The 72,089-nt window shown below is 34.3% G+C and overlaps 5 protein-coding genes and 1 non-coding gene across 7 annotated transcripts; 2 read left to right on the forward strand and 4 right to left on the reverse strand.

Moving 5' to 3' along the window:
- Positions 1-1,313: 1,313 nt before the first annotated feature.
- LOC107619106 (TonB-dependent heme receptor A) lies at positions 1,314-3,240 on the forward strand. Its single transcript, XM_016321324.3, has 2 exons — positions 1,314-1,477; positions 2,802-3,240. The coding sequence occupies exons 1-2, from the start codon at positions 1,399-1,401 to the stop codon at positions 3,011-3,013; spliced, it is 291 nt and encodes a 96-aa protein (XP_016176810.1). The 5' UTR covers positions 1,314-1,398; the 3' UTR covers positions 3,014-3,240.
- A 425-nt stretch (positions 3,241-3,665) lies between these two features.
- Positions 3,666-4,719, reverse strand: LOC107616714 (stellacyanin). Its single transcript, XM_088500376.1, has 2 exons — positions 4,426-4,719; positions 3,666-4,188 (listed from the first exon to the last, which is right to left on the reverse strand). Exons 1-2 carry the CDS (start codon positions 4,592-4,594, stop codon positions 3,800-3,802), a joined length of 558 nt encoding a protein of 185 aa, XP_088356502.1. The 5' UTR covers positions 4,595-4,719; the 3' UTR covers positions 3,666-3,799.
- Positions 4,720-6,026: 1,307 nt separating this feature from the next.
- LOC107616057 (uncharacterized) lies at positions 6,027-7,562 on the reverse strand. The gene is made up of 2 exons (XM_021112223.2): positions 7,172-7,562; positions 6,027-6,208 (listed from the first exon to the last, which is right to left on the reverse strand). Exons 1-2 carry the CDS (start codon positions 7,413-7,415, stop codon positions 6,027-6,029), a joined length of 426 nt encoding a protein of 141 aa, XP_020967882.1. The 5' UTR covers positions 7,416-7,562.
- A 2,216-nt stretch (positions 7,563-9,778) lies between these two features.
- Positions 9,779-42,148, reverse strand: LOC148546497 (uncharacterized). Its single transcript, XM_088499226.1, has 4 exons — positions 41,783-42,148; positions 28,472-31,607; positions 10,890-11,030; positions 9,779-9,820 (listed from the first exon to the last, which is right to left on the reverse strand). The coding sequence occupies exons 2-4, from the start codon at positions 29,765-29,767 to the stop codon at positions 9,779-9,781; spliced, it is 1,479 nt and encodes a 492-aa protein (XP_088355352.1). The 5' UTR covers positions 29,768-31,607; positions 41,783-42,148.
- Positions 31,127-31,230, forward strand: LOC148546498 (small nucleolar RNA R71). Its single transcript, XR_015900971.1, has one exon. It is a non-coding gene; the product is annotated as a small nucleolar RNA R71 (small nucleolar RNA).
- A 947-nt stretch (positions 42,149-43,095) lies between the features above and the next one.
- Positions 43,096-47,115, reverse strand: LOC107619424 (uncharacterized). 2 transcript variants are annotated; one of them, XM_016321711.3, is made up of 11 exons: positions 46,937-47,115; positions 46,171-46,420; positions 45,920-46,094; positions 45,677-45,835; positions 45,424-45,517; positions 45,101-45,171; positions 44,816-44,867; positions 44,348-44,396; positions 44,119-44,253; positions 43,580-43,699; positions 43,096-43,479 (listed from the first exon to the last, which is right to left on the reverse strand). In XM_016321711.3, exons 2-11 carry the CDS (start codon positions 46,371-46,373, stop codon positions 43,344-43,346), a joined length of 1,194 nt encoding a protein of 397 aa, XP_016177197.1. In that variant the 5' UTR covers positions 46,374-46,420; positions 46,937-47,115; the 3' UTR covers positions 43,096-43,343. The 2 variants fall into 2 exon arrangements, with proteins under 2 accessions (XP_016177197.1, XP_088356666.1); XM_088500540.1 differs by having other exon boundaries at positions 46,171-46,409; positions 46,937-47,112.
- Positions 47,116-72,089: the final 24,974 nt, after the last annotated feature.

Below are 72,089 nucleotides of genomic sequence, written 5' to 3' on the forward strand. Positions count from 1 at the left end.
AAATAAAGAATAAAAAAGAATTTGACTAGTAATTGTGTTTGAGTTTTTTTTAAAGAAAAAAAGTTGAATTTACTTTGAGAAAGATTCCGACGGTAATTAAGCAAAAAAGAAAATAGTGAAAATGCCAAAATTACCGACGAAAAAATTTCGTTGGTAATTAAATAATTTTTAGATAAAGAATTCATCGCAAAATACTACAGCAATTGATTATCGGGGAGAATTATACTATTGGATTGGTTCCGACGAAAAATTCTGTAATAAATCTGACGGTACTATACGTTTTTCTTGTAACGATCGATATTACAAATGTAGATGCCTAACTTAAGAAGCTGCTAGAACTATAGGACTCTTAAGATCCAATCATCTCACAATTATAACAACTTAGTGCACAGATTATATAGCAGGTGGTGCACCACTATTTTTTTTAACCAACTTGGGTTAGTCAAATGGTTAACTTAGGCCGCTTAAACAAATGTCGATATTTTGAATTCCGTTTCATGTATATAGCAATCCATTGGCCAACGACAAATCTTTAAACAGAGCTTCGATCTGCAACAAATTCGCGTGCTCAGGAAAAAAAAACTATTTTTTATTTATTTTTTGTCAGATAACTCAATTTCATTATACAAAATAAACAAGTACTAGAGCGAAAACACAATAGGTTCAACATTACAACAAATGTTTTTTTTTTTTTAGTTTCCAGCATTACGTCAGTGATTTTTGGACAGGAGAATTTCAAGTGTGTTTTTGGATCGGGGCATTACAACGGTTTTAATTTCCACTTGCTGTACCAATAAATAATAATACCATTGGACCCAACAAAATCACGGGATCACTACTCGTAAAGATCCAAGCCCAGCTCCCATGTCAATATACTAGAGCTATTTTCGGCTCAAAATATGGTGCTCCATGTTTGATTTTTTTATTTAATATTTGTTACTTTTCAATTACAACAACAAAAATGTAATAAATAAAATTTACAGTTTAAAATTTTTAGAATTTTACTAATTTTTTTCCTAAAAACATAGATTAAATATATCATAAAAATCATTGTAAAAATGAATTTTTTTACATTTTTAATACATTAAATATATTAAAAATATTAAAAAATTTTATTATTATATTTTTAAAACGTGTTCCTATAACACAAGTAAATTATATTCAAATATTTAAAAACAAATTAACATTTTAATAAAAGTTCTCCAAAAAAAAAAGAACTAAGTGTGTTTTTGGTCGTCTTAATTATTAATAAATATAATATATAAATTGATAAGGTATATAATTAATATAACAATATAAATGGCCAGTTTTCATTAAGAAATAGAACTGATTAATTTTGCGCCTGTGGAAAGAGAAGAGAAGAGAACTGAGTCGAAGAGGGTATTATTTTCCGCAGCCATGGCTTCCAACACCGCTCTCAGATCCGCAGCAAAGCTTATTCGCTCCTCTCAATCATTCATCTCTAAATCGTCATCTGGTAATTCCTCTCTTACCGGTTTTTTCTCTTTATTTTCAATTTTTTTCTACCAAATTAATATTCTTTATTTTTATTTTATGAAAAAAAAAAAAAGGAAATTTGCAAAATGGCGTGGTCATATTTGAAATGGATCCATTATGAAACACTGAATTTCCAGTTGGTATTAGGGTTGAGTTAGCTTGATGTGAATCATGTGCTTGAGCTTTAGGAAAATTAGAGAAAACAAAAAAGGGTTCCTTTTGTTTAACCTATTTTCTGATGTGGTGTTTGTGCTTCGAGTTAGATGATGAATTAGTTGGAATTTGGGGCCTGTGTGGTTTCTGTCTTCGATTGTCGCGTTTACTATTTTATTTTTTTCCTTCAGATTTTTGTTCAAGGAAACAGTTGAAAGTAAAGGGGAAACAGTGAAATTAAATCCTGAAAACTGGAAAACATTAATGGTTTCTTCAGTCATTTATCTATGATTATGTGTTTTGGTTATAGCTCTGAATTGTTTGATATTCTGGAAAGGTCTGAATTTTTAAGGTTGACATTTTTGTTGTGTGATGTTTATGGCATGCCAAATACATCTATGGTCTTTAGAGTAGTTTGGTTAGTGTTTATGGACAGCAGCCATGCTACGTGTATGTCAAAACTCAAAACTCAAAACTCAGCCACCTTATAGAATATATATTGAAATACAAAATATAGAATGTTAGTATCTATAAACAATATATATTGGTTGATTTGGTGACTAATTTTTGTGTGCATATAACATTTATTCATGGATATGGTAGGACACAAATATGTTTGGTTGAACTAAGACAGAATCAGAGAGAGACTCAATGGGACTAAAATACACTGTCTTAGTTGCATCTCAGAAGGAAGGCCGCTAGTGTCTTTGTCTCGTCCTATCCCACCATGTCTATGTAGCCTAAAGTGCTTTATGTTTCTTGTTTCTTGGATCATTTGCTAACCGCATCCTCATTTTGCTTATGAGGGATTTCAATCGTCTAAAGTCAGGGTAGTAGTTATAGATGTTTCAAGTATGATTAGATCCTCACTTTAGAGGATCCAAATCCAATTATGAGGCTGCAAACTGAGGACTTACTTTTCCCCCTTCTTTTTCATATTTTCCAAGATAGATTTTACTTGTGTTGTAAAAAACTGCTGTTGACAATAAAGTAGGCTTTTTGTCTTTGGATTTAGTTAGCAAAATCTGATTTTTAAAATGGCGGAGAATGAAGGGAAATATTATTCAACAAACGATTGAATGATACTGTTCACAAACCTTTTAGGAAAGACAGTTTTCACAATTTAACCTCATGTCATTGCACTGTGGCAGGTAGCCGAGGTTTCCATTCTACTGGCATCAAGAGAGGTGGTCATGGCCATGATGAGCCATACTACATGCACGCAAAGCACATGTACAACTTGGACAGGATGACCAATCAGGGATTGAAAATGTCCCTTGCAGTGTTCACTGGCTTCAGCATTGGTGTCGCGGTTCCTGTCTATGCAGTCATTTTCCAGCAAAAGAAGACAGCATCAGGATAGGTCCTCATTGTAAGATGAGATTGCATAGCATATAAGAACAGTTGGGGGGTCCTGAACTGTCTTGGGTTGCTAGGTTATTGCTTTATTGCTTTGACATTTGTTTCCGTCGAAAATTCAAACGGAAAACCAAATTTTCCATTACTGGAGTAATAATTAGTTAACGGTTCTCTGGTTGTATGCTGTGATGTTATAAGACTTACTGCTTGAACAACACATTAATGTCTTTACATGGTCTTTGTCACCTTATTTCATTTTTTATTATATAGCTTGATTAAATTTAACACAATATTAGGTTTGCCATTTTTTTAAAGTGTTAGACAAAAGTTTCTTTAACCCAAAAATAAAGCTATTAGGATTGCATTGGAAATCAAGGGTGCAACTCCAAATAGTGTATACAATGCAAGTAGTTTTAAACCATTTTTGTTTCCTGTATTTAGTGACATTAAAATATGAATTTATAATTTCATACAAAGTATTCAAATTCAATCTACTAGGGCTATGTGAGGTGGATTACATACAAACTATAGAAATAAAATCTAAAGTAAAAGCCCCTCTGCCTCCAAGGCAAAGCATATGATTCAAATGTTCTACAAAACAGTTTCATGAGGTAAACTAACATGCCAAGTTGCCAACTTTGTTATGCATAAAAACATCAAAGTGTCTATCATTCAATTGTGTTCAACAACAATCATGTATAAAGTATGTTGTGGATGACTCTTCCAACAAAACATAACAAAATTACATTTTTTTTTGTCAAATTAACGTGAACTTTTCTCTAAATTTGTATCATCCCAAAGTAGCAGCCACTAAAGCAACGTAAACCAAACTGAGAATATTTGGTGGGAAATTCACAACTCCATTTGAAACAGGTGTGTTCTTCTTTGATGAAGGAGACTGTTGAAATGTAGTTGCAGGGTTTTGGTCAGATCCGGCCACAGCATTAGGTGCCATAGCCGGTGAAAGCGTCGTGTCGTCACCATCTATATGAACATGGAGCTTCATCCCTCCAAGGCAATACAACCTGTTTCCGCTCACAAAGTATCTATCCCCAGCTCGTGTCAATGGCACCGAAGTGTTTCCATTTCCATAACTCGCCAACACATCGGTTGTGTCACATGTATCATAGTTCTTTTTTGTAACTTCGTCTACACTATTGGATGATGAATACTGAAAAACTGCAAAATCAAATCAAAATATACCCGTATAAGTTAAAATTTATAAATTCTGTGAATAAAATCTGATTCTTAGTTACATGTTTATTGCTCTTAATATTTCAATTTCTATTGAATTCCATCCCCTCAAAATTGATATGACAAATTTAGTACAAATGCTAACATAAACAATAATGCATTTCAGAAGTTACTGTATCAAAAATGAGCCATATAGAAAATGAACATTAATTAAGTACTTACCAAGAGCATCACCAACTTTGAAATTCTTATCAGCAACCCAAGTTTCAAGATTAGTGCTAATGTCCCAGCCAGAGGTATCTCCAACAGTGTAGGTGGTGGCTGAGCATGACACCACCACAAAAGCAAAGAGAAGAAGACATGACAGGAGCACCTTTGCCATGTTGATCATAGAGTTAATTATTAAGCTGAAAAAAATGGAACTAACTTATAAGTTTTATTGGGCGGGTCCATATAACATAAGATATATATAACTACTTGGAAGTTTGCTCATTTTTCAGATGACCTAACTCCCAAAAAATTAATAAATTTGCAAGAAATAATAAATGATACTTGGTAATTGGTATGTGAATTTTATCAAGATGGTTGAGTGATGCATTGGTCACGTTAGCTGGCCAGTGGTTAAACCATATTGCACTGCAAATAAGGCTTTAAGTAGGTTTGACTTTGAAGGTTTAATTATCTAGTTCAAGAAGTAACTGTTCTTCATCCTTTTTTTTTAATCTAATATAAACATGATATTCTTCAATTCCACAACGAAGAAGAAAAGAAAAGAAATCTAAGTAAAAGGAACTAGGTCTAGTGGAAGATTCCGACTTCCGAGTCAAAATTTCAAATATAGTAATTGAAAAGAGTGCTCACGTTTTGTGTGTGTCTTTATATATAGGAAATTTAAGAATATAAATAAAAAATAATACAAAAAAGTCTTATGTACAAAAATAATTAATTATTAATTTTTTTTTTACCAAAGATATCCGCGACCTCTTAAGTAAATACGAGGAGACTATGTCACTATTAAATTAGCTTTTTTTTTTTTTTTTACCAAAGATAGGAGACTCGAACCCACAACCTCTTAATTGAGTATAGAGAGACTATACCATTTGAACTATTACTCATTGGCAACTATTAAATTAGCTTAGCTATTATATATTTATGTATATTTATTATTCGCATATTTTTCTAACTAGATAATCAACTATTAGAATAATCAAACTTATTACAGGAGAATAATCAAATCGGTAATAAACGAATAACTAAACTTGTTTAGTATTATAATAAAAAAAAACTTATGAGATGTCAAATATATATTTCTATATGCGATGGTTGGTTAAATTGTTTATATATACATATTTGATCTTGTCTCATGTTTTGGCATTTTTTTAAATTTATTTTACTTTTTTGACTAAAGCATAGTATTTTTTATTTCCCATAATATAATTTAAAAGAAATTATTTTCAACCACGTTAACTTAAAGCCATCAAGTGGAATGAGAATGACCACCCTAAAGAATGGACTATAAAAATCCCACATATTTAGCGGTAATTGTTAGAGCTTTATGATTAGTGTGATGAAATTATTTACTCAAAAATTTAAACTAATAAAAAGAGAAATATATGAATGTTTTATACTTCTAATAATTAGTAAATTAGTTAAATACTTAAATGTAAGACTATTGCCATTTCACCTTTTTGGACCATCCCCATTGCTTCTAAGTTCTAACAGAGAATAATACAAAGTGGGAAATAGTTAAAAATTTGAGCTTAGAATTGCCTTGTAGATTTGTAGAAGTACTTGCACTTCAATTTTTAACTGAAGCATATAATTTACTTAAAGTTTTTTAGATGAATGGAAAGTTTATCAGCTGCAAAATCTTTTGTGGAAATGTCATCTGGGTTGACAATAGGTAAGAAGCCCGTTTGAGTACCATCGCTGTCATTTTCAATTTCTCCTTCAAGACTCATTCCTTCAATGCTTCTTCCAATTGGATCTCCTATCATTCCCACATCTATATATAAAACAAGAAAAGAAAAGGAAAGAAAAGAAAGGAAAGGAAAAAAAAATGGAGCTTAAAATAGTGGTGTTATAGAATTCAAAGTCAGAAAGTAAACAATACATGATATTTTTTTTCTTATATTAATGCATGTCTATTTCTTCATTAATCTCATAAGCATGATGAGATCAAGAATTCCTTCCAAGTGTTATCAATGATGATTTGGTAAAATTTCAATTTTCATAAGTAATTTATAAAATTTTGAAAGATAGTTTTGTAAGAAGTATAACATTTATATTTGGTAAATCAAATTAAAAATAATTTTTATAAATGCATACAATTATTGTGTTTGATAAAATAATTTTTAAAATTTAAAATAACCATAACAAACAAAACTAGAGGAAGAATTTTGATTGTGAATAAAAAATTTAACATCAATAATTAGTTAAGAATAAATCTAAATATTTATTAATATACAAGTTAATTTTTTTTATTTTAATAAACACAAATTAATTTTAAAAAATAATTGTTTAGGTACTTTCAAAAGAAGTTCTAATATAGTCACCAAAAAAAAAAGAAGTTCTAATATTTTAAAACTATAAACACAGACACAAGACGAACTGTTTGTATTTTTAAAAATACAAACACATTCTTAATAAACTTTATCAAATCAGACCTAAGAATATAAATTACTAAATAGTTCATAATTAGTGAATGCAGAAGTAAACTATCATTCATGATCTATGATTCTATGCAAGTTAGGTTCAAAATTAGATTTATAGAGGCCGCATATCATAACTGTAACATGTTGTAACAGACTCAAATTCAGATTACAAAGACAAAAGAGTGAAGAAACAAAAGAGAAGGAACACGATACACATGACAATAACAATAGTCACTTAAGACCTATTATAGAAACTAATTATATTCAAAGAAGTAAATCTCCGAGGAATGGATGATGTGGAATGTGTTCTGCACCTGGGTTTGAGAAGAGCCAAAGAGCGAGGGCACAAACAAGGAGGACAAAAGGGATAACATGAACTGCATTCTCTGCAAACTTGACACGTGCTTTCTCCTTCTTTGCCAACTCAGCAATGGGATCATACGTTGGCAAAGTGGTGGTGTCAAAAACAGAGTATGATCTGTGCCCTGGAGACAGAGTTATTGCTGAATGCTTGAAGTAATCATCAGAGAACCTGTTCCAGCTTGCAGACCTGTGCATCTTCACTTATGTTCTTGTTTTCTTTTTGTTTTCTTTGATAAGAAGGAAAATGGAAGTGGATTTTGACGCTGATTTAAGAGAAGGAAAAAAGAAGAACATGTGTCTTGTGCATCAAATAAATCAATAACAAGCTGAGTCAAAGCTAATCTCAAAAATAACGCCGAATTCACTGTGTTCCTCTTACCAATTCAGACAACTCTACATAGTTTTAGGGGCAATTTACACCATCAAATAAATTATATTTCAATATTACTAACAAATAAAAAAAAAAGGTTATCTTCGGATCTCTTTACACAAATACACATAAACGGCTATAGTATCGTGGTTTATACGAAGATATAAATAATGCATAAAACTTTACTTATGAACAAGGAGAATAAAATAATAAATTGCTTTACAAACAGAATTTTATAGAAAAAATAAATAAAAAACTTACAATTAAAACATTATTGATCAAACTCTTTTAAATTCCATGCTATTATTTAACATTCAATAATAAAATATCATTCTACTAAATTACCTATACAATTAAGATTATTAGATTTTTTTTAGAACATTATCATATTATTGTCTAAAAATATTATATTTTATAATTTCTTTTAATTTCTTAATTAATATCTCATTGTTAGTAAACTGCTATTTTTTTATGTATAATGAAAATTATAAGAAGGTAATTATTTTGATATTCTTCTAAAAATAATATACAATAGATATATTTTTTTTAAAAATGAGTAAATACTTATTGTTTTAACTTTTAATCAATTATATATTTTTTTGCATACAAAATCGTTCCTAAAGTTTAAAACTAAATTTTAAAATCATTCTTTTTACTTAAATATTAAAATTTTGGACCAAATTACCCATAACAAAAAAATTATAAACTAAAAAAAAGAAAAATAAGAAAAAAAGAGTGTTTCTACTCCTGCGAAGGGGGAATGGAAGAAGAAGAAGGGGAAAGCGAAGAAGAAGAAGAAGTTATCCACGATCCACCTCTGCCTTTGCTTCCGCCACCACCTCCATACGATTTTGGTCCTTAAGGTAAGGATAATTTTAAAACCAAGTTAAATCTTAGGGACGATTTTGTGCAAAAAAAGTTGGAGACGAAAAAATTTTTTGGCTTATATCTTAGGACCAAAATCATACTTAACACATTTTTTTTATATTTAGAGAGAAACATATGAAAAAATATAATATATATAATTTTATATGTGTGTGCCTACAAAAAATTAACTACCAAATCGACTACTATATATTTATGTGTCTATATATTTATTTTTAAATTATATTTTATATTTTAATATATATTTTATAAGTGTTGTTAATATATATATATATATATATATATATATATATATATATATATATATATATATATATAATATAATATAATATAATATGATTGAATCATTTATATATTCATATTATATGTATACAAAATTAGTTACTCATATAAATTATATATTAAAAATATATGAAATGATACATATATTTATACATAAATATATAATTATTAATTTGATAAATGTTTTAATATGGATATCATTTTTATCATTTATAACATAAACAATGACTCATTTTCAAAAAAATAAAAAAATAAAAAGGGAGAAGATCGATTTTATTCAAGAAAATTTATTATTATTATAAATTAAAGATAAAATCTTATTTTTATGAAAATTTGAGCGGTGTCATTTGTTGAGTTGCTTTATAACTGAAACCATTAGTCATCTATATATTAACACAAGTATGCTTCATAAATAATATAGCCAAACAACTAAATGATTACTTTTTTTTTATAGAGTAAATGATAAAAATCCATATAAAAAATTTTTGAGGCTGCAAAAATACGCACGACAAAATTGAGGCTAATTTTTTTAGTAATAGAAACTCAATATGTGTTACGTACGGTTATGGATTAGTAGTGTGTTTTTTATGAATATGAAAATGTATTTTTTTTTTATAAATTATATATGAAAAACGTTTGAGGTCACAAAAATATATATATAACATAATCGAGACTAAATTTTTCAGTAATGAAAATCCAGTATGTGTTATGCACGATTATGGATTAGTGACGTGCTTTCTATGAATATGAAAATGTAATTTTTTTAAAATTAGAATTTAGAAATTGGAGACTCAGATTTGATTGGGACACAAAACCTAAGGTCTGATTTATAGTGTGGTGAAGAGTAAATCGGAGTTTCAAATTTCTTTGTGCAAATTTTTTTTTAAAGTGGAGAGTAAATCGGTGGTCGGTTTTATGTTTTAAAAAATTCATAATCTTAAAAACCCAAATCGATGGGTAAAAATTGTGAATTCTGAGAGTCCAATTTGTATACATAACACATGGTTTTCCAAGGCAAGCTTCATCCTCTCCATCTTATCTGCTCGTCCTTCTTCTTCTTTCCCTACAAGAAAAAGAAATATTTGTAACCAAAAAAATTGTTACAAAAAATTGAAATTTTAAAATAAAAAGATTTTGTAATAAAAAAGGGGTCGTTGTAGTATATCCCGTTACAAAAAGTTTCTATAACAAAAAATGAAACTGTTACAATTTAAAGTAATATTTTATAACAAATTTTTTTTATACAAAAAATAAAAAATCGTTACAAAAGTGATAACAAATTTTGATCTTCAAAACATTTTTGGTAACAATATATTTTTTCCTATCATAAAATTTTGTTACAAAATGTAACTTGATTTTATAATATTTTTTTCTTTGGTTACAAAACATTATTTATTTTGTAATAATTTTTTTAATACAAATTACACGTATAATTTTTCAAATTATATTATTTTTTAACTAATTAATATATTAACTAATTTACTCAACAAGTCAACATTCATATAATATATAATAACATAGATAGTTCAAATATCTTTTATTTAACTAAGATTGTTTTATAAATCTTTAACATATAAACTTTAAAGTACAAACTAACAAGACACATTGAAGAACCCTAATGAACTAGATAGATACATAGGACAAGAAAAATAAGAAATTATAAATTTCCAAAATATAAACTACAAATTACAAACTCCATCATGTTCATACATCTTCTTTCTCATGGAAAAGCTTCTAATAAGTGACACACACCTGAAAAGACGACCAACAATAATAATATGATGTCAATTAATGCAATTTTAAAAAATTGTCTAGAAAATTTGAGCTTTACTGTCTCTAGTACCTATAGTTTCAAATTGTTTAGTTAGCACAAACATGTGAGAAAATCACACAGCCAACATAACCAAACGGTTCAACTCAAATTAAATGAGACCTCCAACACTGAAAATAAGACACTTTACTTTTAGTTCCTTTTTTCTCTTTTTAATCGAATGAATATTCAACAACAACAAAAATTTTAACAACAATAAAAATTCCATCATTCATTTTAATCAATCCAAAACAAGATACAGAACAAGCAAAATTCAATTCAATTTTTATTAATCATTCATCCTTTTAACATATGTCCATACCTGACTTCCCAAGTCCCAAAACACAAGTTTCCTATTTGCAGCTTCAATACGATCGATATTCAACCCCACAATTGGAACGATTCGATCAGGAGAAAGGCTTTCTATGTTTGAGTACATTGACTTCATCCTCTCCAACAAAGTCTGTAAAGTTAATGTATTCAGCAACTCAGGAAAACATATCAAAGTTAAACAATTTTGTAAAAAAATGGCATTCGAAATATGCATTACTATTTTCCCAACCTTGTCAATCCCCAGAATGAGTACGTGAATAATAGTGGAGCATTTGTAACAAAATTTAACTAAAAATTTTAATAAATAAATTCAGTTAATTGTATCATTAAATAGACTAGTTCTATCATTAAATTAATCCTTGACCTTAACCTATTACGGATGTAAAGCAGCTTCTTGTTTCTTTATTCATGTATGTTAATAACATGAATGACAACAATCAAGAACAACCTAAGCAATTTGCAATTATATTTAGAGTATGTATGATATATTTCCTCCAGTTATTTAGCTTAGCCAAAGGCCCTAGCTACCTTAAGGATGGTAAAAATTACAACACATACTTTATGTTTCAAATTTAAGTGGCACTTGCTAACCTGTATGACAAATACTTGGCTATATATATATTATTTGATGACTTAATCCGTAAGTACTAAGTAGTGGTAAAACTAGTATTGAAGCATTGAGAAATATCATACATAACTTCCTAAATTTCATAGATCTTGGGTAGGACTAGAATTTGTGCAACCTTGCAGATTCAACAATCAACATCAACATATCCAGCACCAAATTCATCAATCAGCAATTCCAATCCGATAATTCAGGCCAACTCAAACTCAGAATTTTCACTACTCAGCAACAATGCAACAAAGCTAGCTACAGAGAATTCAATAATCACAGATCTCCGATTTTGGAATTTAGATTCAGAATATAAAATTGCAGAATTAGAGTCTACAGTAGCAAAAGCTTCAAAATCAACAAGAAATCCATAAATTACAGAATAAGTTCACATCAAAGGAGAAGAAGGAGACTCATCAAATTTCAATTTCAAATTCCTACCTCAACAACAACAATAGGATTCAACAGAAAGTGCAGATCAAGCAGAAATTCAAATCTCAAACCTAGAAATTCAGATCTATCATTCAGCTCCAGTTTTAACAGTAAATACAGAACAAGCCAAAATTCCAATCAATCCAGTAATTCAATCAACATTACAGGATTTCGCAATTCGGGACAAGACAACACAAGCAATTCACCAAGTAGAAGATTCAGAGGCATATTTGGAGTTACCTAGCGTGATTGGGATTGACGGTGTTGAGGTTGATGTATGAGCAGTGGATGGCACCAATCTGGGCAACGATGATGGGACTCGAAGTGCCGTCGTCGCGATGGAGAGGGTGAAGTTCGCGGTTTCAGCACCGGCCGGCCGGGGAGGAGATTGCAGTGGTATTCCTCGACAACCATGGCTAGAACAGAACCAAAACCACCACGGCCGGGGAGGAGATTGCAGCGGCGACGACGAGGTCAGCTACTGCAACGACGGCACACCGTGAGACAGCGTCCTCCCCCTCCTCTTTCGTGATGGTTCTCTCCCTTTCCTCATTTCTGATTCACGATAGCCTCTTTCTCTCTCCTATAGACTTGGGCTTGATGGCGACTACTTCACAAACGACAACGGTGCGCGGCGGTAGGGATCCCGACGGCGAGGTCGTAGCAACTGAAATGAACTAGTTGAGGAGAGTGAGTGACCCTGGTTTAAAAAAATGAAAGATAGAGTTATGCTATAATTATACTATGATAGTCATATCTTATTACAAACATCTAAGGGGGTGAAATTTATATGCGAGAATAATTCATGTGATTTTATTGTTCCTTTTATCAAAGACGGTATCAGGCATTTTGTATCGGCATATATATATATATATATATCAGTATTTGGTAGGTTCGTTCATTTTTAAACGAAGTGTGTCACCGACAATGCAAGCATGAAAGAGATGTTTTCAATTTATTATGAAACTCGATCACAAATGTGTGTTATCGAGTTGTACATTGAGTTCAAACAATTTAAAGTCGATCGAAATATTGAATAGAGAAATTACAACAGTGATAACAAAAGATGATTTCGAAATTAACTATGAAGTTGTTGATCCAGATGAAATGATGATGAAGTTAATGATACCATGAAGACTGATGTGGCGGAGGTGACAAATACATTAACAAACCAGCACCCGTTTAAAGAGTCCTCTTTCATGCGTGTGTTAGATTTAGAAGCTACGCATGCACCAAAATTTCCTAAAAATATTTGAATTCAAGTATGTAATTTAGATAAGTATATATTATATATTTATATTTTTATGCATACTATATAATTATATATTTATACATACTATATATTTATAATTACAATATAAGTATATATTATATTTATGTATTATATAAATATATTTACATTTATATATTTAGAATCTGTATATTTAAATTTAATATATTTATATACATATTCTATAAGTTTATGTCATAGTGTTGTTGTGGTAGAGCCTCCTATTGCAGCAGATGATGAATTTGTCATGAGAATAAAATTTAGTTCCTGAAAAACTGTAATTGTGGTAATTAAAAATTATGCTATCTGCGGAGGCGTAGACTATCGGGTGTATGAGTCGGAACCCCAAACATTTTATACTAGATATACACAGTACGACACAAGTTGTGATTGGCTGATTAGGGTTAGCATGATCCAGAAGAAGTATTATTGGGAGATAAAGAGATATAATGGTAGTCACACTTGCATTAGAGCTACTATTTCTTAAGATAATTTCAAACTGGATTCTATCACAATTGCAGAAGCAATTAAGCCTTTAGTAAAAGCAAACCCATCCATAAAGATAAAATCTATCATTGCTGAAGTTCAGTCAAAATTTAATTACATCATAAGTTATTGCAAAACATGGTTGGCAAAATAAAAATCAATAGAAAAAATATTCGGAAGTTGGGAAGCTTCTGATGAAGCCTTACCCTTATGGTTTAAAGCCATGTCCGCAGCCGTCCACTTTGAGACCATGCCTGCATATCAGGAGAATGACTTGGTTCCTGATATCTGGGTGTTACACCGGGTCTTCTGGAGTTATTACCCTTGTATTAGAGCATTCAGGCACTGTAAACCAATTATTCAGGTAGACGGGACTCACTTGTATGAAAAATACAAGGGTTGTCTATTGATTATAGTTTCACAGGATGGAAACAACAATATCGTGCCTATTGTATTTGCCATTGTCGAGGGAGAGACTTCTAATGCGTGGCATTTTTTTCTTAGTAACATGCGACAACATGTGGTGACATGGATGGTGTGGACCTCATCTCTGATGGATACAATTTCATTAGTTCAGTCGTCCCTCATAGCAATAGAGCTTGGTCACTGATGGTGAAAATTATTGTCGGTCTAGAATTTTCATCAATAGAAAATCAAATCATTGTCATAGTATAGTCCTAGACCAACAGATAATCCTTTTCATCAAATTTTGATATGGTTGTCACAAGTTAATCCCAATTAAAAGTAACCGAGAGTATTAGTCTCGGGTCATCCTCAAGAGAATGGGCAAACATGTGCATCAATATTGGTTAGGATTTCGAGTTTGGGAGTCATAAACAAGAATTTAAATTACTAAACTTAACATGCAAGAAATTTTAAAGTGCAAGAAACTAAATCAAGCAATTAAAGCAAGGTATAAGTAAATGTAATCTAACAAGGTAACATATAAAGCTACTTCTATTCTAAGACTAAATGAACAACTAAACTAACTATAATAAGAATCAAGCAATCGGGATGTTTGGGTTTCAAATATGAATTTATAAGAAGGAACTCTTGGTTAGGCATAGGAATTGGGGTCACCATCCTTGTCTAATAACTATATATTAACAATTATGAGGAACTAAGCTCATTAAGTCTACTTCTACAAGTGAAGTACGTCAAATGGCTTGATCAATTTCAACTCAGTCCCAATCTAACTACTAATTGGCTTAGTAGTAGATTGGTGTCAATGGGTATCAATTTGACCACTAAGGGTTCTCAAACTACCAAATTACTTAGACCCAATGACTCAAGGTCACCCAATTCCCTTAGCCTAGGCCAAGAGTATAGAAAACTACTTCATAATCAAAAGAAACATTTCATCAAACACATGGTATGCACTAGCTAAAGACATATTTAAATTGCAAAACTAATTGGAAATTACAAGTACCCACTAACAATTATCAATAGAGAATAACTAAAATAACACTATCAATCATAGAAAACATCAATGCACTAAGAGAAATTCAAAATCAACAAAGTTCATAAAATGAGAAGAAAAGGGGAAATGACAAGAAAACACAAATTCAACACAAGATCTAAACAAAATTATAACTAGAGAACTCAAATTAAGTAATTGAAACTAGAATTAACAAGATCCAATTCATAAATTCAACAAATGAAAATCAAAACAAACTAAATCTAGAGAGAAGTAAGAGTTTCTCTCTCTAGAAAACAAGAACAAAAAACTAGCTAAAATTATGTGTATGGTGTGAATGAGTGAATCCCCCCTTTCCCCCCTTGGTTCCTTGGGTCTTTTCCATGCAGAATTGAGCTTAGATTGGGCCTGGAGCCTTCAGAAATTGCCAGTCACGATTTCATTAATGGGGTCACGTGCTGAGCGTCATGTGTGCGTGTCGACCACGCGTGCGCGTCATATGAGTTCTGCGAGCCACGCGTACGCGTCGAGCATGCGTGCGCGTTAGTGGGATTTTGTATCACCACGCGAATGCGCCAGCTTATGCGCGCCATTCTCAGCTACATGCGTCCACGCGTGCGCGTCGCCACCAATTCTCCAAAGCTTCATTCTTCATGCCTCTTCCACTTGTGCATGCTTCCTTTCCAAACACATCGTGCCATTCTTGCCCTATAGATCCTGAATCCACTTAACAAACACATCATGACATCAAATGGTAATAGAAGAGGATTAAAAAAATTGGCATTTTTAGGATTAAAGAAGCATGTTTTAAACCATGAAGCAAAATTAGGAAGGAAACACAAAACCATACAATTTATATGAATAAGTGTAAAAAATATTGATAAAATCCCCTAAATTCTACACAAGATGAACCCTAAAATTGGGCTTTATCAAACCTCCCCACACTTAAACCAAGCATGTCCTCATGCTAAAAATTAAAGACCAAAGAACATAGGAGAATGAGGTTTATGAAATGCAATTTACCTACATGGATGCAACTAATGCAAATGCTTCTATCTACTTGGTCAAAAGTGAATCAACTTCCAAGAACATACATGAACGAGTAGGGCTAAGGTAATATGATCATTCATGAACTCTACCAATTCAAATATCAAAATGACATGTAAACAACTTGCAAGAAGAAAGCTTGTGAAAGCCGGGAACAAGGAGTTCAGCATCGAACCCTCACCGGAAGTGTATCTTCTCTATTTGCTCAAGTGTATAGGGTTGATTCGCTCGATTCTCTTCTAATCATTCTTTCCAAGATTTATTTTTCATCTAACAATTAACAGTTATTCGGTGCATGCATACATTCATCATGAGGGCTTATCTTTAGGTTGTAATAGGGTTAGGGTAAAGGTAAGGATGCATATATGGTCAAGTGGGCTTGAAATTTGAAACCTTGATTAACCTAAGCTCTCACCTAACACAAATAACAACCTATACAATTCTAATACACAACCTAACTATCCATTTATTCACTTTGCACACACTGATGCATTCTTTTTCGATTCATAACGCATATGCATTGGTTACTATTGGTTTCACCTTGGGGCATTTTGTCCCCTTTTTATTGCTTTCTTTTTTTTCTATATTTTCTTTCTCTTATTTTTCTATTTCTTTTTCTACATATATTTTTTTTCTTTTATTTTTTCTCTTTTTTTTGATGAATTATATACAACGGTACCAATGCATATGATTTAAACATTCAATACATGAGTGTGTATCCAATTCCCAATGTTTTCAATAAAAATACAAAAAACACACTTTTACCTCTACCAATATTCCCAAACTTCCCTCCCGCTTAGATGACACACACCCTCACTCGCCTAAACTAATCAAAGATCCAAATTAGAGGATATTTATTATTTTTCACTTAGGGGTATTGATGTGCTAAATTAAAGAAGAAAGGGGGTTTATCATAGGCTCAAAATTGGTTAACAAAGGTGGATAAAAGGGTTAAGGCTATTTGGGTAAGTGAGCTATTGAAATAACAGCCTCAATCATGTAAATGCATTCATACACAAAATAATGGACATATAGAATCAAACAAATCAAGGATTGCAATCATAGAAAGAGAACAATGCACACAAGAATAGAAATAAGTAGTTATATGATGTAACCACGCAATTAAGCTCAAAACTCACATGCTTGTGTGTTCTTAGCTCAAAAATCTTTTCCAAAATTAATTCCTTCAAGCAAGTTTAACACAATTTTTTTTTTCAAATTGGTAAGGTGCTCTAAAAACAGTTTCTTGAAAAAAAAATCATCACTCTAACTAAGTAGTTATAACAAGAAGTGATTGGATGGAAAAAGTAATTCATCTAGTTCACAACCAATCACTTAACAAGCATAACTCTAGATATATGTACAAACAACTACCATGTAAAAAATGTTTAAATGCAAAAACTAGACATGCAATGCAAATTATCCTAATTAACAAAAGAAAATTAAAATTTAGGTGTTAAAAAGAAGGGTTGTTACCTACGGAAGTCGGTAAACGACCTCCTTACACTTTAGAGATTTGCACGGTCCTCCGTGCTATCAATGATGAGCAGAGTGGGTCCGGGAGTGTCACTCTCAATGGCTATAGGATGGTGAGACAAGGACATCTCCTTGTTCACCTCTTGATTACTTATTTGCCATGATCCGAGGTGGACTCCGGAGTGTCAGTTTTTGCCGTAGGTGGGTTGGTGAATCTTGCGGGAACTTCCTTTTCTGCCTCATCAATGCGGCTAGTGTTCTTCAACCGCTTAGAGTGATTTTGGTCCTTGAAGAAGTTGGCGCCTTAGTGGTCGCTTTTTGAGTTGGTCTTTTTGAGTGTCTTCTTTAGAGGCCTATTCTTTTCTCTTTTTGGTGGCCATCCTAAAAGAGAACAGAAAAGAGGAACATTAAGCTCAGAGAGACAAAGACCGGAATTATTAAAGTGCAAGTGAAAATTAATGCCGCAAAGGAGTGAAGTGTCTTAAAAACATGGTAGCTACTACATGTAAGTAAGACAACAAAATGATCAGGGAGGCACATCACTAGCATGAGATGCGAGAGTGAAAGAAGCATGCAAATACAGAGCATGAGAAGAATAAACTCAAGCATCGATAACAACAATGACAAACACATGCAAGAATGGTGGAAGTCATAGAAAAAATGTTGGCTCAACTAACTCCAAGACAATGAAGTCTAGAAATTGAAGAATGTGGGGTTAGAGAGTATTGAACCACTCATTCTTGCATGGCGCTACAAGCATAGCAAACCACAAAAAATGAGAATTTGATGATGAAAAATCATGGAAATGACGCTCAATGCTCATGTAGCGCAAGTGTTGTGAAACGAGGCACTAAGTTGAAAGAAAAAGGTCAATAATGAACAAAGATGCCATTGGCTCTTTTTCACAAACACTTGGTATGCAAAGTGTAAATAACAAGCAAGTTTGGAATTCTAAGGGGAATATGCCCCAAAATAAAATGTCATCTACCATAACACAAACAAGCCAAGATAAGAAATAATCCACCAATTCAAAAAGTAAATAAGATTCAACACCCATGGAAGAATATAAAAAGAAAGAAAAGAAACAAAAATGAATTATAAACAACAAAATCAAATTGCAACTAAGAAGAAAGAAAGTAGAGGGATAAAATGCAATTAAAAAGAGGGAATTTGAAAAGTAAAAGAGAAAAAAAAAAGAAACATGACCTTGAAAGGAGGAAGAAGGTGAGGTTGAGTGTAGGTGAGAAGAGGAGAAGAAGAGAGAGGAGAGAGAAGATGTGGGACCTCCGGAGGTGGTGGTCACCGGTGGTTGAGGTCGCCAGTGGTTATGGGTGGAGAAGAGGTGGTAAGGAGAAGGAAGAAAAAAGGAGGAAGGAATAGAAGAAGGAAAAAGAAGAAAGAGAGAGAACAGGGCGCGCTGCACTTTTGCTGCATCGGTAATGTGACGCGTACGCGTCGCCCATGCTCACGCGTGGATGGTGAAAAGAGTGACCGACGCGTATGTGTGGATGGTGAAAAGAGCGATAGACACGTACGCGTCATCCCTGCTTACGCGTGGGGAGCAATTTTGCTCCACGCATGAAATTCACATAGTACCGGCACAACTCTCTGGTTTTTGTACCAGGGGTTCCAAGATCAGCCAACGACGCGTACGCGTCGCCCACGCTCACGCGTGGATGCGCGAAAAACTCAGGGATGCGTAGGCGTCAGCAGACGTGCATGTGTAGGGAGCAATTGTGCTTTTGGCACCCCTCCCGCACAATTCCATTGCAACTCTCTGGTTTTTGTACCAGGAGTTTCAGCAATAAAATCGACGCATACTCGTCGTCCACGCTTACGCGTGGGACGATCCTTTTTTTTTCAAAACATGAGGAAAGGCAATTAGAACACAATCTTGGAACTCATTTAAGCTAGATACTTCAAAAACACTTAAAATTTCATGCAATAATCAAAATTAAGTATTTTCTTCAAAATTACCAATTCAACCAAACTAAGATCAAATGAAATCCTCATGAAGACTCCGACAAGCTCAACAAAATCAAACAAATATCAAGTACACTTAAACAAATTCAACAAAATCCAACAAAGACTCTAAAACTACATGCATGAAAATATGCACAAGGAGGATCATACCATGGTGGAGTGTCTCCCACCTAGTACTTTTCTTTAACATCCTTAAGTTGGACGGTCATGAGCTCAAGATTCTCCTCCTTTGGGTGCATCCTCAAGAAGGAACACCTCCAATTCCATTGGTGACTTATAACCATGATACTTCTTTACCCTGTGGCGGTTCACTTTGAATGTTGCACCACTTTGAGGGTGGAATAGCTCAACCACTCCATAAGGCTTCACTTCCTTCGCTTTAAAAGGGCCATCCCACCTTGAACGGAGCTTTCCGGGCATGAACCTAAGTCTCGAATTGTATAGAAGAACTTCATCACCCTCTTGAAAATCTTTCTTCGGATATAGTGATCATGAAATGCCTTAGTCTTCTCCTTATAGATCCTTGCATTCTCATAGGCCTCCATCCTAAGACATTCGAGTTCTTCTAATTGCAACTTCCTTACTATGCCCACCTTGGTGAAGTCCATGTTGCATTGTTTGACCGCCCAATAGGCCTTATGTTCAATTTTAACCGGGAGGTGGCACGCCTTCCCATAGACAATCTGAAATTGGCTCATCCCTAGTAGAGTCTTATAGGCCGTCCTATACGCCCACAATGCGTCACCCAACCGAGAACTCCAATCTTTCCTTTGTGGGTTCACCACTTTTTCCAAAACCCGCTTTATCTCTCGGTTGGATACCTCCGCTTGGCCATTAGTTTGGGGGTGGTAAGCGGTTGCAACCTTGTGTAGTACCCCATATCGCTTGAGTAATGATGCGTGGCAGAAATTAGATCAATTAAGAGATTATAATATAAAAACAGCGTTGCGAGTATAGCTCTTAACCAGCTAAAATTCGCCTCATCAATTTAGAAAGGTTGTCACAAAAGTTTAGAATAAAAATACTGGGAGTATGAGTCCCAGGTCGTCTCCCAATGAGTTGCTAGAAAGGGTGCTAATTTATTAATCAGGAGTTTTTCGAGGATTTTGAGAGTTGAATGACAGAAAATAAATAATTGTAATTTAAAAGAGAAATATATATATATATTCTAATTAAAAAGCCTTGACTAGAAGAATGATTAATTGAAAGTTTTATCCTTGTTGGGATTTTCTCAAGTGTAGTACAAAGAGGTTGTTTTTTTCACTTAGTTAACCCTTACTAAATAAAGGAAAGTCAAGTGATTGAGCTAACTCTTATTTGCAAATCTTAATCCTCTCCCTTGGGAAGGTCTAGCGTTAGTAAATACAGAATTAGCCAACAACTTCCAATTTAACTAATCACTTAAGCATTCCAACTCAAGTGTCTCCTTTTAATTAACCCCCATGTCAAGTTGGAAATCTACTCCATTGACATGAAAATTACTTGCATAGAATTAAAAAGGGAATAAAAGAAAGACATGATAGACAATAACTGCAATTTAATTAAAACTAAAAGTAATCCTTTTCATTAACAATCCATGAAAATAATCCAATTGTAACTTTAAACAAGAATTAAGAATATGGAATAAATAAAAGAATAAGGAAACAAACTAGAATAGTATCTTCAACGGAGGTGATGACTCTTCAATATCCAAAAGAAAAAGCATAAAACTAATAAACTATGAATGTAAAGAAAACCTAGAGGAAGAGTAATTTTCTTTCTAGATTTAGATCTAAAAACCTAAAACTATGCTAATGAGAATGTCTGTTGAGTCTCTGCAGGTTCCCTGGCTCTATTATGTGTTTCTGGGCCAAAATCTGGGTCAAAACTCGGCCCGAAATCGCCCTCAGCATTTTCTGTTATTTCTGCAGATCGCGCATGTCACGTGTACGCGTCAGGCACGCGCACGCGTCATCTTGCAGAACTCCAATCCACGCGAACGCGTCAGGCATACGCACGCGTCGCTGCAAATTTCTCCATTCCGCGCGCTCGCGTGAGCCATGCGTGCTTGCTGGTTATCTGCTTGGTTTCTTGTGTTCCTTCCATTTTTGCAAGCTTCCTCTCCATTCTCTAAGCCATTCCTGCCCTATAAAGTCTGAAACACTTAACACACAGATCACGGCATCGAATGGTATAAAGGAGAATTAAAATATACTAATTAAAGATCTCTAGGAAGCAAGTTTTCAACCATAAAACAAAACTAGGAAGTGATTGTAAAATCATGCAAATCATATGAATAAGTAGGTAAAGACTTGATGAAACCACTCAATTAAACACAAGATAAACCATAAAATAGTGGTTTATCAACCTCCCCACACTTAAACATTAGCATGTCCTCATGCTTAGCTCAAGGAGATTAAAAGACTAAATAAGGGAAAGTAAGATTCATGCAATGCAATGCAACCTATGAATGCAACTATATGCTAAAATGATTTTTGCCTACTTGGTTTAAAAGTAAATAAGTTCTTCAAGACAAATATAAATCAAATATCACTAATTAAAATCATACAGTAAAAACAAACAAGTAAACTTGTAAGAAGACAGCTCATGAAAGCAGGGAACATAGAATCAAGTATTGAACCCTCACTGATAGTATATGTGCACTCTAATCACTCAAGTGTATAGGGTAATCACTCTACTCTTCCCTAGTCACACTTTGTTCTTCACCTACCCAATCAACAAGTATTTAATGTACCAATGAAAATATCATGAGGTCTTTTCAAGGTTGTAATGGGGCCAAGGTAAGGGTGAAGGTATATATATGGCTAAGTGAGCTATAAATTGAATCCTTGATCAACCTAAGCCTTCACCTATACATACTCTATATACTTTTAAATTCATGCCTAGCTACCCAAAATTCCACTTTTGCATTACATACTCATGCATCAACTCTTCTTTTAATTTGTATCACATATGCATTGATCTTTTCATTAACTTAACATTGCATTGTGATAATTTTGTCCCCTTATTTATTTACTTATTTATTGATTTTTTTTGAATATATATATATATATATATATTGAAGCATAAAAATAAACATAACATTATCAATGCACATGGATTTTTAATTTTTCTGGTCTTACATGAGTAGGTACCAAAATTCCCAATATTTTATCAATTAATTAAAAACATAACATATTCCCTTATTAACCCATGTTTCCACAATTTTTCCACACTTAGTTAACACACAATCTCTATCTTAAGCTAACCAAAGATTTAATTAGGGTATTTAATTTTTTTTCGCTTAAGGCTAGTGATGTGGTAAAATATAGAACAAATGGGATAGAAAGGCTCAAAGTGGCTAACAAGGGTGACATAAAAGGGTAGGCTATTTGGGATAAGTGAGCTAATAAAATAATGGCCTCATTCATATGCATGCATATAACACATTAAATATTGGACATATAGGATGGAACAAAATATAGATTACAATCATAGAGAAGAGAACACACAAGAATAAAATATTATGGTTAAATAATGTAACCATGTAATTAAGCTCAAGTCTCACAGGTTGTGTGTTCTAGCTTTAAACCATGTTCCAATTTACAGTCTTCAAACAGGTTTTAACACAAAAGTTTTGATTTAAATTAGTGAAATTTTCAAAATAGAGTCTTGAAAAGAAACATATTAATTTTCAACCAAATAGAACATGCATACAAATACCTATTACTATGCAATCTATCATATCCTAAACAAAAGAAAAATAAATAATTTATTGGTGTTAAGAAAGAGAAATTACCTCCGGAAGTCAGGTACTGACCGACCTCCCCACACTTAAAGCTTGGCACCATCCTCGGTGCCATCAGTCAGGAACAAAGGGGGCTGGTAGCAGCATCTCCACAATCAGGACCGTCATGGCTCCCTGTGCTGGTAAATGAAGTGGAGTCCGGGGTGTCTGGGTCTTCTTCAGGTGGGTGGTTACCAACAAGTAGCTCCTTGAGGTATGTAAATCGGCGCTTGTTACGGCGCTATCTTCGCTTTCCTTGCCGGTCAAGCCGGTCTAACCTCTGAATTATCTGTAGGAGTAGCTGGTTTGTTGAAGGTTCTTGTGATGTGGAAGGAGGAGGGACATCTTCCACTGGTTCTATGCTCCAGTTGATAGTTACTGCTGGAGGTCTGATGTATTTCCCGTTAGGGACGTACTGATCATCCCGTGGAATCATGGCCTTGGTGTCCCCAGCTCTGTAGGAAACTCCGGCTGTTGAGACTAGATCTGAAACCAAGGCAGAAAAAGGTAGGTTGCCCGCAATTTGTACGTGTCCCATAGCATTCTGGATGTGTCTTGGTAAGTTGAGAGGCTGGTCTGTAAGGATATACCAGAGTAGAACAGCCATGTCTGCAGTGAAGGAGGACTCGTGAGTGCTTAGAAAGACGTAGTAGGACATAATCTGTGCCCACACTCGAGCATCCAAGGTGAGTGCTAAAGCCAATATCCCTTAGGGCGAGATCGATGGTATCCATAGATCCATCTGCTGCCAGGTTGTGCGATAGCTCTGAGAACGGTGTCCCAGTCAAATTGGTATGTCTGGCACTTGAAAGAGGCTTGTTGGTATGCGTCCAATCCTTCTGGAGCAGGGGGAAGATCTAAAGCTTACTGAATGGCCTCTTCAGTTATGGGGACTTGCTTCTGACGGACATAGACAGACTGCAGGGTTGGCATGTGAAAATTTGAGTAGAATTCAACTACCCCTGAAAGATTGACCTGCCGTGGCTGTCTCCGTAGGAATCCCATTGTCTTCGTTCAATTCGGGGCTCAACAAATTCATCAATGTGGTTTGGGAGGATGAGTAGGTGCTCATTGTTGTAGTTTCTCTCAGCCAGGATGGGGAACATCTGCTCGTCCTTTGCTGGAAAGGCTTTCTCCTTTTCATCGACCTTGATGATCCTCTTGACTCGCTTTGTTGAGGGCTTTACTGCTGTTGAAGATGGCTCTGCAGCTAGTGCTCTTTTTGTTCTTTTCCTTGTCGGTGGTTTGGGAGTAGCTTTCTCTTTACCCTTCTTGGTGGCCATCCTGAAAAGGAAAAAAATAAGTAACATTTAAAGCTAAGGGTTAGAGCAAGGAAGAGGATGGTACACGTGATAATCATTGCACGGTAAAGAAGGATGTCGTTAACACATGGTCGCGACTACATGTGAAAAGTTCATCAATGGAAATATAGCAAGTGCATGTTATGGCAAGTAGATGCAAGATGTTTATTGGCATGCTGGCAAAGGCATGAGTAGCATAGATCAAGCATTGATTGCCCAATTTGATTATCAAGTGTTTCAAACTAACAATCTGTTTGTATTGACAATTATATTCAATCAATAAAATATAAAAAGGGGTTTTGTGAAAAAAAATAGGCATTATTGTAGAAGGATAGAGTATTTAAATATGCACAATGCCATACGGGCTTTTTCACAAACACTTAGCATGCATGGTAAATATGTTATTGAAAGTATTGAATTTGAACATGCAAGCACCCTAAGATAATTAATAATAATTGTCAAACAATTCCTTAATAATCCACAAGCAAAATATAGAAGAAAACAATCACCCAATTAAATTTCTAACACCAATTAAAATAATGTAAAAAGAAGAAGAAAGAAAAAGGAAACATAGATAATGAAAGTAAAAAAAAAAAAAAAAGAAGAAAATATAAATTAAAATAATAATTGAAGAATAAAAGTGGAAGAAGAAAATAACCTTGATGAAGAAGATGAAGAAGGAGGGAGAAAATAGTAGAAAGTAAGATAGAATAAAGAGAAAAGAAAGAAGAAGAAAGAAATAAGAAGAGAGAAGACGGAATTAGGATTAGGGAAGAAAAGATAGGAATTCTGGCGCTGATCTGGATAAACTGTGGCGTAGGCGACGCAGACGCGTGGAGAACGCGTTCGCGTGGGTTAGTATATTTTCAAGTGATGCGTACGCGTGGGTGACGCGTACGCGTGACCTGAATTGTGCTATTGGCGCGAGTGCAGCCTCGCGCACGCATAACTCTCTGTTTTATACGCACATTGCCAAAATTTAGGGTGACGCGTGCGCGTCATGAATGGCCTTATTTTGAAAAATGATGCGTACGCGTGGGTGACGCGTACGCGTGATGGGGTTTGTGCTTCCAGCACCATTCCAGCCCCACTCCATCATAAGTCTCTGCCATACACCTCTTTACGTCGATTTTGTAGGGTCACGCGTGCGCGTGAGTGACGCGCACGCGTGGGAGGCTGATTTTTCAAGTGATGCGGATGCGTCAGGGATGCGTTCGCGTGGGCGTGTTTGTGCCTAAGGCACACCTCCAGCCACGCTTTCGCGTAACTCTCAGCTTCTTTTCTTCTTTGCTCCGAATGCACTAATGACACGTACGCGTCAGCGACGCTTGTGCGTCGCGTGCAAATTTTTTTGTTTTTTTTATGCAGAATGCAAATGCAAATGCAGACTATATGCAGAGATTATGAAAAGAGTCACTAAGAAAAGTAAAGTAGAATAAAATAAAACAAAACTAAGACTGAAATGGAACGATCATACCATGGTGGGTTGTCTCCCACCTAGCACTTTGCTTTACGTCCTTAAGTTGGACGGTCTTCGGGCTCATTCTGCTTCTGTTGGTGGGTCTTCCAAGAGGAAGACCTCTAGCTCTTTGTGATCCTTCATCTTCTCACCATGATAAAGCTTTAGGCGATGTCCATTGACCTTGATGAATTTAGAGCTAGAAGGATGACGCAGGTGAAAAACTCCGTATGGCTCTGCCTTTTCTACTTTGTAGGGACCTTCCCATCTTGATCTCAGTTTGCCTGGCATGAGCCTCAGTCTGGAGTTATAAAGAAGAACTGACTCCCCTGGTCTGAACTCTCTCCTTTTTATGTGCTTGTCATGGACAATCTTCATCTTCTCTTTGTATCGCCTGGAGTTGTCATATGCTTCTAGGTGAAGGTTCTCTAATTCTGCTAGTTGCAGCTTCCTTTCAGCACCAGCTTCCTCAAAATTCATGTTGCACTCCCTCACAGCCCAGAAAGCCTTGTGTTCCACCTCTACTGGAAGGTGGCAAGCCTTTCCGTACACTAAGCGGAAGGGGCTCATCCCAATGGGTGTCTTGTATGCTGTTTGATATGCCCAGAGCACATCTTGTAGCCTGGCACTCTAGTCCTTCCTATGAGGCTTTACGATCTTCTCAAGAATACATTTTATTTCTCTGTTAGATACCTTTGCTTGTCCATTGGTCTGGGAATAGTAAGCTGTTGCTACTTTGTGAACAATCCCATGCTTCTTCAGTAATCCTGCTAATCTCCTGTTACAAAAGTGAGTGCCTTGATCACTCACGATTGCTCATAGTGATCCAAAGCGACAAATAATATGGTTTCTAATAAAGAAAACAACAGTGTTAGCATCATCAGTACGGGTAGGAATTGCTTCCACCCATTTAGAGACATAATCTACAGCTAACAGTATATAAAGGTAACCACTAGAGTTTGAAAATGGACCTATGAAATCAATGCCCCAAACATAAAAAATTTCACAGAAAATCATAATCTGTTGAGGTATTCATCCCTCTTGGATATATTACCAAACTTCTGGCATGGGGAACAAGATTTACAAAAAGTAGCAGCATCTTTAAAAATAGTAGGCCACCAAAATCCACAGTATAATATTTTTCTAGCTGTTCTTTGAGGGCCAAAATGTCCTCCACTCTCAGAAGAGTGGCAGGCCTCTAAAATGGACTGGAATTCTGATTGAGGCACACACCTTCTAATTACCTGGTCAGAACCACACCTCCATAAGTATGGCTCATCCCATATATAATATTTAGACTCGCTTTTCAGCTTGTCCCTTTGATGCTTAGTAAAATTAGGAGGGAAAGTATGGCTAACTAGATAATTAGCTACAGGTGCAGACCAAGAAACTATTTCAAATACTGCATGCAAGCTATCAAATGAAAAAGCATCATTAATAGGAGTGGAGTCATCCTTAATGTGCTCAAGGCGACTCAAGTAGTCTGCCACTAAATTTTGGTTACCACTTCTATCCTTAATTTCTAAATCAAATTCTTGCAGCAGCAGTATCCAACGTATTAGCCTTAGTTTAGACTCTTTTTTAGCTAATAAATATTTTAGAGCTGCATGGTCTGAGTACACTACCACCTTAGTACCAAGTAAATAGGCTCAGAATTTATCCAGAGCAAAAACAATAGTCAGAAGCTCTTTTTCAGTAGTAGTGTAATTAGACTGAGCAGCATCTAAGGTCTTAGACGCATAAGCAATTACGAAAGGATCCTTACCTTCGCGCTGAGCCAGCGCTACTCCTACTGCATGGTTGGAGGCATCACACATAATCTCAAATGGCTGGCTCCAGTCTGGTCCTCTCACGATTGGAGCTTGAGTCAGGGCGATCTTTAGCTTATCAAATGCTTACATGCAATCCTCACTGAACTCGAACTCAACATCTTTTTGCAGTAGTTTGGATAAAGGCAATGCTACCTTACTGAAGTCCTTAATGAATCTCCTGTAGAAACCTGCATGGCTAAGGAACGAATGGACTTCCTTCACGAAGGAGGGGTAAGGTAAACTAGAAATGACATCTACCTTTGCTGGATCTACAGAAATACCAGTATTAGAAATAACATGTCCTAGAACAATCCCTTGTTTTACCATAAAGTGACATGTTTCAAAATTCAATACAAGGTTTGAACTAACACACCTGTCTAATACTCTAGCTAAACTATCCAAACAAAGGCTAAAGGAATCACCATATATGCTGAAATCATCCATAAAAATTTCCATACAATTCTCAATAAGATTTGAAAAGATACTCATCATGCATCTTTGGAAAGTAGCCAGTGCATTACATAAGCCAAAAGGCATCCTCTTATATGCATACGTTCCAAAGGAACATGTAAAAGTAGTCTTTTCCTGATCTTCAGGAGCTATATAAATTTGGAAATAGCCTGTATAACCATCTAAAAAGCAGTAATGGGATTTACCTGACAAGCGATCAAGCATCTGATCAATAAATGGCAAGGGGTAATGATCCTTGTGAGTAGCTTGGTTGAGACGCCTGTAATCAATGAAAACTCTGCATGAATTATGCACTCCAGTTGTCAGGAGCTCTCCATGCTCATTCTTTACTGTTGTGTCTCCAGACTTCTTGGGCACCACTTGTACTGGACTGACCCATTCACTATCTGAGATGGGGTAGATAATATCTGCTTCAAGTAGCCTGGTCACTTCTTTCTTGACAACTTCTAAGATGGTTGGATTCAATCTTCTTTGGGGTTGATGGACAGGCTTTGATTCCTCTTCTAAGTATATTCTGTGCTCACAAACTTGAGAGCTGATGCCTACTATATCCGCCAAATTCCACCCGATTACTTTCTTGTATCTTCTCAGAACACTAAGCAGCTGCTCCTCTTGTTGGGAAGTGAGTTCCCTTGCAATGATAACTGGTAACTTCTGATTATCCTCAAGTTTAGCATACTTGAGGTGGGGTGGAAGAGGCTTTAATTCCGATTTTTGCTCATGGCTAGGCTCTGGATCATTCGGGGCTAGTGATATTGGTAAAGTGTCTTCATTATGTTCAGAGGGAGTCCTCACACTTGGACCTTGCTCCTTGTGCTTCTCTTCTACTTCTTCTTGGTGAACTTCAGCTACATTTTCATCAATGATGTCACACTGGAAGATAGAATAATCTTCCAGAGGGTGCTTCATAGCTTCATTTAAACTGAAACTCACTGCTCTGCCATCTATCTCAAAGAAGTAAGTTCCTGAGAATGCATCCAGCTTAAACTTCGAAGTCTTCAGGAATGGTCTTCCAAGCAGGATTGATGATGGTCTTCCTGAGTCATTAGGGGGCATTTCCAAGATATAGAAGTCAATGGAAAATGTGAGCCCCTTAATGCTCACTAATACATCTTCAGCAATTCCAACTACTGTAATAATGCTCTTATCTGCTAACACAAAACGAGTTGCCGACCTTTTTAAAGGAGGGAGCCTCAAAGCATCATATATAGACAATGGCATTATACTAACACACGCTCCTAAATCACACATGTAGTCAGAAAATATTACACCTCCAATGGTACAATTAACCATGCATGGACCTGGATCACTACATTTTTCAAGTATACCTCCCATTAAAGCAGATATAGAACTACCTAAAGGAATAGTTTCTAATTCATTAATTTTTCTTTATGTATGCATAAATCTTTCAAAAACTTTGCATATTTAGGTACTTGTTGAATAACATCAAAAAGGGGAACAATTACCTCAACCTTTTTGAAAATTTCTACCATTTTGGGATCAAGTTCCATCTGCTTCCTGGACTTCCTTGCAAGGTGTGGAAATGGGATAGGAATGGTGCCACTTGCAGCCTCTGCATCCTTTGGTGCTCCATTCCCTTGCTGAGCTACTTCTTTTTCAACCTTGTCTTGTACTTCCTCTTCCTCTTCAGCATCTTCCACTTCAACTAAGTCTTCAACTGGGGCGTGTTCTAGTGGGCTTGACTCCTCCTGATTCCTCTCTGGCAGTGTGGTTTCGAACCTCAAAGTGATGGCATTGATGCCACCCTTGGGGTTAGGTAGGGGTTGATAAAGAATTCCACTGGAGCTTGAAGGTTGGTTGGTGGAAGTAGGTAATGAATCTATTCGGGAGACGAGAGCTTGTAAAGTGGCATTCAGACCATTTAGAGTAGAATTCAGTGTAGTCTGCATGTCTTGTTGTCCTTGTGCAAGAGAACGAAGCATCTTGTCATTTGATGAGGAAGAAGGATAAGTGATCTGAGGGACTTGTTGTTGGTTGTGCTGGGGTCCTTGGGACTGTCTCAGGTGAGGTGCTCTGTAAGGCTGGTTCTGATTTTGCTGTCTGTTGTTGTTATTCCACCTCTGATTTCCATTGTTGTCTCTGCCTCCTCTATTATAGTTGTCCCTCCAGCCATGGTTGGAATTATCTTTCCAACCCTGGTTGGAGTTGTCCTGCCATCCTTGGTTATAGTTCCCACCTTGGTTGTAGTTCCCACCTTGGTTGTAGTTACCGCCTTGTTGATTGTATCATTGATTCGGGCGGTCATAGAAGTTATGAGTGGCTGCCACAGTGTTGTCTTCTTGTTGGAGCTGCGGGCACTCATCAGTATAATGACTATAATCGGCACAAATTCTTCATACTCTTTGGGGGACTAACTGTTGGCTTTGTTGTGGTGGGGAAGGCTGAGTTTGTTGTTGATTCAACTGCATCTGCTTCAGTAGGTTGGTCATTTCATATATACTCTGTGTAAGAGCAGTAGTCTCACTGCTAGAGGAAATCTCTGCAACAGTCTTTGAGTGGCTGTTCCTATGCCTGTGATTCCTAGTGGACTCAGCTAAGTCACTGATCAGTTGCCATGCTTCATCTGCGGTCTTGTACTTTTTCAGAGAACCATTAGTAGCACCATCTAGTGTAGTTTTATCACGAGGCTTCATGCCTTGAGTGAAGTAGCTGATCAACACTAGCCTGTCAATCATGTGATGGGGGCATGCATCCAGAAGGTTCTTGAAGCGCTCCCAGTACTCATAGAGAGTCTCTAATTCACCTTGAACAATGCAAGAGATCTCTTTCCTCAATCTATCTGTAACTTCAGCTGGAAAGTATTTTTCCAGGAATTCTCTCCTGAGCGTATCCCAGTTGGTAACAGTTGCTTCAGGTTGGGAGTAGTACCACTCCCTCACTTTTCCCTCAAGAGAAAACGGGAAGGCGATTAACAGAATAGAAGTTTCATTTGCACCATGACGCCTTACAGTAGAATAGGTTGTCTGAAAATCCGTTAGGTGCTTGATAGGCTCCTGAGCAGGTAAGCCATGAAACTTGGGCATCAAGTTGATTAGTGCAGTCTTCAGCTCAAAATCTACAGCCAGAGTTGGATGATGCACTTGATACAGCTGCAGTGTAAAATCTGGAGCTCCAGCTTCCTGGAGAGTAATCCTCCTAGGTGCAGCCATTCTATCTACACGTGAATCAACTGAATCAGTAGTAAAGGAGCTTGTTTCCTCCTCAGGTGGCGGTTCAGATTCGCCCTCAGATGAGACTGGTGAATCTATAACAATCACTTCACCACCCTCAGAGGCTAACCAACACCGAGCTCGCCTAATATGTGAAAGAGTTCTTTCAATTTCAGGATCAAATGCGGCTAAGCTCGGATCAGGCAGTGAACGCGTCATTCAATGAAAGAAACATACAGCTCATGGTAATAAAATAAAATATGCAAATAAAATAAAAATATGTACACTAATTAATAATTCAGCACACAATTGCAACTTCCCGGCAACGGCACCAAAAATTGATGCGTGGCAGAAATTAGCCCAATTAAGAGATTATAATATAAAAACAGCGTTGCGAGTATAGCTCTTAACCAGCTAAAATTCACCTCATCAATTTAGAAAGGTTGTCACAAAAGTTTAGAATAAAAATACTGGGAGTATGAGTCCCAGGTCGTCTCCCAACGAATTGCTAGAAAGGGTGCTAATTTATTAATCAGGAGTTTTCCGAGGATTTTGAGAGTTGAATGACAGAAAATAAATAATTGTAATTTAAAAGAGAAATATATATATTCTAATTAAAAATCCTTGACTGGGGGAATGATTAATTGAAAGTTCTATCCTTGTTGGAATTTTCTCAAGTGTAGTACAAAGAGGTTGTTGTTTTCACTTAGTTAACCCTTACTAAATAAAGAAAAGTCAAGTGATTGAGCTAACTCTTATTCGCAAATCCTAGTCCTCTCCCTTGGGAAGGTCTAGCGTTAGTAAATACAGAATTAGCCAACAACTTCTAATTTAACTAATCACTTAAGCATTCTAACTCAAGTGTCTCTTTTTAATCAACCCCCATGTCAACTTGGGAATCTACTCCATTGACATGAAAATTACTTGCATAGAATTAAAAAGGGAGTAAAAGAAAGACATGATAGACAATAACTGTAATTTAATTAAAACTAAAAGTAATCATTTTCATTAACAATCCATGAAAATAATCCAATATTAACTTTAAACAAGAATTAAGAATATGGAATAAATAAAAGAGTAAGGAAACAAATTAGAATAGTATCTTCAACGGAGGTGATGACTCTTCAATATCCAAAAGCAAAAGCATAAAACTAATAAACTATGAATGTAAAGAAAACCTAGAGGAAGAGTAATTTTCTCTCTACATTCAGATCTAAAAACCTAAAACTATGCTAATGAGAATGTATGTTGAGTCTCTGTAGGTTCCCTGGCTCTATTTTGTGTTTCTGGGCCGAAAATTGGGTCAAAACTCGGCCCGAAATCGCCCCCAGCATTTTTTGTTATTTCTGCAGATCGCACATGTCACGTGTACGCGTTAGTCACGCGTGCACGTCATTTGACGAATTTCCTTGTCACGCGTACGCGTCAGGCACGCGCACGCGTCGCTTCAAATTTCTCCATTCCGTGCGCTCGCATGAGCCATGCATGTGCATCGGTGCTCGCTGGTTATCTCCTTGGTTTCTTGTGTTCCTTCAATTTTTGCAAGCTTCCTCTCCATTCTCTAAGTCATTCCTACCCTATAAAGCCTGAAACACTTAACACACGGATCACAGCATCGAATGGTATAAAAGAGAATTAAAATATACTAATTAAAGATCTCTAGGAAGCAAGTTTTCAACCATAAAACAAAACTAGGAAGGGATTGTAAAATCATGCAAATCATATGAATAAGTAGGTAAAGACTTGATGAAACCACTCAATTAAACAGAAGATAAACCATAAAATAGTGGTTTATCATGTAATGCTTCCATCTTCCTGTTGCAAAAAGTGAGTACCTTGGTCGCTCACGATTGCTCGTGGCGACCCATAGCGACATATAATATTGTTTCTAATTAAAGAAACCACAATATTAGCGTCATCAAGGCGGGTAGGAATCGCTTCCACCCACTTTGATATGTAATCAAATGCCAACAGAATGTAAAGATATCCACTTGAGTTAGGAAATGGTCCCATAAAGTCTATGCCCCATACATCAAAGATTTCATAAAACAACATTGGTTGTTGAGACATTTCATCCTTTTGGGATGCATTTCCTGACTTTTGACATTGGTAACATGACAACCAATATTAGTTTGCATCCTTGAACAATGTTGGCCACCAGAATTCGCAATCTAAAACTTTTTGGGTCAAAGTGACCACCACACTCGGATGAATGACAAGATTCAAGAATAGGTTGGAATTCGGACTCCGGAACACATCTACGAATCACTTGGTCTACCCCCCGTTTCCACAAGTGAGGGTCATCCCAAATGTAATACTTGGAATCACTCCTCAACTTGTCTCTTTGATGTTTTGAAAAGTTAGGAGGGAAGATATTGGCAACCAAGTAATTCGCCATAGGTGCAAACCAAGGAAAGCTATTCGAAATAGCATGCAAACCATCCAAAGAAAATGAATCGTCAATCGGAAATTGGTCATACTTAAGATTTTCAAGGCAGCTCACATGATCTGTAACCAGATTTTGTGACCCACTTCGATCCCTAATCTCAACATCAAACTCTTGCAAGAGCAAGATCCAACGTATGAGCCTAGATTCCGACTCATTCTTTATCAACAAATATTTTAAAGCTACATGATCCATAGACACCACTATTTTTGAGCCTAGCAAATAGGATCTAAACCTATCCAATGCATGAATAATTGCTAGAAGCTCTTTTTCCGTAGTGGTGTAGTTGGATTGCGCCGCATCCAATGTCTTTGAAGAATAATCAATAATATAAGGGAGCTTACCCTCGCGCTGTGCAAACGCGGCACCTACAGCATGATTGGAGGCGTCACACATAATCTCAAATAGTTGTGTCCAATCAGGGCCTCTGATAAACCCCATTTTTAGGATTTATCTTGTACTTAATTTAGTAGATTTTATCCACTATTCTCACACTTATTCATATACTTCGTATGTTTTACATTTTCCTTCCTAATTCTGTGCTTTGATTGAAAATATGCTTCTTTGGCCTTGAAATTGCTAATTATTAATCCTCTCTTATTACCATTTGATGTCGTGATATGTGTGTTTAAGTGTTTTCAAGGTTTATAGGGCAGGAATGGCTTAGAGGATGGAAGCAAGCATGCAAAAGTAGAAGGAATACAAGAAATTGAAAGAATTGCTAAGCTGTCAAGCCTGACCTCTTCGTACTAAATCGATCATAACTTGAGCTACAGAGGTCCAAATGAGGCAGTTCCAGTTGCATTGGAAAGATAACATCCGGGGCTTTCAAATTATATGCAATTTGCTATAGTTTCCATGCTGTTAGGCGACACGCACGCGTGGATCACTGATGAGCGGATAATTTATACGCTTTTTGGCATTGTTTTTAGTATGTTTTAGTTAGTTTTATTATATTTTTATTAGTTTTTGAATAAAAATCACATTTCTAGACTTTACTATGAGTTTGTGTATTTTTCTGTGATTTCAGATATTTTCTGGCTGAAATTGAGGGACCTGAGCAAAAAACTGATTCAGAGGCTGAAAAAGGACTGCAGATGTTGTTGGATTCTGACCTCCCTGCACTCGAAGTGGATTTTCTGGGGCTACAGATACCCAATTGGCTTCCTGGGCTTTCCAGCAATATATAATAGACCATACTTTGCCCAAGATTTGATGGCCCAAACCGGTGTTCCAAGTCAGCATAGGAATTTTGGCGTCAAAACGCCAGAACTGGCATAAAAGCTGGAGTTAAACGCCCAAACTGGCACAAAAGCTGGCGTTTAACTCCAAGAAAAGCCTCTACACGTGAAAGCTTCAACGCTCAGTCCAAACACACACCAAGTGGGCCCTGAAGTGGATTCTGCATCATTTACTCATTTTTGTAAACCCTAGGTTACTAGTTTTCTATAAATAGGACCTTTTGCTATTGTATTTTAAACACTTGATCATACTTTTGATCTTGGTTCTTCTGGTTCCCTCTCTGGGGCCGAAGCAAATGATCACCATTATCACTTTTGTATTTTCAACAGTGGAGTTTCTACACACCATAGATTAAGGTGTGGAGCTCTGCTGTTCCTCATGAATTAATGCAAAGTACTATTGTTTTTCTATTCAACTCAAGCCTATTTCTGTTCTAAGATATCCATTCATTCTTCAACATGATGAATGTGATGATCCGTGACACTCATCACCATTCTTACCTATGAATGCGTACCTGACAACCACTTCCGTTTTACATGCAAACAAGCTTGAATGTGTATCTCTTGGGTTTCTAATCTAATATTAGAACCTTCGTGGTATAGGCTAGAATCAATTGGCGGCCATTCCTGAGATCCGAAAAGTGTAAACCTTGTCTGTGGTATTCCGAGTAGGATCTGGGAAGGGATGACTGTGACGAGATTCAAACTCGCGAGTGTTGGGTGTAATGACAGACGCAAAAGGATCAATGGATTCTATTCCAACATGATCGAGAACCAACAACTGATTAGCCGTGCGGTGACAGCGCATTTGGAACATTTTCATTGAGAGGACGGGAGGTAGCCATTGACAACGGTGAAACCCAACATACAGCTTGCCATGGAAAGGAGTATGAATGATTGGAAGAAGGCAATAGGAAAGTAGAGGTTCAGAAGGAACAAAGCATCTTCATACGCTTATCTGAAATTCTCACCAATGAATTACATAAGTTTCTTTATCCTATTTTATGTTTTATTCATATTTTAATTATCAATTCTCCATAACCATTTGAATCCGCCTGACTGAGATTTACAAGATGACCATAGCTTGCTTCAAGCTAACAATCTCCGTGGGATCGACCCTTACTCACGTAAGGTTTATTACTTGGACGACCCAGTGTACTTGCTGGTTAGTTGTGCGGAGTTGTGACAAAGAGTTGAGATTACAATTGTGCGTACCATGATGTTGGCGCCATTGATGATCACAATTTCGTGCACCAAGTTTTTAGCGCCGTTGCTGGGGATTGTTCGAGTTTAGACAACTGACAGTTCATCTTGTTGCTCAAATTAGGTCATTTTAATTTATGTTTAAGTTTTTTGCTTTTTATTTTTTCGAAAAAAATTCAAAAAAAATGTATTTCTATTTTGTTCCTCAGAGTTTTTAAGAATGAATTCTAGAGTTTCATGATGATTTGTTGAAGTCTGGCTGGTTGTGAAACCATGTCTAAACTTTTGGATCGAGGTTTCAACTTATCATCACAAGAGCTTGTTGATTTCTATCAATCTTGCTGTTGAAAGTAATGATCTGCTAAAGCTTGGCTAGCCATTGGCCATATCTAGTGTTTTGGACCGAAGCTTTCACTGAAAGCTTGGCCGGCTAGTAAGCCATGTATAATTCCTGGACCGGAGTTTTAGACTAACATTGCATGATTCCTGGAATTCTCATTAAAAATTTTGAATATCTTTATTTTTTTTTCCATATAATTTTCGAAAAATCACAAAAAAAATGTATAAAATCTTAAAATAAAAAAATATTTTATATTTCTTGTTTGAGTCTAGTGTCTAATTTTAAGTTTGGTGTCAATTGCATGTCTTTATTCTTCTAATTTTCGAAAATTACATGCATCATGTTCTTCATTGATCTTCAAGTTATTCTTGATGATTTTCTTGCTCTGAGTCTTTAAATTCTCTTGTCTTGTGTGTTTTGTTGTTTTTCATATGCATTCTCAATTTGTTAGTGTCTCTAATATGAAAATTTTTAAGTTTGGTTTAATCTTAGTTTTCCATGATTAGTTGCATTTTGATTATTTCTCATTATTAAAAAAAATTCAAAAAATTTTCAAAATTATGTCTTCTCAAGTCAATAATACAGAGAATTGAAGATTCAGAACATGCAGCAGAGGAATTACAGAAAAAAAAGTTGGGCGTTCAAAACGCCCAGTGAGGAAGGAAAACTAGCGTTTAAACGCCAGCCAGGGTACCTGGCTGGGCGTTAGACACCCAAAAAGGTAGCATTTTGGGCGTTAAACGCCAGAATGGATGCCATTCTGGGCGTTTAACGCCAAGAGGACACTAGAGGGAAGATTTTGTTTTTAATTCAAATCTTTTTCAAATATTCATAATTTTTCAAAATCAAATCTTTTTCAAATCATATCTCTTCAATCATATCTTTTCAAAATCAATTTCTTTCCATTTTTTTAAATTATTATTATTTTCGAAAATCCTTGCTACAATTAATGATTTAATTCAAAATTTTTAAGTTGTTACTTGCCTATTAAGAAATGATCAAATTTTAATTCTAGAATCATATCTTTTAATTTCCTGTTAGTCAAGTAATCAACTTTAATTTAAAAAAAATTTCTCTTTTTAATTTGATTCTCAATCATGTCTTCTCAATCATATCTTTTCAATCACATCTTTTTCAAAATTAATTTTCAATCATATCTTTTTTATTTCTAATTTCAAAATCTTTTCCAAAAATCACTTAATTTCTTTTCCAATCTTAGTTTTCGAAAATCATTTACCAAATTTTCAAAATTTCTTTTTATTTCAAAATCTTTTTACTTTAATTTCAAAAATTCTTCCCCTCTTCTCAAATCCTTCTATTTAAAGGACTAACACTTCTCCATTATCAGCAATTCGAACTCTGTCTCTCTTGATAAGTTCGAATTCTCTCTTCTCTACCTCATCCTTCTATTTTTATTTTCCTCTGACACCTCAAGGAATCTCTATGTTGTGACATAGAGGATTCCATATTTTCTTCTCCTCTCTTTTCATATGAGCAGGAGCAAGGACAAGGGCATTCTTGTTGAAACTGATCCTGAACCTGAAAGGACCTTGAAGAGAAAGCTAAAAGAAGCTAAATTACAACTCTCTATAGAGGACCTAACAGAAACTTTCAAACAAGAAGAAGCCATGGCAGCCGAAAACAACAACAATGCCAACAATGCAAGGAAGGTGCTTGGTGACTTTACTGCACCTACTCTCGACTTCTATGGGAGAAGCATCTCAATCCCTACCATTGGAGCAAAAAACTTTGAGCTTAAGTCTCAATTAGTTTCTCTGATGCAACAGAATTGCAAGTTTCATGGACTTCCATTGGAAGATCCTCATCAGTTCTTAGCTGAATTCTTGCAAATCTGTAACACTGTCAAGACTAATGGGGTTGATCCCGAAGTCTATTATTTTCATTAGCTTAATAATTAGTTCCATTATGGTAATAATTAGTTCTAATCTCTAACAAATAACATTATAATAACTACAAAAATATAACAATTTATTTTCATTAGCATTTTAACTTTATCATTAATCTTAATATTATCGAAAAGTTAAAATTCAAATTGCTATCTATTCTATTAACATGCAAGTATAGTTAATAAATTAAACTAACAATTTTAATTTATATTCTCATATAATCTAAAATAATTAATCAAATTATTCATAAGTCCTAAATTAAACTCTATTAATTAATTTAGCAACAAGGCGTATTAAATTGTTATGGCACTAACGCTAAACAAAAACTACCAAATATTCTAATATAAAAAATAACCAATAAACTCAATTCTAATTGTTATGATACTCTAACGGATACAATTAATAAACCTATAAAATAAATTTAAATTTATTATGTAATGGTTAGCTCTACCATACCCATAGATTATTATCAGGGATAAATACTTTTTTCGTCCCTAAAATTTGAGGTCAAAATCAAAATTGTCCCTGACCTTTTTTTCTTATTAAAATCATCCCCAACATTAAAAAACGTTATAAAATCGTCTTTTTTTACTTCAATTTTTTTTTTTACCAAATTACCTTTATTAAATAATAAAAATAATTAAAACAAAACGTAACCCCCATCCCCTCACCCCACTCCCGTAACCCCCCACCCCTCACCCCACTCCCTCACGTCTTCACCGTAACCCCCCCACCCCCTCACCCCACTCCCGTAACCTCCCATCCCCTTCCTCATACCCTTCTCTTTAAAACTCCAACCCCAATTCCAACCTCAACTTTTTTTCTCTCCGTTTTCGCCGCCCTAATTATTTGTTTCTAGGGTTTGCCGCCGACGTCATGTCGTCATCGGGAGGGGACCCGCCAGTGCTGCTTCTTCTTCTATGACTGCCTCTGCTTCTTCTTCTGCCTCTTCTTCTTCTGCTTCTGCTTGAACTTTTGCTTCTACTTGAGTTTATACTTCTGCTTGTGATTTTTTAATTTTTTTAATTTCTATTGTTTTGCTATTTTTAGATCTAAAAACTAAAATTGTAGTTGATGATTATTGAATTATTATTTAATCTGAATTTTTTGTTGATTTATTTTGTGAATGTTGCTATTAATTTATTTGGGACTATTGTTGTTGGTGGAAAAAAAAAGTGTTGTGAGTAATGAATGGCTATAGTGGCAATGGTGATGGTGGTGAGGAAAGGGAGAGTGAGGAGGTGCGAAGGAGAAGAGGTGATGGCTATGTTGCTGTTAATTTAATTTTTTGCTTCTACCTTTTGCTATGTTCTGTCTGCCTGGTAAAATGAAGAAGAGTGAGAAGCTGGAAGGGGATTGGAGAAGAGTGAGAAGAGGAAGGGGAGGAGGGTGGGTGTCCTCCGGCAGTGGTAATTGCCACGGCGAAGGTGAGAAGAAGAGGGTGATGGTGAAGAGTAGAAGGAAGGGGAATGGAGGAGGGATGGGTAGAGAGACTGAAGAGATGCTGGGGAGTTGGTGGGGTGGGGGTTTGCTCTTTTTTTTTAATATTATTTTTATTAATAATGAAGGGTAATTTGGTCAAAAAATATAATTGAAGTAGAAAAGGACGATTTTATAACGTTTTGTAATGTCGAGGATGATTTTAATAAGAAAAAAAGGTTGGGGACAATTTTGATTTTGACCACAAACCTTAGGGACGAAAAAGTATTTATCCCTTATTATTATTAATATAAACTAACTATATATATATATATATATATATATATATATATATAACTAATTTTATATCTACACAAAACACATTTTAATACTACCATTTAATCTATAAACAATGTTAAATTTATAATATTATTATTTTAATATTTATACTTAAAAAGTTAAAATAAAAACTTACATAATTAAATTGACAAAAATAGTTAACATGAAGCTCACGACGATTAACTTCTTTAATTTTTTTTAGGCATTGTGTATTTGGTTAAGTGAGAATTTGGTTCTAGGAGAGTGAAGCTTATTGAGATGAGTTTTTTACAGAGTGAAGGGAAAGAGAGTGAGAGGGATCAGTGGCGAGGGAGAGAAAAAAGAGAGGAGCCTCACACTCCACAGAAGAGACTACATGCACGACAACTGTATTTTATCACAAAACTGATCCTTAGATTTGCAAAGCACTCCTTCACCATCCATCTGCTCAGATTCAACCCTGGTCGTCCATTATTCATGGTCACAAAACTGAGGGTGGGTTTTGGGGACTCAATCTCGTTCGTCCGATCTCCACGTTTTCAAGCGCAGCCATTCGATTGTTCTCCACCATACACAAATCTGAGGGTTTGTTTTGACTCAATACCGACCCTCCAATTTCTGGTGAGATAAATCGAACCCTTCGATTTGTTATCAGTCGCTTTCCACACTCACGGATAACACAACGCTCAAATAACGGTGGAAAATACCACTCTTTCTGCAATATGAAAATTAAAAAGTGCATACTCGAAATTTCAATGTACACACCAAAGATAACCAACGATGGACAACACTAATCTGCTGTTAGATGGGCTCTGTTTCTATTAAGTTTAGTGTATATGTGGCCATTAAAATGATAAGTTGGTAATCCTTTCAATGTTTAAGGTATCTGATGTGAAAAATAACAATTTTGTTTATTTTAAAATCAATAAAATGTAATTATTAAAGGATAGAGTGTCATTTTTTTTAAGCAGAATCCCAAATAATCATTCCAATATACATTCAATTATCAACTTCCTAAGTCACTATTTTCATGTCTCATCCTAGTGTTCAAGTTCAACATCAATTTCACAATTTTATCATCTAATTCTATCGAAATAGAATTTTATCTCCTAGAAAGTGAATGTTGCAATAAATTAGTATGTAAAGTCGCTTTGTCTCTGTACTGATCTTGGATTTTATCAAGCTAGACGAAATACTCACATCTCAACTCAGGTTTCTAATTTATTGAAGATGAACAGAATAAGACATGAGTATAAAAGGAAGACTTTCAATAAACACAATTTGAAACTAAATTGCAGACGCATACCTTATACAAAGGACAACAAAAGAATCATCTATTTAGATTCTCCACTGTTTGCGACTTTAACAACATCACCTCAACGTCATGGTAGCATTTGCCACCATTGAAAGGGGTTTTTTTTATTTTTTCTTCTTTCTCTTCAACGCAGCTCCAGTGGATGATCTCCCATTGTCACTTAAGGTGTTTTTCCGTGAAGGTACTATCTTCCAATCCTCAAACTTCTAAACATGCCTTCAACCTCCCATCCTAGTTGCTACTTCTGGAGAATTTTGCAAAATTAGGGTTCAACCAAGTTAGGGCTCAAAAAGCGACGCTCTACCTTTTAATAATAATATTTTGTTGATTTTTCACATTAGATACCTTAAACAATGATAAGGAGTGCCAACTCATTGTATTAATGGCCACGTATATACTAAACTTAACGGAAACAGAACTTTTTTAATGGCAGGTTAGTTTTGTCTATCATTAGCCATCTTTGATGTATACATTGAAATTTTAATTCTTTTTTTTTTTGGTGACTAAATTGAAATTTTAATTCTGTATATGTACTTTTGTGACTTTAAAAATTTTTCATGTGTATTTTTGTCCATTTACTCTTTTTTTTTATGTATTTATTTGACTTACTTTATGCATTATACTACTTGTATATATCTTTCTTTCTTTTCTTTTTTTTTTTTAAATCAACCGTTATTAACATCCGTCGTTATTTTTAGTAAATAAATAAGTCAACAGTAATTTAAATGGGTTTTAATTTAACTAAAATATAGCCTTCTAAATCCGTTAGATATGTTTTTCAACAAAAATATTCAATGTATAGATTAAATTTGAGAGAGAAAGGAGAAAGCAAGGTTTTTCAAGTAGGAGGTGATAGGAGGTTGTTCTATATATAATTTATATTTTCACATAAATTGCAATACACTATAGGAGTTTATGTGTATTTGTGTAAAACTCTATAAGTTATAGCAGTTTATATAAAAAATAAAGAGGATCCAAATATAATTTTTTTTATTTGTTGTATTTATCTAATATTAAACAGTAATTATTTAATGGCACAAATTGCTTTACTTTTAGCTTTTTTGTTTCTTATCTTTTTTATTTTTTTTTTTGGGGGGTGGTGAAACGGGAGGGGTATAGATTACTTGGAATTGTATCATCGGTATAATTTTAGAAAAAATGAACAGTTTTAACAAAATTAATCTATGTTTAACTATTCAATTCAATTGTAATAAATTAATAATTTAATTTTAATAGACCGTGAGAAATTTTACCCATACATTAGAATTAAACACACAAAAGTGAAAGTAAAATCAAGTAATAAGTTTGTGGATAATTGGTTACTTTTGCGAATCAAATATACCCCTTTCAAGTTTGTATTATCAAGTGTGTATCTAATAAATGAACAGCTAAACTGGCAAGTAATTTAACTCGAACAAAAAACCACAAGTGATGCATGGACAACATTCCCCACCCAATGGCAATCAATAATTCCCATTTTATAATTTAATTTCACAAATAATTACACGACTAATTAATTCACAACAAAATTTGCATTAACTTGTATATGATCTCAAGTTGAAATGGCTTCTCCTTTGAAATGCTCACGCCTGCTCTCCAAGAACGCCTGCCGGAATTCTTCAAAGCTTCCATCTTGGATTGCTCCTCTTATTACATGGAAGAACCTCAAATAGTGATGGGTATTGTGTCTGCAGGATTTAATACAACACTGTCACCACTAGTACTCATAGGATACTAATACTTGTATAGTGCTATTACAACTACAATTTTAAGTAAAGAAAAACTTACATTTCTAGAAGAGTCTGTGCCAGCATTTCATGAACATTGAGTAGGTGATTGATGTATGCTTTAGTATGATTTTGGCACGTATAGCAGGTGCAGTTTTCTAAAATGGGGGACATATCTTTCCTGCATCAAAATGCAAGCACAAAACTCAGTTGAAAGAAGTGACATTTAATATGTAATCTGATTACTACTACTAACAATTCAGCTAAACAAGAACAATTAAGCATGTTTTGAAATGCATGGTCATCCGAGAAAATATAGTGAAGAGCAAACTCAAAATAGTGTATATTGATGAAATGAGAGAACGTAATTACAAATTTACAATTGATATAAACAAACAGAAGGTTTAAGTCATAGGACTATCAAGAAATCCTAATTCAGGGAAAACCAATCCTTAATGTCAATTTACAACAGAAGCAGAAATACAGAACAAAAAACAGAAAGAAAAACAAAAATAATCATAGTGAAATCTGCATAAATTATAGAGTAATCCACTACCATATAATAAAAAGAAAAGAAGGCAGTAACAATTATCATGTTACCGGTAAGCTGTTGCCCTCAAGTTAATTTTAGTCGAGTCACTTCCAATCTGGTCTGACTGTAAATTATGTTGCTCCCCGCTTTTGTCCAATGAAAAGGTTAGTGCAAATCCTCCAAGTGTGAGGGAATAGATGTACCTATGAATCATCACAAAAACCATCCTAGTTCTTTGACACCAAACACCAGGGGAATTGGGATATTGAGAAAACAGAAAGTGGAATAGCTACTTACGTTGAATCAAACAGATCAATTCCTGCGGCAATCCCCTGCAAAATCTCCTCTGTAAGGGTAATAATAACTAATAAGCTTTTATGTGCAAAAAATTTGTATATATTCAAAAATAAATATAATAAAAATTTGGTAAGCTAAAAATTTTAACTTAATCATATATATATATATGATCAAAGATGAGTTCTATTGATTAGCAGAATAGGGAGTGAACAGAATGGTAATGATTCGTTGTTTTAAAAATCGCTGTGATGGAAACTGGTATCTACTCAAGAAATCTAGATCAGAAACAGTGGTTTACTGATGAAGAACCTAATATTCCAGTGGGGAATTCAGCTTCAGAAGCATGTATACGAAGATGATAGACTGAAAAGAAAAAAAATAAATGTCTTGGGAAATACAAGGAGGTAACTACATCCATCAAGCTAAGCAGGACAATAACATATGAGTTTAATTACATAAATCATGTACCTGGGAGTCCAAGCCCACATGTTAAGCGTGGCTTCTCATCTGGCAAGATATCCTGAGAAAAAGGTTACTTAGTTAGGAATTTCAGATAAAACTCAAAAATGTCCAGCATGAATAGTAATCTCTACAAAACATCCGCACACACAAAAATAGTAACAAGAAAATCAGGTTTTACGGTTTCAGCAGTAGTCTATACTTGTCAAAATTATCACAACTTAGCTTGAACTATTACATAAAGTTCAATTAAAAAATGGGGTCTTATTGAACAACTCCTGAAATGACACTTACCATAACTTCTCTTAAAAGAGCAGGTCGCTCGTCAATGCCCTCTCCAAGTCCAAATCCTCCAATCCAATAGCCTGCATCAATGATCATAAGTAAGTTATGCATCTCAAAAAGATTTAAGTTTCAATAATTTAAGTTCCATAATGAATAACATGCATTTGTCACAGTAGAGGGACTAACGGAGCATCTTACATATAGCAGCACCAGGAAGTGAGGAGTAATTAAGGAACAGATAATGGATTGCTCTATGACGATACTTAACGTATTGATAACATCCTAATACCTCTACAACTTAGGCTAACACAAACTGAAGAAAAACAAAGAACCTGATACATTTCGCTTAGCTACCTCCTCTGCACATCGCTTCCTTTCTTCCAAACTTGTGCCTCCAACGATGGCACCAAAGATAGATCCAGCTGCCTGAATGTTGAGATCAAAATTAATGAATTTATCTCTTTGTCTTAATTTTTTTGCTAGAAAAGAAAAAAAGCAAGAAGGAAGACAAGATATCAACTATCTCAATCACAAGAAATGAATTCATAACACAGCTAGAGAGGAAAATCATAAACTGTCCTTTACCGGATACAACGAAATGCAGTCATCAAGCCATCTCAAAGTTCTATCTACCGAGGTTTTGTTCCTTTTCTCAGAGACCCAAGCAGGTACTTCATCTGCCAAAGATGCCCATATATTTGGCTTCATGCAGGATATCATTTCAATATAATCTTTAGGTTTAATCTGGTCATGTCAAAATTTAGAATTAGAAAGATATACAGTACTATCATAAAGACAATATTCAAACCCAAGTGGCAATAAATTTACCAATAGACGGCCACAAGGTGTCTCGAAAGAAGCTCCAAGTCTGGTAGCTGCTTTGGACTCAGGAAGGCACTGTATAGAATCCCTGGGTACAGCTGCAATTCCATGTTGTTTCAAACCAAGCATTTGGTGAAGGCCTCCTATTTTTGATATAGTGGTTGTAGAGAGTCCTTCCAAACTAGAGAAGTAGACAAGAGAAAATAATGAGAGGGCATTATGCGAAGATTGTGAACATGAGTGTGTCTACAACTTACAAGTGCAGAGGAGAAACTTGAAGGAGGTTGGAATCAGGCGATGGGAGAGAAGGGAGAAGCTCAGGGGAGATGAAGTGAGGGAGGCCTTTTCGAGTAGCCAGGAGAAGAGCGGGGGTTTCGATTGGCGCCGGGCAGCTTCCCACCTCGAGTACTCCCACCCGAGCGCCACTGCTACTCAATGCTTTCTTCACTGCAAACTTCATTTGCAGAGTGCAGTTGCAGCACCTATGTCCTATGTGCTATGATAATGCTGATGAATCAAAACGATGTCAAACTCTGAATTCACTAAAATTCAAGTTGCGTCAAAAACATTTAATCCCAAATGGAAGTCCAGATCATAAAAATTACCATCAATAAGAAAGATAGCGCAAAACTCAAAAGAACTTAATCTACATTAAGCACAACCATCACAAAAGTTTGCCAGACACTCATTTCAAAACTATACTTCACCTCATACCAATAGAAACAAAACACCTCCATTGGTTCTAGTAATCTTAGTAACACTCTATTATGCCATTCATTCTTACTCTAATTTACGTAAAGGTACCAATAAAATGCCTTTTGGAAACTTATGCTTAAAATTTAACAAAACAATAGCCAAAAAAGGAAAAAGAAAAAAAAAAAACTAAGAATTTGATATAAATCTACCGGCCAATATTAATTAGTAAGCTAAGTTAAGGTTCAATCACTACATAAGCCAAATAGGAAAAAAAAAAAAAGAAGTAGAATGAAGCAAATAGAGTCAGCGTCTAATGAAAAAACCTACGCAATTGTGGTGGATGAGAGGCGAAGCTCTTGCGGCGGCGCAACTGAGGTCGTGGTGGCAGATAATCAAACGGCGCCGGAGACGAGGATGGCGGCGGAAGGAAAAAGGTAAGGGTTTCCAAACCGTTATTATTCAAAAGTTTTCTATTTACAATTCAAGACCTGAGAATGAGCGTGAGTAATTTTCTTAGGAAAAGTATGGAAAGTCAATAGAGGTTTAAGGAGTATTAAAAATATAATTATTAGTATTATTTTTTTTATTAACATAAGTTTTTTAGATGAGTGGTTTCATGATATAGTATTAGAATTTATCCTTTTGAAATGAATGACTTTATCTCTAATATCTTATTCTAAATATTATGGATAATGTTCATTTTGTAACTCATATAGTCTATTATACACATTATATAAATAAATCATTGGCTCCTTAAAAAGACACATTTTCTTAATACTTTTCAAATGTTATAGTATAATTTTTAGAAAAGATGACAAAATTTTTAAACTAAATTGCAAATTATTTACTTCACACATGCAGTTTTTACTTTTTAGAAAGTTTTGATAAATTTTAGAATTTTTCATTTTATTTTTGAACACACACCATCATCAAAATAATATATTTTAATTTATAAATTAAATAAAAATAACAACAATAAAAATTCCAATTCACTACTTTTCTTTCGTTCCATAATAAATTAAAATTTTGATAATAATAAAAATAGTCATATAAAAAATGAGAAAATTTTGGAACCAAATTATGTTAACCAATATTTTTTTTAAAATCAGCCAATAATTATTAATATACGGTTTTTTTCCCCTTTCTTCCTCTCAACCCTTTTCTTTCTCAACAAAAAACTTCCAATTCACTACTTTTCTTTTTCATTCTTTTCATAAGAGCTACAAAAAAACAAAGGGTTTACCTATAGAAAAAAAAACGTGACTAAAGTCCATAAAAACTGTACAATTAAATATTGGTCACCAAAAAATATTCATGGCTAATAAAAAGATTGTATTCTCAGTTTGTCATAATTTTAGTGTTATAAGTCACAATTTTAAATACTGTAGAAACTTTTGAAGAGTCATAATTTATACATTATTTTCCACACTTAATACTATGGTTAAATAAAAATAATCAAATAAAAATTATAATTTTACCGCATTTTATTCGTAGCTAATTTATGCGGGTCGTGTTTTTTAGCCGTTATTTTTTCGTGGCTACTATCGAATTATTTAGCCATATTATTTCCGTGACTAATTCTGATTTTTCTACGTGCCATCCGTAGCTAATTTGTACTAATTAATTAGATTTTTTCGTAACTAACTTTGATTTTTTTTTTTTTTTAGAATTTGTAGCTTTTATCGTAATTTGATTGTGGCTAATTCAACCGTTTTAATATATTAAAATTATATTTATATATAACATTAATAACAAATTTAGTTTTGAAATACACAAATTGGACATTTATTGCATTGAAAAAGAAAGACATAATAATTAAAATTTATTATTTATATAAATAAAATAATAATAACAATTCAAGTCTAAATTTCTATATTTTTTTTCTATATAATAAGAAATAAAAGAAACTCTAACGTCTTCTAAAGTAAATCTACCTAAATTTTCAACTAATACTTATCAAATACACCAATTAAATGTGTGGCATGTCACTGAATAGAGTAGACACTTCATCATATTTTGATAACAAAAATTTATACAGAACTACTAACTGAATTTTGGTTTCTTCATATTCATCTGCCCTTTTTTTTTTTAATTTTCAACCCACTTTTCTAAATATATCATATGTTGCTGAGATATGTTGGAGACTCCACCAGTTGCAAACTCAAAACACATGTTTAGATTTATCAAATCCTACCGAATATACAATACTACTAAAATCATGCACACACCCTACATTATTAGCACCAAAGACCTTTTCAATTGTATCATTCGGATGAGCCAACACTTTAGAAAGAACTCCTTCAACTGCAATATGCTCTTGATCTTCAGGCAAATATTCTAATATTTGCTCCTATACAAAAAAAAAAAAAAATAGATTAGTGTATACAAACATAGGAGGAAACAAACATAGGCAGATATAGTACTACAAACAAGTAGCGTACTAACAACTTAAAACTACCATCAATGACCAATTTAATATGAAAAGAAAATATTGAAATATCTAAAGTATATATTCTTACTTCAATGTAGTTCTACTATTTTTTGTGTCATCTTCAGACATCTTGTAACGATCCACATTTTTTAAAATCTAAATATAAATAAGTTATAATTTATTTTATTAATTGGAGTTCCTTATTTTCAAAAATTATTTTATTAAAAGTAATTAAATTAATTTTATAACTATTTAAATTCAATTAAATTCATATTCTTATATAAGTTTTTGCTATGATAAAATATTTTACATAATTAAAATTATACTTCTAATAGTTTATAAGTAATGAAAATTATATATATATTAATTTGAGTAATTGATATTTCTAATTTAAAAATAGAGTTTAGTTAATAATATTATTATCAAGCTCGATATTCATCGATATGAGTAAATGTCGGTACTCTTCGGTGAACTTAGCTTTGCTAACGCTTCATCGTATATCTTTTATTCTTATAATCATTATGTTACTAATGTCATTTATATTAGTAACTCATATATATAATTACTTGTGTTTTAATATATTCAATTTTCATAGTTATCCGTTTAATTTTCAATTTTCATAGTACTCCTATTTATAACATGAACCGTTGACTGAGCAGCTTAATGCCGTGACACTCAACCCCCTTCATTTAATGCCTTGACACCTCGTTACCATCACTAATTAGTCATCATCCTTCAGCCGCATGATCCATTTTTGAAGGAAAAAGAAAGAGAACCCGAGAGAGAGAAAATCAGAAAAGAACGTGCTTCCATGAATGCCATGAACTTTTGAACTTGATTTTTTGAGATCCGTAACTCCAATAAAAAAATTAATCCGTTCAAAGTGTTCGTATCTTCCTCTTCTCATGTTGACGTCACTTTTGTCAGAGAGAAATTAATGGTAGAGCTGTTGTCCCTCCATGCAAAGTTCGGCCGAGGGAGCCTCGGAGGTGGAGTAGCCAATTTTGACGTTTTCTTCTTCAATTTCTCGTTCAGAAACCTTCCCTGAAGCTTCTGTTGTTGTGATTTCTGCATGGAGGTAAAGTTTGATAATTTTATAATAATTAATTATAAATTTGATAAGTGAATGTTTGTTTGATTGATTATTGTTTGAATTTGATTAAGTTTATGTTGATTTTTTGTTGAATTATTGTTGTTTGCTTGAGATTTTGGTTCGGCTATGTATGAACAGCCAGTTGGGGTGTTTTTATTATTTTGGGGCTGTTTTGATGTGGTATTTCGAGATAAATTTGATGAGGTTTGATGACCGCGAGATTAAATTAAAAGTTGTGAAAAATCAGTTACCGAAATCGTTGAAAAACTAGTTAAAAATCAAGTAATTTTGATGAACTTTTGATGAATTTGATTTGGTTATTTGAAAAATATAAAACCTTCATGTTTTGACTATTTTGTGGCTAAAATATAATTAAGAAAGATTTTTGGGGTTGGAAGTTAAATAAAAAAAAGTTTGTGAGTTAAAATAGAATTTTCAAAAGTTTAGTGATTAAAGTGTAATTTTTAAAAAATTTGGGGGTTAAAATGAATTTTTAAAAGTTTTAAGAATTATATTAGCTGATTTTGAATTATTAAAGAAAATGATTTGATTTTGGAAGCGATTGGATTTTGAGTTGGTTTGATTTTGAAAGAGATTTAATGTTAGGATTGGTTCGATTTTGTAAATGATTTTGCTGTTGGAAATGGGTTGGATGGGACCGAGAAGGGTGACAAGATCCGAGTTTTAGGAGAGGCGCTGCCGAAACTTTTAGAAAAATTTTGAGAAGTTTTATTTTGGTTAATTTGGATTGAAGAATTATATTATTTGATTTTGATTTATTTAAGAAAATAATGAATTATGTTTGAGTTTAAATGATTTGATTTTGAAATGAGATTAGTTGTCACTCCCCTAAAATTCTAGAGGCCTTGCCGAGAGATTTAACTAATAAATGATTATTCTTTTGTCTTTTGAAAGAAGAGTTGAGTTTGGAAAGAAAAATTGGTTTTAAGTGAAATGGTTTTGAAGGTTTTTGGAGAATGTCACAAAGTGGATATTTAAGATTTGAATTACCGGGTAAGATACAGTGGTGTTGTCTATTTGCTCCGGGAAAGGGATGAGGAAGGAGAATGATGAAAACTGAGTTTACATTATGAAATTGAATGAATAGGATAAATGAAGATGATTGATGATGAGTATGTCTGCATTTTCTCTCTGGTTGTAAGGGTGACAGGACACCTATTCCCTCTAATGGTGACAGGGCACATAATCCCTCTAATGGTGACAGGGCACGTATTTTCTCTAATGGTATTAATGCGCAACAGAGAGACAGTGTCCGGATTAGCTATCGGACATGTCGGATTTGGCTATATAACCGACAAATGAGCTCATTAACCATAGGACAGACATGCATTATACTTGTTTGTGCATATTTATTTGGGAGTGTGTTTCCTGTGATTGTGGGTGTGCTACATGATTGTTTGATTTCTGTGTTATTTATTTGTTAAATCTAAATGTATTTTATTGCTCGTTGCTGTTGCCTATGGTAATAAAATAAACATAACTATACACCTTGACCCTACTAAGAACTCCCCAGTTCTTATCCCCTATTTCCACTCCTTTCAGCGTACAAAGGTTTAGTGCAGAGCTAAAGGAGCATAGAAGATTATGTTTAGGAGTTGAGTTGTTAGAATTTATTTTTCCCTCACCTTGTTAGTTAGAGTTTTATTTAGAGGGGTACGTTTTGTAAATGCTTTCGTATGTAATACTATAATGTATAATTAACATTAAGTATGTGAATATGTGTTGTTTGTTCTTGTTAGAAAGTTTTTAAGTTTCTAGTAGAACCATCAATAGGTTTACGCGTAAAGGTTCATACCTTATTATTTAATATATGAGAGTCGTCATAATACCCCGCTATCAAAGTGGCGCACCCGAAAGTATGACATTCTGATAGTAAGGGTGATACACATCTTATCCCATCTGCTAATTGAAATTGGACACAGCATTGCTCTACGGGCCATTAGACCTAGAAACCTCACGAATAAGTTAGTGTCGTTATCTCGATCTTGCCCATGGCCATCTAAGTTTCTTTTTCAAATGCCAAATTTGAATTGCTATTATTTTGCGACTGTTGATTTCTCCATAATAGTGTCTACAACTAAATACAAAATTGAAGAAAAAAATAAACCAAATAAGTGAACTCACAAAATACAGATTGTCTAGACCTTTGACATTCACAACTAAAGTGTCATTGTGATCTTTTCTTGCAGGTGCAATTGGTTCCGTTATCACCCTATCATAGTCATTCGTCATATTTATATCCAAAGAACTATAAGAAAAACGCTGAGTACTGTCAAAAAAAGGAATAAAATCCGATGGAAAAAATCTTGTCGGTAACATGATACCGGCGGATTTTTGCGTCCGACGGTAATTTCTGTCGGATTTGACGACGGAATATGGGTAGTAAGAAAACCGAATCTATTGAACATTACCATAAAAAATTTTCCAACGGTAACGTTGGCGCCATATCATACGTCTCCGCGCCATCTTACCTGGCGCCAACATTACCGGCAGATTAATCCGAGGGTAATGCTGACAGAATTTTTTTATTTTTTTTTTTAAAATTGACTAGTTGTTACCGTCGATGTATTCCGACGGTAGTGTTTTTTATTTTTTATTTTTAATAATCTTTTCCCATCCATCTATAATGTACCTTGGTAATGAATAATTGAAACAGTGATTTAAACCTATTGTGAAATATCAAACATATAAACTAAAAATACGGAATGATGGTAGTTGAAATATTTGAAACAATGGTAATTATATTACATTCTTCTCAAAGTTTGGTAAATAATACATATTATAGAACTACATTTACATTAACCCTATTCAGATTCTTCATCTTCTTCCTCTGGTTCACCATCCTTCTCTTCTGAGATAGTTTCCTGATAATCGAACTTGTCTCCTCTTATTCGTTGCCATCGACCCCGTCTTTTCTTAAAGATCGTCGTCCTTTGGTTGTAGTGTGTCGTCATCTATTCCCAGGTCAATGATGTTATCGTCCATAATAGCCGACCTAAGGGTGATCGGCTCACTGGTATCAACCACCGTTTTCGAAGGAGTTGGGTCATCAATCTGGTAAGGTTCCTGATCTTCTGTCTTATCATCAGACTCGATGCAACCTCTTGGCTTAGTCTTAACCACAACCACCCAACTAGACTTGTATGAACCTGGATAAGGCAAATAGTATACTTGTCGTGCATTTTGAGGTAGAATAAAAGGATCGTAGTGCCTATATTTCCGGGTTACATTAACTTCAGTGATATCATAGTCCTTGTGCTTTCGTGTTCCTTGTCACGAACTTGGATCATACCATTCACATTTAAACATGCACACCTTGTATGTAGTGCGATAGAAATACTCTAATTTAATTATGTTATGCAACACAACAAACCAATCAGAATGAGTCCCGCCTTGAATCCTCACGAACCCAAACTCCGGTGTTATCTGTTTTCTTTCCAATTGACCACTGTAAAGAATGGAACCAATATCCATTAACACTGTATATTGGGTAGCTAGTGTCCTTATTCATTGGGTCCCAACTAAGTGCAACTAGTTTCGAATATGTTGTGTAAGTTAGATCACTACCCTAGAACCGAAAGATTGCGACTGTCTATTAGCAACGGTTAGGCCAACAGCCATTATATGCTATTTTAATGGTGGTTACTACGACAGTTTTGAGAGGTGCAACTGTATGCTCCTAGTTTGCCGGCGGTTTGGAGAGAAATACCGCTAGTGTGTCCTTTTTTCTTTGTGTTCTGCCTCTCTTGCTCTCGTTCTCTCAGTCTCGTTCTTTTTTCCTCACTGCCTCTTCTTTTCTCTCGAGTTTTCTCTCAATCGTTTGTGACTTTCGTTCTCTCTAACCTTCCTGCGAACCTTCATTGCCACCAACCACGTCACAGGCACCCTTTCCTCTTTTTGGAAAAGAGCCCCCCAAAAATCTTTGCTAACCCTAACCCTTACTCCATGAGCTTCGATTGGCGCTGCTTCTTATGGCTCTGACCTTGAAGCGGTGCTCCTTTGCTTCCTCTTTTCCTCCAAATCTACTTTATCTGTGGTTTGAATTTGTTGCAGTTGCACGAGCTTCTTGCCACAGTTGCCTCCGGCCTCCGTCACTGCTAGACCCGTCCCTATCACCACCCATCTCAGGTTCTTTTCCTTCTTCCTTTTCTTCTTTACTTGGGTCTTTATTTTTTTATTCACCTTTTTATTTGGATTCTTGGATTTGTCAATTTATTAAACACCGAAAGTTATGTTTTCAATTAACAACTTAAGCAATCAAAGGTGATTTGAGGAGTAATTTTTCTCTCCATATTTTCTATTCAATAGATTATTTATCTTAAATTTTCCATGATTTGAATGCTAATTTTGAAGAGTTAGATGAAGATGATGAATTCCTTTTTTTTATGATTTTGAGTGCTATATGTAAGACCCAGAACCTTTGGAAAAGGGCTATCATTAGCTAATTTCAAATTCAGTATTTCTGTAGCTTTAATTTCAGAAATTATCTTATTAAAGATAATTAGAGCAAGTTTTAATTTATTGAATTTGAAACAAGTTATAGTTATTATCCAATTTTATAATTATTGGATTATTTTCTATATTTAAATTATAAAGTTGACAGTTATGAAATAATAGGGATTTTACATGGTTTGGACTAAATAATTAATATTTTAAAATATTGATACTGCTGTTTTGGAAAAAATAGAGGATTTAATTATATTACTTCTAATTATTTGATTTGGACATTCTATTGAAAATAAAATTATAAAATTGATGAGTAAATAGTATTTTTATACATTATTATTGTTGGATTAGAATTTATTTCTAATTACCATATTATCCCTATTTCTATTTGAAATTACAAAAGTAACCCTAACCTTAATTTTTGAAAATGAAACCCTAACCCTGAAACCTTAACCCATGACCCGGTTCCCTCTAGCCACACCCCCAACCTTTCCTTGCCCTCAGGAGCGGCAACACACGTAGGGTTTTCCTTTGTGTTCCCTGAAAGAAAGGAACAAAGAAAGAAAGAGAAATCTGAGGGGGGAGTAGAGGAAATCGAAGGAGAAGGAGGGGAGGGGGCCATTGCCGCCACCTACATCGCGCGCTACGCCGGCCTGGAACCACCACCGCCGTCGCGTCCTACCTCGCCGCCACTGAACTCGCGCGCAGGGATAGAGAGAAGATGGCGAAAGGGAGCCACCGCGGGGAAGCCATCACCGCCTGCCACCGTCACCGAGCGTGGGGCCTTCGCCGTTCTCCTCGTTGCCGACCAGCTCATCGCGTCCCGCCGTGCGCCGTCACTGCCAGCTTCCACCTCCATTGTGGTTGACTATGGATGATAGTGGACGAAACTGCCTCCCTCTCTGCCGCCGAGGTCCTCCGCTGCTGTGTACAGAGAAGAGCAGTGCTGCGCGAATCAAGGAAAGGAGGTGCCTTTCTGCCTTTGCTCCTGGGTTTTGGAATCCAACTAAACGCCGCTGTCGCTGTTGGAGTTGATGTTGCTCTGCCCTTGCCCTGGTTCCATCTTGAACCGTGAGAACTGCTACTATTGGGTAAGCTTTATCCTGTTTCTGATTCCCTCTTATTCCATCAATTCGTTTCTACCTAGAGGCATTGTTGCTGACACTAGTCGTATTGAATAAAATGGTTATAGTAAGTTGCATTACCAATTCCCTTACCGAAGGTAGTTTCTGGCTACGTTTGGAGATTTCTGTTGTAACTAGCATTCGTTCTGGGACTGTTTCATCTGTTGCTGGAACTACTAACGGAGCAGGCTGACTCACAGTGATTCTGGCTGCCAAGGGCGGTTCTGTGGCTGTCGGAACCACCGCTGAGGTTTCTGTTCTTTGGTTCAGATGGTATTCTTTAGTTACAGTAAGTATCTCTGTATTGAAACCTCCCCCGTTCATATCCCGCTATGTGTTTTAAGGCTTTCACAATAATAATATTTTCTAGGATTAAGTTATCGGAGCCACATGTGCGCGTAAGGGTTGTATTTGCTGCTCAAAAAAATGAACAAAGCTGTGATGCAAGCTGCCGGTAACTTCAGGTTGATAGAGACTTCCAGTGACGCATTTGGGTTATGGAATTTGTGTTTAGAGGTAGGGGCGCTTTCCGAAAACTACATTTTTTTTATATTGGAATTATTACATATGGATACTGATGTGAGACAATGTGTATTTGGTGATTGTATCAGCCTTATGTATTGTTTGATTGTCTCGGATGATTATGAATGTTGATTGGTTGGATTATTGTGCAGTTTTGTGAAATAGAATGTTTTTAAGTCGATTCTTTTAAAGATTTGAGATCGAGCTTAATCCGTTGAGAATTGATTTGAATTAAGTTAATTTTCTTGATAATGTGAAAAGTCGAATACACTTTCGAATTCAGCCTGGTTTAATTTAATTGACTTGGTTTTGATAAATGATTTGTTGATGAACCGTTTCTTTAAAGCTTCAGAAATGAGTTTAACCGGCTGATAATAATTTGGTTTTGAAACGGTTTCCTTGAAATATGAAAATGAGGTGGCTGTTGGATTTAGCTTGCCTTGAACTGATTTTGGATTTTGGGCTGTTGAAAAAGATTGTGAAACGGTTTAGTTGGGACCCGAACCGGGTAGCAAAGTCCAAGTTTTAGGGGAGGTGCTGCCGAAATTTCTATAAAATCCGAGTCTTTATTGAAATGTTGTCTGGAAAAATGATGAGTTAAAGACTTCTACTATTTTATTTGAACTATCAAGAAAAGGATGATTCATGCTTTTGAAATGAATTATTAAAGAGGAAATTGTGATTTAGTCTTGTTCCTTAAGAAAAGCATTGTATCTCTTTTGGGAGAAAGTTATTTAGATGAAACTTATGTTTTAAAGCTGTTTTAAATGTGACAAGGGCTATGCCTTTAAATTTGACTTGAGGGTTTCAATTAGAGGGGTTTCAGTGACTTTGAAAGAACCTGAACGTCTATTGACAAGTTTCATTTTAAAATATTTTGGGAAAGGTTTTAAGTACTCCTTGAGTTCTGCATTTTTGCAAGATTAAAACAATTTCTGAGCAGTTTGAAACGCTTTAGAATTTCTCATGGGGTTGAAGTTGGTTTTTGTTTAAGTAAAGGAAACGGCTTTGAAAAGTGTAATTGATTACATGACTCGGTTTGGCTTAGATCCTATTTTATTACTCAAATCAGAAAGTCAAGGTTTTAATGATTTTAAATGAATTTGACGAAATGAGTTATGTTATTCTCCCCTAAAGACTTGAGACTCTGCCGAGAAATTTTTGTTATAAAATCCCAATGTTGGATGGATGATTTTGAATGTTTCAAAATGAATCTTTAACTTTTTATGGTTATGAAAGTTTTGGAAAGAGGATGCCGAGAGTGGATTTGTTTTAAAAAGGGAACTTACTTTAAATAAAAGGGCCTTGTGAGCCTGAGATGATTTGAGAAATGAGAATTTTAAAGCCAAGGCTGGAAAGGATTAATTTTTGAATCCTTTTTTATTTCAAAGTAAAGTGGATTGAGAAAAAGTGATTTATGGCTTAAATGCCAATTTTATGAATTTGATGATGTTGAGTGGTGGAAGTGCTATTTTGTTATGAGTCGGAATGGCTGTGTATGATATTGAGTTATGGCTGATTGCCAAATGAGTTATCAGCCGTATGGCTGACTATGAATTATGAATTTAAGCCGGATGGCTGAGATGGATGTTGATCCATGGCTGAGAATGAATGCATATATGCTGAGATATTGATAATTGTGATTTTGCACTTCTACTATCCGAGACACAAGTTCCCTGGGAGAAAGCAATGGCTAGCCACCACGTGCTCCAAGTGGAGACTCGAGACTCTGTTGACTCTATGTCGTAAGGGTGGCCGGGCACTGTAAAAGCCTGGATGAGCTCGCCCCCGTGAATATACACCAGTGAGGGTGTTGGATATGGATTATGATTATGATCATGATAATGATCGAGAATAACTCAAGTTGGGGATGCACGACAGAGGGACAGTCCAATGGTTAGCTCTCAGGACTTGTCGGGTTGTCTCTATAACCGACAGATGATATCATCAGCCACTAGGACAGGCATGCATCTATGTGACATCGTTTGGGTGTGCATATTGTACTTGGTTTACCTTTATGACTACTTGTGATTAACTGCTAATTGTTCTACTTGCTGTAACTGTTTGTTTGTGATTGATCCTTCCTACTTGTGTTTGCGAATAAAACTCTGTTAGATTGTGGTGGATTGGTTGCTGTTGGATTGTTTTGGGCCTAAGGCCATGGTTGAAATGAGATGGACCGATGGTTGGTTTCGGTTTTGTGTTTCTGGTTTGGAAAAGTTGAAAGGCTAATTTGGTTCAGCATAGATAAGCCTTTTGAAAGGCTTTTGAATCTTGTTTTAAATGAATAGTTTTCTCTTTCAGAAAAGATTTTCGACTTTACTTTTAATGTAAACCGTTGTTTTTGAAAAGAGGCATAAGATGGTTATTAATTATTGGTACGGTTTATCTTCACGTATCCTATTACAGTAATTCCCAAAAACCCTCTACTGAGAACCCTTTCGAGGATGATGTTCTCACCCCCCCTACATTTTTCCCCTTTCAGGATATAGGCACAGAAGTCACGAAGAGTTTATTTAGTTGTTGTTGAGATGCTCTGTATTGCTTTAGATTATTATTTATTGTACCCTCGCCTTTGTCTTGATATATTCTGTAAGAGGGATAGGAATTGTATTGGTTAATGCTTGTAATACTATATATATATATATATATATATATATATATATATATATATATATATATATATATATATATATATGGATGTACTCTTGATGAGTTTTTTTGTAAGTTGTGTGGTATCCATAGACGTACATTATCGAACGAAAGTATTTTTGAATCGGTATTGCGGTTTAAAGTTTTAAACAGACTCATATTTTAGTATTAAATAGTATAAGAGTCGTCGAAATGTTCTAGCTATCAGAGTCACACAGCCGGAAGCGTGAGCTTTGGTAGTTAGGGTGTTACACTATAGACTTTTTTTTTCTTTTTAATCTCAATTAAGCATGCATCATTTTTGTGCTTATTTTGACTGCATAAGAATTAAAGACAAAGTGGAATTTTTTTTTCTTTTCATTCATTTTTTCCACTTGTTTTCTTCTCAAATTTGCTCAAAATGGTATTCATCATAGTGAAGATGAATATTTTGACAACAATGATGATGCTGATTAAATCATTTGATTGAGGGTAAGCGATACATACTCTTATTGTATATGCTAAAAGAGGTGATTTAGGAATATGGTTATTTAGAGATTATTGGGCACACTTGTAAATTCTATCTGTTGTTTCAGTTATGGAGTTGATGTTAGTCTGGATAGAGTTGAAGATGTTCTATTGCATTAAAGTATTCTTAGTTTAAAAGGGGACCCAGAAAAGTGCCTTGTTATCTAAGTACGCTTCTTAGAGGTACCACTCTTTATATCTCATTTGAAACCGTCCTAAAAATTGTTTCTAAGATTCTATAGGAAGACCCAACAAATGCTACTTGGTTGAATGATTTGGATATTGGGTTTTATCTGAATTCAGACTTTAATATGTACACTAAGCAATCAACATTTGATGCTTGTTCCCATTTGAACTATTGCTTTGGTATGAGTTTATCAAGGGTTATTCTGTTATGAATTTTTAATTTGTTTGTTATTATAGGATGAGCTTTTAGATCTGCCTTGATTTAGTTGCAACTCTCAAACTATTTAAATTTTTGAGTTAAAGTGCTGCATTCATGACTGGTTTCTATATCCCTACATTAGAACTGAATGGTAGTGTTTTTTTTAATAGCTTTATATGGAATTCCACCAATGCTACCCAAACACGGTGCAAAAGAACGGAGGCTGGATTGCAGTCATCTCTAAAGCCATGGATTCTATTGTCAAGGTAATATAATGTTCACTAATATTTTAGAGAGATAATTAGTTAAATATTTATTCAATTAAAGTTGATTAAGTTTTATTTAATATGCCTAATAGGTGGAGTTTGAGCTTAAAAAGTGATAAAAATGGTATTTTTTGGTTTTTGGATTAAAAAAATTGTTTAAGTGACATGATATTTTATAGGAGAAAGTGCTTATTTAGTTTTAGTATATAACTTTTCATTTTTGAATTTGATGGGAATCAAAGATTAGGTGGGACTATTTACCAATTACCATTGACTATTCTATATCAAATTCCAAAGCTTGGTCACTCAATGACAATCATTGGAGCTTTGTTTCATGCTATTCAAAAAGTGTTGAAAGGTATACATGGAAGAGAAAAGAATAGTTATCCTGCTATCTATAATGGCTCATTGTTTCTGAATTGCAAAGTGAATATTTCTTTGCCAATGCTTGAGTTTTAATCCAATTCTTTTGGAAGGTGTATATGTCAAACCTTATACACAATTCTATGTCAAATTTACAATGTGTACAATGTTTTGTGAATATATTCTTACTAATGTTTGTCTTTTTCTACTTCAATTATTGGAGAAAAGTTGAATTGTTTACTAGACCAAGAATTTTTCAAATAAATGAAGAAACTATAAGCATAAAGGATTTTTCTATACACATTAAGTTTAATAATAACAATTATCCTTGATTCTTAAGCTCTATTCTCAGTACCCACATTAGTTCTTAGAGCATATCAATATTGAATTCTTAGTTTCTTTCTGAGACATCTATAAATGGTATTGTGATAGCATAGAAAAATACTGATGATTTTCTATTTTCTTAAATATTTATATTTTTTTTTTGTTGGTTGAGCAATGAAATGCAGGAAGGAAGAGATGATAAAATAAGCTTTTGGTTTAGTTAAAAAGTATCTAAGTGACTTGAGGAAAATATGTACACAAGTGGCCAAATTGTTGTAGCTATTGCCAATTTTTTGGTTTAGTTATAAAGTATCTAAGTGACTGTTAAATCAGGGTTCTCTGTTTGCCAAAGTCATCGTAGTTTGACGTATTCATTCTTTACTTTTTCTTTTTTTCCCCATAACTTCGGTTTAATAATATTTACTTTTTACTTGTTACAGTGATTTCTGAGTTAATACACTATACAACAGCAAGAGGTATTGATGGTGTTTCGGCAAATATGCCCTTAGCTCAAGTAATTGTACCTAAATTTATAAATCTCAAAACACAGCTTAGTGATTCAATTATAAAATTAACACCTTAGAAAATATGTTGAGGGTGGGTGATATTGATAGAATCTTATTAGGATTCTATATTTATTTGTACGTAATTGATGTCCACTATCCTTTTTCAGGATCATCATGCTGGGTTCATGCTTTCATGTTATAATGCACTTCTGTGCTATGACCCTAGAACTGACGCCTTTCAGGCAAGGTATATTGAAAGATTTTACTCTTTATTATTGTGCTTAGTCCAATCTAATCTGACAAAATTATTCAACAAATTACTAATTGGCATTGTTTATTCAACAGATTACTACTGCATGTACATTAACTATGGCAGAATGAAAGCAGATGTCAGTGGCATTGTTTATTCAAATTTCACACTTGTCTTTTTCACTTTCTTCCCAGAACAAGGTATAGATTTGTAGACAAGATTATTTACTTTAATATTTGATCAAATTATCAACTAAAAGCTTTGAGCTAATAGAATTTTCTCGGCATAGTAGGTTTGTATTGTTCAATATTTTTTGAGTAAATATTCTATAAATAAGTTTTTTTTGTTAACATTTTAGAATTATCTATGAGTTGAATATTTTTTATTTAGTATTCTTTAATACTAATATCTCAAATTTAATAAAATATGATGTAAAGAAAATAGGTTATAATAAAAAAATGGTATAAACTATTGTAGTTAGTTAGTTTTTTTAAAGCTCATGTATAAAATTACGGCGGTTCAAAACTGTCACATTTAAAAAAAACCACATAAATTTGCGGCGTTTTTGCCACCGCAAATCATTTTTAAAATCCACATACTAAAATAATGGCGGTTTTGCAACCGCCACAAAATCAATGATCAAATTTGTGTGGTTATACCAACGGTTTTTGTAAACTGCGCGCAAAATCACATGCCCCTCCCTAAAACGCAACGCTTTTCAAACCGCTGGTATGCTATTTTGTAGCGGTTGGAAACCGCCGCAATTTCTCAAAAAACTGTCGCTATTCGGCGTGTCTTTTGTAGTGGATGCACGCTGACGTATTCTCTGAACCAACGTGGAAAATTGTTCAATGAGGTATCAGGATTTTTCTATTGCAATAACCTATATGATAGAATAGGATAAAAAAAATCTTGATTAGATTAAGAAGTTAGTATCTGACTGATTGCAATATCAACAAAGACTTAAAAAACTCACCTGAGGCAGGATAAAATCTGGTCACAATTAAGCAACACATGCAGATACGAGACATCAATTTTCTTCTACTCTAACCAGTTACTATCCACACCCATTGCAGCTCCTTCGGGAGCAAAGATTGGGTATGTTCCACTTGACGAGGATTCTCTCCTCTCATCGTTCCTTGCAACTCTTGTTCTACGTGACTCAACATGAGACTAAAAATAAAATGAGCAAAATGCGGATGTTTCCTTAGCCAGGAATGCTTCACAGATGCTGCCCTCAATCCGAGCTCTATTCTTTACGGTGCGCTTGAATGAACCAATCATCTTCTCAAATGGGTACATCCACCAAAATTCGACTGGCCTACATAGTATTGCTTCGTACGGTAGGTGGATTGCTAAGTGTTCCATAATGTCAAAAAAGGATGGAGGGAATATCCTCTCTAGCTTAAAAAGTATGATGTGAATGTTCTTGTCCATGACTGTGAGTTCATTAATGTTAAGTTTTGTAGCACATAACTCCCTAAAGAATTCACTTATTTTTGTGAGGGGTTTCCAAATGTTGGTTGGAAGTTCTCTGAATGCAATATGAAGCAAACACTTCATGAAGACGTGACAATCATGACTCTTCATCCCAGCAAACCTCTCCTGTGACATTTTTGCACACCTGCTCAAGTTAGAGGCAACTCCAAATCAATGTACCCTTGGAACAACGGTCTCACAGCAGATTTTAACAGATGATAAAATCTCTTTGCCTCCGGGTTATGCTTTTGTTCAGCCTCTTTCAATTTTGTAATACATGTTGCATCAAATACCATCTCGTTGTATATCTCTTGGTTACCTTCCCAAGTGATTCTTCCATGTTTAGTTCTTTCACCACCCAAACTCTCGTTGGTCAACAATCAAACCTATTCAAATTCGAGGTAGACTTGTTAGTTCCCTACTCGTCCACTTCTTTGTGTTTTGTCCACATCCAATACCCATCCTTAAACCCGTTATGATAGAAGTGAAGTGTTATATCTGTATATATGCAGGTCCTGAAGACATGTGTAACAAATGCGTCAACCCCCCTCAAAGAATTCAGGATTTAAACTCTTATCCACCGTTATCTCTATCATACATCCATAGATGATGACTTCGAATCATATTGAAATACACATCCTAGAATTTAGCGAAAAACACAAATTAAATTTTTTAATAAATTCGACAGAATGTACCCTATAATTAGAATCTTCAGCCAAATACAATTATCATTTTCTGATAAACCAAACAAGTTTTAAAACAAATTAAACAAAATTCTGGCAGAACTTTTCCTTAATTCCCAGGCATCCATCAAATAAATATAACAGTTTTCACAGAGAAAATAGTTGCAGGCATAAATTAGAACAAACACAAATTTTAATAACATATCAAATCCTAACCGTTCTAGTGCACAACCCCTTATAACTCCACAATTTTCCAGCAAACAAGGTTTTTAAGAAAGCGCCTCTACGCGACCTTCTCCCACTTCTGTCCTAAAATGCTATCCTAGAAAAAGTAAGTCCAACATAAAACTTCAACAATTGATTATAGTTAGAGATAGAAAACCTACCTGGAACACAGATGCACAGAATACGAAAAAAGCAAAATCCAATTGATCTCAAAGAAATAACACCGTCCTAATAAAAAAGAAAACTTATTTAACTCACAAGGTAAAACTAATTAATTCAACAAACTACATAAAGTCTTCCAACAATGTCAAGAACTCTTAATCTCATTCTCTTTAACCTACCTTAACTTAATTTAATTTCTATTTATACTAAATTAACATAAAAAATCCTAATCACAAACTTTATTAACCTAATTTAATCAATAATTTGATAATAAAATACATAACAAAATCCTAAACTTACAAAAAAATATGAAAAAACTAAAACCCCTAAACCAAACTCTAATCACCATCTTCATTAACCTTATTGTAACACCCTTACTATCAGAATGTCATGCTTCTGGATGCGTAACTTTGATAGCGAGGATATTACAACAATTTCTATATACTTAATAATAAAATAGGTGTCTTTAACTCGAAACCGTATTGATGTTTTCTTTGAAAAACTGAAAGTTCATTTTCTTTTTACAAACATACATACATACATATATATATCATAAATAACTTACAAATTTATTTTAAAAATAAATACTCTAAATTAAAATTAGAGGTAATCAAATGAATTTTTCCTTTATTCATAAAATAAGGTTCAAAATCTAAATAAGAAATTGCCCAACTATTAGAAAAAAAAATCTCTGAAAATATCATCTTTTGTAAATATAATAAATCATAAATAACTCATTATTAAATTTCAAAAATTCAAGGTCTTACATCCTATCCTACTTATAAAAATTTTTGTCCTAAAAAATTGATACAAAACGAAAGAGATTTATATTATTTCACTTTTCAATTACCAGGATTTTCACATGGCCTAAATACGAGGGAAAAGGTGTGGTGCGAAACAGAAGCTACAATATAGGCTTACTGCAAAAGATTACATGGTTTAAACATGCGATGGTAGTGTAATGTGGCGAAAGGTTACAAAACAGGTTAGGGGTTAAAACGATGTGTTTAACGTTCGCACACCAGTCTCATACCAACCTTCAAAGCTCCAATTGTCCAAGCTTCAACATTACTTATCTTCACAATTCCCAACTGTACTTTATCAAATAACTCATCCGAGGGTTCTCAACCACATCAATCACTTTGCAAATTTATTGCCAAACATAAATATGGCATCAAAAAAACTATTTCATGAGAATCGAAACTCCACAACTTCTTGTGACGGTGCACACTTACCATTTTCACCTTCCGTGTCCACTAGTCATTCTTAAAGAACTAACGTATCGATGGTTATATCTATGAATTGTACATTACGCCGAAACAAGCTCGAGTTAACTTGAGGATACAAAACTTAGGAACAGAAGAGCAAAAATCATGGATGGTGTTCACAAGAATTCAAAAGAAGGGTTGAAATCTCAAGTAAGCAAGGATATACAAAAGCAATGAAGTGTCTCGGATAGAAAATTGAACTGCCATCTTAAAAGAGAATCTTGAAACAAAGAACTTTGACAGAAATAAAAGAAAGGATGGTGCCTTAGGTTGAAACAAGTTCAAACTGAATAAAAGATGTACAAAGTTCACAAAGAGAAGCTACCTGAAGTCAATGGCATCCTTTAGAAAATTTAAGAAAATAATTTGGAACACAACCGAATGAAATATCCACAAATAATGAAAAACTTAAGGGAAAATTATTTTCACGCTCTTAAAGTAAGAATACGAAACAAATATTTTTCAAAGGAAATAACAAAAGCATAAATGTTGCATTATGTTAATACAAGTTCAAGTTGAAATAGATTATGCAAGGCTTGTAGAAAATAGAAATTAAATAGGGCTAAGGAAAAATATATTTTCTTAAAAATCTTGAAAGATACTTAGGTAAATAATCAAATAAAAATGTGCATAAAAGTTGCAACACGGTTAGAAAAAAATCAAACTCTATTTAGAAAAGAAAATCCGAAGTAAAGTTTTCTTATAAGTCAATAAAAGAATAAGTGATGCGTTGCAAACAAACATGTTTTTAACTACATAAAAAGTTTCAAAGCTTCGTATAAAGAAGTACATGCAAAAACTAAAGACAATTTTATAAAAAATTCAAATGGTTTTGGACATAATTAGGCTAGAAAATAATTGAATTGAAATTTCTTTAAAAAGAATTCGAAACAAGAACTTTAGAAAGAAATTGTAAGAGATGATACATTGCACCAAAACAAGCTCGGAATTTATCAAGAGATTATTTTGTCCACATAAAGGAATGCAAAATCGAGGACAACCTTGTATAAGAATCAATCAAAACTTCTTCAAAAGGTCTGAGACAAAAGCATATTCAAATTACATCACAAAGTTGCATAGTTCACGTAAAGGAATGCATTCAGATCAAGATATGCATTAGATATAGGACATGAAACAAAAGAATCAATCGCTTTTTAAGAAAAGGCAGTGAAACGAGAAATTCCAAGATGAAGAATAGAAGAACAAACAATTTCGTAAGATTACGCGACATGATAAAAATGCATTCGTCAATACAAACCAATCAAAGAAGAATACCTAACGTCTCCAAACCTCGTGATTCGCATAACCTATTACTTATATTTCGTCTCCATTAGTGCTCTCATATGCATAAACCATTAGTGTTACGTTGGCAAACTTAACACTATGAAGTATGCAATGATAGACTAATAGCATTAATCAATAGACTGTCATGTGCATAAAGCAATATCTCTTATCATCCGAAAAGACCTACTATATGACAGACCGCTCTGATATCAGAATATCACGCTTCCAACTACACCACTATGATAGCGAGAATATTACGATGACTTCTATATACTTAATAATAAAATAAGAGCCTTTACAACCTGTATCGATGTTTTCTTTGAAAAACTGAAAGTTCATTTTCTTTTTACAAACAAGCATCTATAAACAAATTCAATCACAATCTTTATATATATATATATAAACATTTGAGACTTCTCATACAAGTAACTTACAAATTTATTTTTCAAATAAATACTTTAAATTAAAATTAGAGGTAATCAAATAAAATTTTCCTTTATTCATAAAATAAGGTTCAAAATCTAAATATTCAAATTGAAGAATATAAAATTTTTATTATTTTTTAATTACTAAAATTTTGAATAATAAATAAGAAATTACCTAACTAATATAAAATCTCTAAAAATATCATCTTTTGTAAATATAATAAACCATAAATAACTTATCATTTAATTTTCAAAAATTCGGGGTCTTACACTTATTTAATCAATAATTTGATAAAATACCTAACAAAACCCTAAATGCACAAAAAATCTGAAAAACCCTAAAAAATTATACCAAATCCTAATCACAAATTTTATTACACTAATTTAATCAATAACTTCATAAACTACTTAACAAAAAACCGTAAACTCATAAAAATCTTTAAAAAAAATAAAAAATGCAAAAAATACTTCTGATGGTGGCTATAGGATGGGGGAGGTGTAGTGGTAACAGGAGGCGGCACTGATGGCGACAACGTCACTATCACCGATGACAGTGACCACAAACGCGAACGACGGCGTTTCCGACGGCTCTAAGCGTTCCCAACAGCTCCAGCTGCGAGAACGTCTAGCAACAGAGGCAGCGGAGGCTCCAACAGATGGCAAGGACACCGGCAGCTTGTCAACCAATGAGAGAACATGGGAGGAGAGAGAGAGAGAGAGAGAAAGTTCGCAAAAGTGAGTGGGAGGGGTTTACGTTTGAATTTTACCCCCAATATTACCGGCGGAACATTTTGATGGTAAATTGTGTAAACGTAACATTTCACTAAACCTTGTTACCTTCGACAAAATCCGCCGGGATAGTTAGCACCACTAAAATAATATTTTGCGCCACTTATCATCGTCAGATTTAGAGTCGGAACATGAAATCCGACGGTAAATAATTTGGGTAACCAAACCTAGCTTGTATCCGACGCAAAAACTAATGCTAAATTCGACGATAATGGACACCATTAAATTCGACAGTATTCAGCATGTTTCTTGTAGTAAAGGTCCATCATCATCTTGGTTGATCCTTATTTCATCAAAACCCTCTGCAAATTCTTTATTATTGTCGATATCAGGTACTTGTCGTAGTTCTGCTTGAAGTGATTCTCCTATGCTCTCACATGTTTGCTTCATGAGGAAGTGAATACAGCTAAATAAACTAGCAACTAAAATCAAAATGAAAAAGAAAAACAATTTTTGGTAGTGTGCTTAAAGAAAGTGCATTTAGGTATTGCAATAATGAAGATTCCAAAGATGTGAATGAAGTGTTGGGTAGTTACAAAAATGTGAATAAAGTATTGAGCAGTTTATGTTGTATTTTTGTTAGGTTTATGGTGCTTAATTTAATTTACCGCCAAAAGAATTCATTAAAATTCAAGCACACTTTAAATTTTCAAATCTTAACAATTTAAACATTGTTTCTTAAGTCATCTTTAAATTTTTTATTCTAAAAAACTGTTCTCTCCATTTTACCTTTTATCTACCAAATATACTTTAAATTATTTTCTTTTTAATACAATAGTATTCATTTATTCCTTTTTAATGATCAAATGCGATTAAAAATTTGAATTTTAATTATGAGCATGTATATTTTTATCCTTAATTTTTGTTATAATAATATAAAATAAAAATAGAATTAAGATTGTAAATTAAAATAAATAAAATAAAAATAATTATTTTATTTATTGACAAACAATGGAATCAAGAATCATGTAAAACAAAATGTGACCTAATAAAATGAAAGATGTTATAAATGAAGAGTTGATTCATTAAAATAGAAGCCGTATGGTAAATAATTAATATTAAATATTAACCAATTAATATTGTATAGGACAAATTTAATTTATTTTTACATAAACAATATATGAAAACAAATGGTAAAACTAATATTTATCTAAAAAAATAATTGTGAAACAAATGATTAATAATATATATTAATTAAATAATAGTAAAATTTAATTTATCATTTCACAATATAATTTTTAAAAAGATAAGTATGCATATAATGAGTTCTCCATTTATATTTGTTATTAAAAGCGAGATCAAATTGTAAGTCAGAGTATAATACTCACAAAAATACGTAGTAAATACTAAACCATATAAACAAAGACTGACATTTTTTACTTATCATCATTTCTTTTAAATTTAACAATGATAAAATAATTTATTTTTAGTAAAAGATTCACTGAAACATACTTTTTTTCTACTTAAAAATTCCTGGCTATTTATTATCTATCTAAATTATATTATTTTGGCTAGATAAATTTTATCTTTATAATTATCTCAAATATTACAATATTATCTTTATCTTTATAATTTTATATTTTATTTGGATTTATTTATTTTTATTTTTTGGATTTAACTTCATAAATTTGTATTAATCTCAGAATATTTAAAAAATAAATAATATTATAAATAACAAATTTAATTAAAAAATAATATATTTATACAAGGCAGGGCAGCGATAGCATGTCAATGTGAGGTAGGGGAGACAACACAATGACGCGACGTAGGGGAGCACGCAGAGGAGATAGGGTTAGAGAAGCAACTTGCCACTGGAAGGGTGATGCGTGAACATCTTATACCCATTTTATGCTTATTTTCTAGTTAAATTAAGTTAGAATTTAGTAAGTTTAATTATATTTTAGTGTTAAAATCTTCTTTGGATGCTACTTTGAGTTGTTTAAGTATTTTATTCATTTTAGGTGAAATTCGGGTCAATTTGGCAGAGTTTTATGCAAAAAAAAAGAGGAAGAAAATGGATGTTGTTAACCTTGACCTCCCTGTACTCCAATGGGCATAACTTGAGCTACAAATGTCTAATTGACGCTGTTCTAACGGCGTTAGAAAGCCAACTTCCATAGTTTTCCAAAGATATATAATAGTCTATACTTTTTTTCTGGAATTACTCCCTTGAAGGGCGCTAAACACTGAGCTTGGCGTTTAGCACCCAGGAAGACAGAACCGAATGGGAACTCACTGCCAATTCTGGCGCTGAACGCCAGAAATGCGGGTCAACCTCACCCAAAGGAGAATCTTTAGCTAGATTTGACTTTTAATTATTATATTTTATCTCTTTTTGGTTATTTTTATTTACAAACAAAATCTTTTAGGTCTAGAATTTATTATTCTATTTTAGCTCCAAATCAAAATTAGGTTTGATATAAAAGGAAAACGATTTAGCCCTTGGGGCTCACTTCTCCCAGAGAGGGATATTCTCACTTCCACACGTTTCACTTTTCAGAACCCTTGTTTTCTCTGTAAGTCATGAGCCACTAAACCTCCTTGGTTAAGGTTAGGAGCTCTGTTTATTTCTATAGTTTGAGATTATTGCTTTTTTATTTTGATTAATGTATTGATTCAGTTTCAAGGATTGCTTTCGTTTTTCATCTTATGAATCTGGATAGAACAATAGTATAACCCTTATTCTATATGTGTTCTTGTGATTCTCCACAGAGTTATCTCGCTTGAACAATAGCTTGAAAGCAAATTCCTCCTAAATTGCTAATTACTTGAACTAATCGGGATACGTGACATATAATCCTCTTATCTTTGGATAATTAGGATTTCTGTGGCCATAAACTAGAATTTCTCTTAACCCTCTAATCTACGTTAAGTGACCAAAACGTTGGTGGTTGATTTGGGTTAGAGGAGACTGAATCACTAAGACATTAGGGTTTAGTCAATTACAGTTTGCTATGAAATGAATCTTGCATGATTAAAATAGTTGGTAAGAAAACTTAATCCGGAAGAATAATCAACTCTGAAACCTTAACTGCTTTCCATCATATATTTCACACCACTTTTATTGTTTGCTTTCCAATTATTTGAGTTTACTGTTTAATGCGTTTTACAACACTCACAACACAACTTTCTGCTTGCCTGACTAAGTGAGTCATTCGGCCATTGTTGCTCAGTTTATCAATTCTCGTGGGATTCGACCCTCACTCACCTGAGTATTACTTGAAACGATCTGGTACACTTGCTGGTTAGTTTGTGGATATTATAAAATCCGCATCAAGTTTTTGCCGCCGTTGTCGGGGATTGACTGTGATTGTCAAGGCCAAGGCGCACTCTTTTTCCTAAAAGGTTTTTTAATGAGGCGCCAGGCCAAGATCTAAAAGCTGCCCGACTAAAAGGGTAAGCACTCACATGTACACACTCTTACTTTTTATCTTGTTAATTGAATAAAATTTTAAGATTTCTTGAAAAAATTTCCTACCAAGACGCATTAATTTACGCTCAAAACGTAAGATTCATCGCCCGACCAAGGAAAGGTCGGCAAGGTAAAAACGGCAAAAGCCAAAGTTAATGCAAGAAGTTATAAAAAATAACCCATATAAAGCAACCTGACGAGGTTGGACTAAAAATGGGATTACTAAAAATAACTTGAGAAGGTCCGACAGAGAAGTCAGACCAATGAAAGGATCACTAAAAGGGGAACAACACCATGCAAAGGCCAAAAAGGTTGACAAACCTAGGCCCGAGGTGCTGAGCTAAAGGGTACAAGTCTTGAAAAGAGATGCTACTTAAAAAGCAACGCACGACCTTAAGACGGAGCTAAAAATTCGTCCAAATGAACTAAAAAGAAATGGTTCAATATGAGCACCACCTAAAAAGTTGTTGGAAATTGACTATAAAAGCCCAGACAGTAAGCTATAAAAAGACGACGACGCCAAAGCAGAAGGTTGACAGCACAACCAAGACAAAGCGTAGTCTGAAAAGCAAAGGTAGAAGTTCCTGAAACAAACACTACCTCAAAAGACGTCGGACCACAGAGCTCTGAACTCCTAGATCCCAAGGGTGTAAGAGCCTGCAAAGGGGCGCCATCATGAAAATGTAAAGCCATATATAGGATAAAAACAAAGGCACCCCACCAAAGCTAGTTAATAGACTGCCAAACACAAAAATTAAAACATTAAAGGCTCCAGGGCTGCCCAATGGCAACCCAGGAGTTACAAGTGTTTTAATTAAAAAACAAAAGTTGCCAAGAGGCAACTAGGAAGTGTCAAGGAACTA

This window comes from Arachis ipaensis, chromosome B9 (assembly GCF_059453495.1).
Source record: "Arachis ipaensis isolate K30076 ecotype BB chromosome B9, ASM5945349v1, whole genome shotgun sequence".
Classification (NCBI taxonomy): domain Eukaryota; kingdom Viridiplantae; phylum Streptophyta; class Magnoliopsida; order Fabales; family Fabaceae; genus Arachis; species Arachis ipaensis.

Coding starts and splice junctions, on each gene's coding strand:
- LOC107619106 (XM_016321324.3), top strand. CDS start 1,399: ATGGCTTCCAACACCGCTCTCAGATCCGCAGCAAAGCTTATTCGCTCC. Junction 1,478..2,801: donor CATCTCTAAATCGTCATCTG/GTAATTCCTCTC, acceptor GCACTGTGGCAG/GTAGCCGAGGTTTCCATTCT.
- LOC107616714 (XM_088500376.1), bottom strand. CDS start 4,594: ATGATCAACATGGCAAAGGTGCTCCTGTCATGTCTTCTTCTCTTTGCT. Junction 4,189..4,425: donor CAAAGTTGGTGATGCTCTTG/GTAAGTACTTAA, acceptor TTGATTTTGCAG/TTTTTCAGTATTCATCATCC.
- LOC107616057 (XM_021112223.2), bottom strand. CDS start 7,415: ATGCACAGGTCTGCAAGCTGGAACAGGTTCTCTGATGATTACTTCAAG. Junction 6,209..7,171: donor TTGGCTCTTCTCAAACCCAG/GTGCAGAACACA, acceptor TTTTATATATAG/ATGTGGGAATGATAGGAGAT.
- LOC148546497 (XM_088499226.1), bottom strand. CDS start 29,767: ATGGGAGGTATACTTGAAAAATGTAGTGATCCAGGTCCATGCATGGTT. Junction 11,031..28,471: donor TTGGCTTATGTAATGCACTG/GCTACTTTCCAA, acceptor TTAACTTTACAG/ACTTTGTTGGAGAGGATGAA. Junction 9,821..10,889: donor TTTGGGACTTGGGAAGTCAG/GTATGGACATAT, acceptor TTTTTCTTGTAG/GGAAAGAAGAAGAAGGACGA.
- LOC107619424 (XM_016321711.3), bottom strand. CDS start 46,373: ATGAAGTTTGCAGTGAAGAAAGCATTGAGTAGCAGTGGCGCTCGGGTG. Junction 45,836..45,919: donor CACCTTGTGGCCGTCTATTG/GTAAATTTATTG, acceptor TGACATGACCAG/ATTAAACCTAAAGATTATAT. Junction 45,518..45,676: donor ACTGCATTTCGTTGTATCCG/GTAAAGGACAGT, acceptor CTCAACATTCAG/GCAGCTGGATCTATCTTTGG.